We start from the raw sequence: 54,324 nt of genomic DNA, 5'->3' as shown, positions 1-54,324 counted from the left end.
CTACAGGCCATGTTGCGTCTACACTCCTGCTGTTCCTGCTGTTCCCCTACAGGCCATGTTGCGTCTACACTCCTGTTCCTGCTGTTCCCCTACAGGCCATGTTGCGTCTACACTCCTGCTGTTCCTGCTGTTCCCCTACAGGCCATGTTGCATCTACACTCCTGCTGTTCCTGCTGTTCCCCTACAGGCCATGTTGCGTCTACACTCCTGCTGTTCCCCTACAGGCCATGTTGCGTCTACACTCCTGCTGTTCCTGCTGTTCCCCTACAGGCCATGTTGCGTCTACACTCCTGCTGTTCTCCTACAGGCCATGTTGCGTCTACACTCCTGCTGTTCCCCTACAGGCCATGTTGCGTCTACACTCCTGCTGTTCCCCTACAGGCCATGTTGCGTCTACACTCCTGCTGTTCCCCTACAGGCCATGTTGCGTCTACACTCCTGCTGTTCCCCTACAGGCCATGTTGCGTCTACACTCCTGCTGTTCCTGCTGTTCCCCTACAGGCCATGTTGCGTCCCGCTGGAGGCTGATGGTGGGTAGGGCGACTACTATAGACCTCTGAAGTTCGCCTACAAATAAGATCCAAAGCTGCCATCTTTGCCCATATAAGGAATTCCGGGTGTCAAGTTGCATTGTAAGTTAGCTCTGGGGCAGGTAGCAAAGATCAAAGTGCCGTCTTCACCTACCTAGCACAAAGCATCTGCATTTCCAATGTCTTTGTCCCAGTGAGAGTTTAACAGGTGCAAAAATTAAAAATCCCCATGTTATTTTCCCATAGAAAAAAGCTCAAGCTACTGGATCTCCTTATTTGGGCAAAGATGGTGGCCTTTTTGTACAGTAGGCGAACTTCAGAGGTCTATAAAGACGCCCTCTCCCTCTCGCTCCCACTTCCCATCCTGTCTGACGTCGGGGCACTCTCTCTCTCTCTCTCTCTCGCTCCCACTTCCCATCCTGTCTGACGTCCGGGCGCTCTCTCTCTCTCTCTCTCGCTCTCTCTCTCTCTCTCCCTCTCGCTCCCACTTCCCATCCGCTCCCGTCGGCAGACGCAGGGCAGCTTCGTGGTGCCTCACTGCCGCACGTTCCCCTTATGGGACTAATCTTTGTTGTCTTTAGTTTACAGTTCTTATCTAGGGCAGGTGGTATTTGGTGATGGGTGTTCACTTTATTTAGTTTAGGTGTGGTTAAGTATAGCAGTTAGAGGACCGAAGACTCACAGCAACACTTCTCTTTTGTTCATGGTCGGGAGTAAGATTCACTTCCCCGTAGATATGTGTGGTCAGGGTTTGGGTTTTCTTCCTGTTTGTTTTTGTTACTCTATTACCACCATGCTCCGTTTATGTCCAAATCACTTTCATTCATTAGACTAAGTTGTATGCACCGTCGCCACTTCCCTATGGCCTTTGTATGCTATGTTGTACCTTCTCAATACTCAATTCTCAATTTGATGGTCTCGTAACACCTCCTTAGACAAAATATGAGATGCAAACATTAACATGCCCAACCATGGAAGTCTCAGTCAGGTTGGGTTGCGAATGGAACTCTCTCTCTCTCTCTCTCTCTCTCTCTCTCTCTCTCTCTCTCTCTCTCTCTCAAATTCAAAGGGTGCTTTATTAGCATGGCTGTGTGGTACAGTGCTGCCAAAGCCAGGTTACAAATAACACCAATATCACAAAGGAAATAAAACAGAAATACGTACATTATGCAATGTATAAACATGTGAGCACAAAAATGTGTGTGTGTGTGTGAGAGAGAGAGAGAGAGAGAGAGAGAGAGTATCTATGTGTGTGTGTGTGTGTGTGCGTGAGTGCACATGCGAGAACTTATGCTTTTTTTGTGCATGTGTCGGTTACTGTTTACTGTCCCTCAGGTTTTGACATTTTAAGATCTCTCTCTCTCTCTCTCTCTCTCTCGTACGCATGCTCTAAATAGCTACAAAGGCAGCCTAATGGTCAAAGTTTCAATGTGGCCGACAGACGCAAAATGTGTCCAAATTCACGCCCATTATTCTCTGTTGAATTGCTCACAGAGTGACAAACCCTCTTTTCCTTTTCCCACTACTATTCATTCAGAAAAAAGTGATCTCAACCTAATTAGTTGCTTTCCTGATTCAGGCTATCTTTTCCATATTGTACATGATTCCATATGGACATTCATTGCTGTGATAAAAATATATATTATTACAATGTCATAGCATTGTGATTTAGAGAGAAACTAGTTTGTGTCATTCCATGTTTTATTTTAGTAATTTGGACAACTCATCTTTTCCCTTTTTTCTGATTTGCCCGGCAGCTCAGGCTGGAAATCTGCACATCTATCTCCCCTGCTTCCTGTCCACAACCTTTAGGTCTAATTTCAAACTAGCTTATCCAAAAGATGCACCAGATCGTTGGTCTGATTGGTTGAATGACTATCCAAGCGTACGGAGTCATTTGAACGATGCCCAATGATCACGCCTCATTCTTGATCCGTCTAATTTGACAGGGCACAATGTAATTGTGTCATCAGCATAAATAAAGAATTATATTTCCACACGGGAGATTATTCCACAGAAGATTACGGAGGGCTGCAGCCTTTCAACTGATATGACAAGTTCTCATTCTCATTCAAATCATAGTCTGCACAGTAACACATGACAAGTTCCCTCTTCTAAATCCCTATTGGTTCATTTTCAGACTCATTCATTTTCACCTTCACTTTCAGATTATCCTACTCTGTATTTCTTGTTGTAACTTCCTCACAAATGCAGACGGCAACAGAATGTCCTCCCGGCAGTATTTTGTCACTGGGGTCATCCTTGCCTCTACTCTTCTGGGAGTGGGTAAGTTTACTGTTTAACACGGTCTGTGCACATTTATGTGGTACATGAGTATATGGCAAGAGTGTATGTTCCATTGACCAATCAGTTATGTTTACTCTCACAGCCCTAGTCCATTACAGCATTATTTAACCCATGTGAAAATAGAACTATATACAGTACGTTGCCATTCAATCACAGTGACATTTAACTCAGTGCTGTGGGTGTAGACAACACATGCATGTTATAAAAATTAGTGAAGATATTAATGATAGTATTTTTTTCCCCTGTAGGTGCCTTTAATGGATATTACGAGTATTACACTCAGACATGCTATTTCAACCAAAACAATTTGAGTGATGTGGAGTTTGTTATATCCAGATGGTTTAACAAGGCTATCTACTTACAGTTCAATAGCACTGTGGGGCGGTTTGTAGGATCCACTGCACTTGGAGTGAACCTTGCAAATGAGTACAACAGAAATGGAACGATGCTGAAATATTTGAAGAATGGCACGAACACATACTGCAAGCCCAATGATCAGATTCATTCTCAGAAGATCCTGTCAAAGACCGGTGAGTACGAGTGAAGAACGCTTAGGTATAAAATCACTCTGCATCTACAGTATCATGACTGTCAGACAGGGATGAACATATCAACACATTTCATCACTCATAGTGTGTGGTCAGTGTCGTTCCCCACAACTTGTAGAAAAATGAGTCACATACAGAAGAAATCAATGATTCTGAATTAGACAATAATTAATTTAAGAATATCAGGAGACTTTAATGCACTGAAATAGTGGTGGACATGTAGCCTATCCACACAATGTATATGGATGTGTTCAGAAGTGGGTACTCGAGTTGCACTTAAAGGGAACAATGCAGGTTTGCCGATTTCATTGCCGGTTTCACTTTCACTTATCATTTTCGCTCGTTTTACGCTTGCAGATTTCTCTGCAGAGCTTCCCCTACAGCTTTAGTGTGTATATTTTACAACACTCCTTAATCGGTCAGTCTGCCTTTTCATGAGCATGATTTTTTTTCAAACTTGCGAGACAGCTGTCATTCAACCCGAAATAAGTCAAATAACCATTCCAATGACTCCAAAGCTGATTAGTTAAGGCAAATAAAGTTTAAAAAAAACATGCATAGTTCGCCCTTAACTTGTTTTTTTTTTTGTTTTCAAATGACGCACACAAACCATTGTAGAAGAACCAGTTGAACACTGATGTGCTCAATGTAAAACACTATGATGAATGGAAAGTACTTCTCCATTCATCATAATTACTTAGGACTTTTTTTGTTCAGTGATACACTTACTACAGACAGATCATAAGTGTGCTGTAAAATATTTGAGAAAATTGGTTTTATACTCACAAACACACAAATACATTTTTTTCAAGTAAAGTTGTATTTTTTCCTACAAAAACAATGTACACAGTGTACATCCCAACCAACACTTGACTTCATTCTTCAGATTATTGCTGCGCAAGAGACGGTCCATCGTTAATAAGCTTACCCTGTCAATATTTAGAGATATTGAATATAGAAATATCTCATTGTTTTCTATTATTTTCTTTGTACTGTATTTGCCCTAATGTTGCAGTGTTATTTTTTAAGACCATGTTCATAATGTCATCTCCCTGTTCAGGAGACAGAAGACCTTGTGTTGATAATCTTTCAGTTCTGTCAAACAAATAGTAAAATACTGGAAATACTGTGTAGGAATACATTTCCCATATACTTGCAACATACTTTATTTTTACAATATTCTAGTGGCTTGGATCTCACTTGAGATTACGGTCCATGGCCGTCCTCTTACTCTCACTCCTCTGGCTCTGCCTCTGTTTCCAACGTTGGCATCCCTTGCCCAACACAGAAGAGCTCACCTGTGCATAAAAGGGCAATTAAGTTTAGAATTTGAATGGCAGTGTGTTCAATTGGGCCAAAAGCAGAGTATTGTGTAGTGTTTTGAAAAAAAGTGTTTTAGAACTGTAATTTGAGTTTAAAGCAGGAATCGTGCTTGTAGTTTAGCAGAATTGGTTCAGGGGGTAGGTGCATAAGTTACACGTTGATTGTGTCACAAGTACCAGTATTTGTGTGTGAATAATCGAGAAAAACTGTAAATCATTTGGCTAACACAACAGTGAACAGACTTATTTGTGTGTGCATAAATAATAATCATCTAAGCTGAATAACTCTGTTGTGCAGTTGATCCAGAGGTGATGCTAAGCTGAATAACTCTGTTCTGCAGTTGATCCAGTGGTGATGCTAGAATAACTCTGTTGTGCAGTTGATCCAGTGGTGATGCTAAGCTGAATAACTCTGTTCTGCAGTTGATCCAGAGGTGATGCTAAGTGTGGGGAGATGCTAAGCTGAATAACTCTGTTGTGCAGTTGAGCCAGAGGTGATGCTAAGCTGAATAACTCTGTTGCACAGTTGAGCCAGAGGTGATGCTAAGCTGAATAACTCTGTTGCACAGTTGAGCCAGAGGTGATGCTAAGTCTGGGGAGGCCTCCCAGCGGTGACCAGCCTGCCGTGTTGATCTGCAGCGCGTACAACTTCTTCCCGAAGATGATCCGTGTCACATGGTACAGAGATGGCCAGGAGGTGACCGCTGGTGACGTGATCTCCAGTGAGGAGCGGGCGGACGGGGACTGGTACTACCAGATGCACTCCAACCTGCAGCTCACCCCCAAAGCTGGAGAGAAGATCTCCTGTGTGGTGGAGCACGGCAGCCTGAGGGAGACCAAGGAGTTGGTCTGGGGTGAGAACTCTGTTAACTACGTCACTTGTTTTCTCTTGCTGTATGTGCTGTTGTTGGTTAATGGTGCTCCACACAAGATTGCTGTATGTGCTGTTGTTGGTTAAAGGTGCTCCACACAAGATTGTTGTATGTGCTATTGTTGGTTAGAGGTGCACCACACAAGATTGTCATCTTAATATAACTATTAAGGGTGTCACAATTTCGAGTTTAAATCGAAATTACATTTCAATCTCGAACTTTGAACTCAAAAGCAGAATCAACGATGCAGCCACACCCCCAATGTCACGTCCAGCATGTATGCCCAAGACGCAAAAACACACGTGTCAAACTGCAGCATCAACACTCCTCTAATTTTAGGATGCAGCCAGTTATGCACATCAACTGACTGAAATTGAAGGCCCTCTTTAATACACATGTGTACCACAGCTATAAGGCTCAGGAATCTTTGAACCCCTGGTTTTGCGCACTATATGCTTTTCATGGTTTTATTTTAGATGCCACTAATGAAAATAGAAGCTGTTCTAGAAGTTCCGAAGCGCTGAAAGGCTCTTTTGGTACCAGTGTCTACGCTCAGACCCAAATATTTGTGTGGTTATCTGACCTCCTACCCCATGCATGATGTGATGTTTCAGAGGAGGTCACCATGCCGGAGTATGAGTGGAAGGAGATCGCCGGGGGAGCTGGTCTGGGCTTAGGCTTCATCCTCGCCGCTGCAGGCTACATCTACTACAGGATCAGACGAGGAAACCAGGAAGAATCCACCCCGTATGTTTCTATGGAAAAGCAGTGATGCTGAACTGAACTATGCCATTGATTTGGTTTGAAAGTGTTTTTGTATGATGGTCTCATTTGAACTCTTTCTTTTTGAACAGGCTACTGGGTCATAGATAGTGATGTGGCCAATGAAGCGAGGCTGAGGGTGGAGCTTGTGACAAGCAGAGAGGGGCGTGCCAAATGAAGCCCAGGTTCGAGGCTTGTGCCGTTTCCGTAGAAATCACGTGACTGATGACAAACGAGGCCTCTGTGATGTCTGAAGCCTCGTTAGGGACACACGCCCACCAGACTGCTTCGGAATCTGATTTAAAGGCTTTGAATTCTTGTGCATTGTAGTGTGGTATGATAGAATGTGTTGTATTGCGAGAGACAGTCTGATCAAGCAATAAAGCTTCTCAAATTAGAACAGTGACACTGAAACTGGGTCTGTGTTGCAGTCTTGTCTCAACTTCAATCACGTAATTTCAAAGCAATATAGGCCATAACATGGATGTAACATGAATGACTGACTTAGTGTTTTCCTTTATTTAAAACTAGATTAATGAATTGTCGTACACATTTTGCTCTTGGCCATAGTGTTTTGAGGTGGATTAACAACGTCCTCTTTCAGAAGCTAAGTAATGACTACTGTGGTCAGTAAGTGGATGGGAGACTTATCGGACGAACAACTAGGCTACAACATCTCTACCAAAACATCAATCTTCACGTGATAAAGGAGTGATGGGATTATGTTGCCTAATCCTGTGTTATTGTATTGAATTGAGACAAACAGAAATGTACATTTCTTGCTACACTTTCAATGTAACACATGAGGACATTTTAAAGCTTTGCCATTACTTTCACTAGTCCGTGGCTGCTAGGCAAACCGCTAGATGTCGCTGGGTTTCCTTGTTTATCATGTTTCAGGTGAATCTTACTTGAACTTCCGGCGAATTTGGGTTTATCTCGGCAGCTCAGGCTGGAAACCTGCACATCTATCTCCTCTGTTCCCTGCCAGAACCTTTGGCTCCAATCAGAAACTAGCTTAGCCAAAAGACGCAACGGATCATCGGTCTGATTGATTGAAGGACTACCCACGCGAACGGAGTCATTTGAGCGATGCCCATTGATCACGCCTCTTGTGCAGTAGAAACAAAGCACAGCCTCCCCAGACTAATGTTCAATCTTACGGTGATAGCCAGACTAAGGCTTCGGCACATTGCTCGGCACATTTAGGGAAATTGCCGAGCAGCGTTAAAGGCTTCATTTACCCATCATTGCTCCTGGCTAGAGTATGCAGAACATGACACATTAATGCACTTTTAGATTGTAGTTTTTGTAGCCTATATCACCGTATGGGATAAATTATTTTTATGCATATGCTTAATAACTATTCTATCCATTGGTTTTATTGTTACAGTTCTGTCACAGTACACTGAAGTGAGATTCAATCAAGACACCTGGGGTGGCTCTGAAACACTCTCCTCGATCATCGATCCTCGAGAGGCGTTCCCGCTGATCTATAACTAACACTGGATAGACTATCAAATCATTCTCTATCTAGATCAGAGGATGAGGATCGAGAAAGCAAGGGAGGGTGTATAAAACACCAAATGAGAGGCACCCCTGGAGTGTGCTTTTGGCGCCCTCTGCAGGGAAATATTATTACCTTCAGTTATATTCTGCTGAGATTGTTACCGTAATAGAGATTGAGAGCGTGACGTAAAACGCAACGCATTTTGGGAATCGGTTGTTTTACTGACGTGCGGGAACAACAAAGTGCAGTTGTTGAAATGCCGTTTACCTGCTGTGTTATAAAATTCAAAAGAGTAACATGAAGCTTATCTTTTATCGTTTTCCAGTGTGGAAAAATAATAGTACACGCCATGTTTCAGAGGTGACAAAAAGGCGAGGAATGGCATGGATAGCATCAGTAAGGAAGCGCAAGATTATGTTCTGTTTTTCGCACAATTCACGCTTAGTTTTCATTATTATCATGCCAGATCATAGACCCAGAACACTAGTTTACATGGGATAGGCATCAGGCGAGCCAAACATACCCATAATTCTTTGTGTTTTGATGAAGTTGGTCACATGTCTTAGTGATCTCTATTGTTGTTCATAAGGGTTTTTTTTTGTAAAGACAGGGACTACAGGTGCAAATAAGCTATTTACGTAGCTAACCATGGTAGAAGCTATTCTATGCACGGTCCCTGGCCAAACAAAACCAATAAACTAAAAAAAAAATCCAGCTATGTAATCAAACCAATATATTAATATGTTTTGCATTACCATGTGTTTTGATGAATGTCTAAGGGAGGTTGTTCTGTTGACTCTTGTATGGAAAGTGTGACAGAGGGCAAGAGTGCAGGACACTATAGGGCATACTGGTGAAGCAATGCTAATACTAGAGAGACCACGCTTCATCTGACACTTTTAAATTAAGAACTCAACCTCAAATAATTACCATTAAGTTTATCAACTATAGCAGAGCATGGCATACGAGAAGAGAGATATGTAATTGTTGGGTAACAAAAGAACAAAAATAACAAAATAATATAAAAACAAAATAGCCAAATAACAAACTTCTATTCAATGTAAACTTCAAGTTAACAAGTTACAGTCCAATGTCAAATACACCATATAAAACAATTCATCAAACAAAGAAAACAAATCCCCAGAGAGAGGAGAGAGGGGAAGAGGTCTCCTCCAGAAGTGAACAAGCAAGACAGAGCCTAGCCAGTCAAAGAGAAAAGAGAGCCAAAGGAAGACAAGAGAGAAGTGAGAAGAATCTGTTCTCCCCTTTTTATTTAAAACCAACTTAAGTAATTTACACACAGACAGCATTCACACGGAAAACCTCTGACTCACCAGGGCTTCTATTATGCGAGAGCAGGGGTTGTGGGTGCATCCCATTAGAGAATCCTCAAATATCCCAAGTTACAGAAACAACACATGTATTAACTTTACTGTTCTACAACTGAAAATACTCTGAAAATACAACATGTGAGTATTTTCTCACATGGAGACCTGATATCAAACACGAGCCAATTATAATTTCTCCTCTCAAATAGTTCAAGTATTTTCCTGGGGTCCAAGAGAGGCCCGGGACTGACTTCAACTCTCAGCAGGGTCAGGGTGGCAAGAGCAGAGACCAAATGGCAGCTGAAACCAGAGACTTTCTGGGGGTCCCTGATCCATAGACAGGTGGTCCTCAAAATAGGGCTATGAATGATAAAATTGCGCTTTATAATGGCATATGCATATTACAATTGGAATGTTTGTTGAATATGGGTCATTATTCTTACTCACATGAATTGCCCAGTGGAAACTGTGAGATGATTGGAACAGTTTATGTCAGTTTGTCATTGATCCTTTTGCTCAGAACACCCGTTCCTGCTGCTGGAGGACATATGCAAAGAATATGCAAAGAAGGGCATGCACCTGTAGAGGTTAGAAATTGGAGATTGAGATGACAGTGTAATGAGGAACTGGTATGTCCTTCCTGGGGTGATCGCATTAGCCTGACTCTCGCCAGACCCTTGTAGTTCCCGCATGCTCCACCAGAGGCGTTTCGCTGAGCTCCGCAGACAGCGAACTACAGGATCTGGCGAGAGTCAGGTTATGATCGCATACCTGTCAAAGAAAATGAATAGGAAAGCAGCCATGGCATAATGGAAGATGATATGAATGAGAATGATAATAAGAGTAGGCCTAGGACTAGGTGTTATTTGCACAGAACACCAATCGGTCTGAACCTGCAAATAGGCCTCCGGTAAGCCATTTTGAGAACGTTGCCAGCATGGAGACATGAGAGTAGCCTAAGACTTAGATGAGGACAAGGAGAGAGAGCTGTCGGACGTGGAAGAGGACAAGGACAAAGACGATAATTTGATTTCATATCATAGCTATGCAGATGACACACACATTTACTTAGCTCTGTCACCAAAAGACTATGGTCCCCTTGAACCTCTATGTCAGTGTATAGAACAAATCAACACTTGGATGGCTCAAAATTTTCTTCAGCTGAACAAAGAAAAAACTGAAGCAAATATATTTGGTAAAAATTAGGAAAGAATGAAGGTTGCCACTCTCCTTGAAAAAAAAGGATTGAAAGCAAAGGATACTGTTAAAAATCTCGGTGTATTAATCGACAGTGATCTAAATTTCAACAGTCACATGAAAATGATAACTAAATCAGCTTTTTATCACCTCAAAAATATTGCCAAACTGAGAGGGCTAATGTCAAAACATGACTTAGAAAAACTCATTCATGCATGTATCTCTAGCAGGGTTGATTACTGTAATGGGCTTTTCACAGGCCTTCCTAAAAAGACTATCAAACAGCTTCAGATGATTCAAAATGCAGCAGCTAGGGTTCTCACAAAAACAAAAAGAACTGAGCACATTACTCCAATTCTTAAATCTCTGCACTGGCTTCCAGTATGTCACAGAGTTGACTTGAAATCACTACTAATTGTTTATAAATCAGTAAATGCAGGACCTAAATACCTATCAGACATGTTTCAGCAGTACACACCTTCTCGTCCTCTGAGGTCTCAGGAGAAAAACCTCTTAGTAAAACCTGCTGTTAGAACTAAACATGGCGAAGCAGCTTTTAGCTGCTATGCGGCTCAGCTTTGGAACCAACTTTCTGATGACATTAAAAAGGCCCCAACTGCAGCCTGTTTTAAATCTAAACTTAAGACCAAATTGTTCTGCTAACTGTCTCTTATGTTAATTATTCTTTATTGATTTGATCTTGATTTATGATTTGTTTTTATTTTCTATTATGACATTTTTTATTATTATTATTATTATTAATATTAATATTAATATTATTATTACTATTATTACTATTACTCTTTGCCCATCTATGCTTTTATCTGCTATAATTACTGTTTGGTTTTTGTTTAGGCTATGTAAAGCACATTGAATGACCTCTGTGTATGAAATGTGCTATATAAATAAACTTGACTTGACTTGACTTGAGGACCAGGGATGACTTGACTTGAGGACAGAGATGTGTCTCAGATGACATCAGGGCTCCTCTGGTCCAAGATTGGTTCAACAACCATATCAATTTCTTATATCAAAAGTTGTATAGCCTACCTGCCCCCTTACAGCCCCTTTCTAATTGCAATTGAGGGATTCGTTTCTCCTCCTCTGCAAGCAGGAGACGTTATATATTTTCTAACATTAGTGTTCGAAACTTTACAAACAGAAACAAGCGTGTTCAAAGTCAAACTAACATATTCCAATATATTTCGAAATGTTAACATGCTCATTTGCGAAAATATAGGCAACTTATAGCGGAAAGTTTCGCTTTCGCTTTCCAGCGATGTCTGCCCTCGTTCATTTAATCTCTCACCTCGTTTTGAGCCTGCATCGGAGCCCACTATACTTTTAGGGAGGATTTTAAGGGGCACTTCGACATTCTCCCTAAAGTGGAACACCCTAACCCTAGACGGGCACGCGCAAAATCTAGTTTTAGGGGAATATGATAAATGGGATAGGCCCAAAACTTGCCCTGAGCTGACATTTGAAAGGAGTGTTTAGCTCACCTAGAGACCGATGACTCTATTAATCTGATTGGCTGTTGGATGAGCGTCTCTGTTGAGTTTGCCAGTTGTCTGAGTGAGTTTGTTTTCCGTGTGCTCTCACTCTGGTCAACACAGTCCGGAGCAGACCCTGTGAGGATGACTCTAACAGGGACATTTCTCATTATTGCTGGGATTCTTTACGCAGAGGCTAATAAGGGTGAGTAAAGTGATTGTGTTTCTATACAGAAGCCAAGAGGTAGTTTACTGAGTTTTTGCACACAGAGACTGTTGAACGTTAGCCTAATGTAGCCTAATACATCTTGATACAATTATATCTAGAGCTGAGCAGGAGGTTAACGCAATGTCAAAAGGTTTAATGATATAATGTTTCCCACAGATTAGTTCAGGCAATGTGTGGTTAGGGGTGGTGTGTGTCCTCAACCTTAACAATAGCCTTCCCTTTTTCAGCCGCGGAAGATACTTTTCAATACTCCTCTGGATTAATGCAGCAAACATTCAGTGTCGCCTAAGAGTTAAAACACGACGTAACATTATTTATAATAACTTAATTTGATTCACAGCTGCTAGTGTTTTGACCTCAACAACTCAACTACATTTTACCGCAAACTTCCGTCTATTTAACCTGTTAAAGAAGGCGCAATCGCAGTCGCAGTCGGGTCGGGACGGGACACTGACAACATTGTAGGAGGCTATTCAGAATATAGAATATTTTTATAACACTTTTTGATCTGTGATTGTATAAAGGTATTCACGAGATACCAAACTTTCGTGAATTTTCGCCTTCTCTGCACTTAATAGACCTAAAGCCTCCACTTTTCCGGGGATTATTTCGTTTGAAATCATGGAGATAGAAGCAGTCGGCTACATGTGCACGAGGTGCACGTAGACGAGGTGTGTGTGTGTGTGTGTGTGTGTGTGTGTGAGACGGAGGGAGAGCAAGAAAAGGAAATGCAGCTCAAGAAGACACATAAACAAGCATAGGCAGGTGATAATCTCTAGAGCATAGCAGCCCTTTGTTTCTGTAGATAATTTCATCAATCAGGGAAAAAATATAATATATAGAGATCATCTCCATTAGAAATGGTGTGTGTGTGTGTGTGTGTGTGTGTGTGTGTGTGTGTGTGTGTGTGTGTGTGTGTGTGTTGATATATATATATATATGTATTCTAGACAGTTGTTCAATGAAGTCTTTATCTCGTAAATTAGACAGCAACATCACTACCAAAGGTCTTAGGATCCAGTCAACAGAGACATAGGTTCCGTGAGGCAGTCACTGCATGCTACAATCGGATGCCCGGGGGGATTTAACTTCAACTTTCAATCTGTATTGTCCCAACATTGATTGTGCAGCAAGACATACACTTATAGACAACACAGGTAACAAAACAGGACAGACCATAAAGTGCAGTGTGCACATAGACATACAAAGCTGTACCTGATAAAAGCAAATTAACATAAAAGTAAATTAAAAATAGATTATAAATAAACATCAAAAGAAGTGATCTATTTGAGATCTGTGTTTAAAAAAACAATCAAAATAAATTTAAATAGATTATAAATAAACATCAAATGAAATGATCTATTTGAGATCGGTGTTTAGCAGAGATATGGCACTGGGAACAAATGAAAATCTAAATCTGTTGTTTTTTTACAGTAGGCAATCTGTATCGTGAACCAGATGGTAAGAGCTGAAATTCAGAGTGGAGGGGGTGAGCGATGACTGATAAAATGGACTTGGCCTTCCTCAGGGTAGATTTATTATAGAGGTCAGTGAGGCTGCTTTGCTGAGCACCTATGATTTTGCCACTGACCTTCACAATTTTGGAAAGAGATTTTTTTTACTTTAGAAATCCACAAATAAAATCTTAGCATGAGTGTTACTGCCCTCAAGGTGCTTACAGTAAATAACATGTGTAATAAGGTAACAGTAGCATCCTCTACCCCTCGCTTGGGCAGTTTAAAATGAACCTTTCATTTTTCAAAACATTTCATTACCAAAGAGGTCAGGGCAACTGGCCTGAAATCATTATTACAGTTTTGTGCACTCTAGGCAAAACTAGGCATTACTGGTGTGGTTGGATGGTCTTTGCTAAGAAATTTCACTTCTCTTGGGCTAATTTAGCCTTTCTTACATGAGTCTTACAGAAAGTTGTTAATTTCTTGTTTGAAGTCCGCTGTTGGGTTCCGTCCCAATTTCATAGCACACTTCATTCGCAAGCTGTGATTGTACTTCAGAGATCTATTGCTGTCTGCCCATTAGGACTATGCCCCCACCTTCATCAGCTTGTTTCCAAATTACCTCTAGTGACGTGTTTCAAAATAGAGACACTGATGATGGGCTAGGCCCGAAACGTTTGTTTTTCTAATAGCAATTAGCTTGTCCCTCCCCCAACTCAAGGTTGCGTGCTCGACTAGGATGCTATGCAGGATTCTGCTACAGCTGCCAAACCGGTTAATCTTGAATGTCTATGCCGGGACAAATGAAACTGGCGTCCTGACAGGCAATAAGTCCCACGTACTCCCCAAGTAAATTCACTCATATCTGAGTTTATACTATATTTTATGCAGGTGACACGTTAAGCAGTTTTAGAAAGATGTTAATTTGGGGCTATCAAATTTGCCATGTTAACCTCCCAGTCAGCACACCCATGTGGGTTGGGTATGGGCTGTCAAGTGAGTCCCAGGTGGGCATCCCAGCTAATTTTGTCCACAGTTTCCATGGTGGCCTCACTTGGGCTAGCCCCGATGGGCTATAGGTGGGCCACATATGGGCCCTAGTTAAGACATGGTCAACCCAGGTCTCCTCAATCTGCAATCTGGGGCCCACAGGGGTCCACCCATATGGGTTAATGATGGGGCTCAGCTAGGTATTACCTTGTATTTTTTACATGGGTTTGCAGGTGACCTACAATAATGAAAAAGAGACCAGTAATACAAGTTAAAGGTATTTGTACTTATAAAGGCAAAACAATAATAATAATCAAAGCTAAATGAAAATATGTCAAAGGCAACATACATACAGTACAACATATTAATTGATAAGATTTGTAATAGCTGACCAAGCTGGCCAAAGTGCTATTAGACTAAAGTGCACTGTGCAATAAGCTACCTCCCTCTCTTAAGAGTTGAGGAGGGAGACAGCAGAGGAGATAAAATATTGTTTATATCTGTTGGTTTTGATTGGTGGAGGTCTGAAAAGGGAACCAGAAGAAAGGAGCTCAAAATGATGGTATAGTGGGTGGGAGCTGTCAGACAGGATAGATTTTGCTTTATTGTACAACCTTTTATTGCACATTGCACAATGTTTCCTGTTTCATGCCAATGATTGTACTGCAGACGTTGACCACTCTGGACAATGGATTTTTGTTTTTGATATTGAAAGATTGAAATCGACAGATAAAAGAGAAAGTAAGCAAAGACTCAACAAAGGAACGGTAAAACATGTTCAACAGAGTCCTGTCAATCTGAAATGTTGCCAGTTTCCTAAGACAGAATAGACGCTGCTGGCTCCTCTTGTACACTGAAACAGTATTAGACTCAAAGGTCAGTTTTTTATCAATAATGGTACCTAAGTACTTATAAGAGTCCACTGATTCAATATGTTGACCATGTATTACAGTGTTAACAGGAGGAGGTTGTGAATGTCTAAAATTAATAGCCATATCCTTCGTCTTAGAGGCATTCATTTCTAAAAATGAGTCTTGACACCAATTACAGTTTTTGCCCGTTGCTTGAACACATTTTGCAAAACTTCGCTCACTGTGCCAAAACTCTACACACAAGTAAACATAACACAACACTAGGAAATATACCTTTCACATCTATGTCAAATTGAAACTCTACTATCAGTACCTAAACTCTGCTATCAAAACCTAATAATCCTTTGTCGAAATATAACGTATGTATGAAGTATGCAGGACCAAATGTGTCGCATAAAGGAGTAAGTGTGTTGCAGAATTGCAACTAGAGTGCAAAGCAGCACTTTTGTTTAAGATATAGGTACATGTGTTTGAGATATGGCAACAAAACTTCAAGTTGTGTTACTTTAGTTAAAGCATGGGTCTATAGTGTTCAAGCAATGGGCAAAAACTGTAAATAATCAACAACTGGACCATGTGAGAATTCATCCCTATTCAGCAGGCTCACTATCACCGTGTCGTCAGCAAACTTCAATATGTGGCGGTTCTCATATGTGCCTCTGCAATCATTAGTGTACATAATGTACAGTAGAGGAGAGAGAACACATCCCTGCAGAAGAAGAAAAGAAAGTAAAGTAAAGTACTGAGACACTGTACCTTAAGTCTGTATGAAGTCATGATGTCATATGAAACAAAAAGTGAATTATAAAAAATGGAAGTTTTGTTTTTAGATACATGGAAAGTTCATATGCCTGTTTCTGTGCGTTTCTCAGATGTGCATAAGGATATTGGTCTGGTGGGCTGCACAGACTCAGATGGAGAGGTTGTGTATGGGCTGGATGGAGAAGAGATAGGCCACGCAGACTGGACAGCTGAAAAGACTGTGATGACACGGCCTGCGTTTGGTGATAAATTTGAATATCAGCCGGACACCTATGAAGGAGCCGTTGAAGCGCTGCAACTCTGCAAGAAAGATTTGGCAAAAAACATACAAGTTCACGAACACCCAGCAGTGGCAGAGGGTGAGTTGAAATAACATCACTGGTTTATAATTTTGCTATAGTTCTATTGATCAGCCACATTATACATTTATATAGGCCTACTGTATGTATACTAAGACAAAGTTGGTTGATAATGAGATGATGATTCTGACATGATTCAGTGTAGTTTTATTATGGTACATTGTTACATAACTGACTGACTCAAATGAATATTATTATTATCTCTTTTGAAGGAATGACTTAAGTATCCTGGCCACTTCACCAATGACTGTAGTATAGGGGTGAACATTTTCATCAGATACGATACGCATCTCGATACACTGCCAATGATACGATGCATTGAAGTGGAAAAAAAAACAGACGTCTTTAGCACTAAAGGAACACTTCACCGTTTTTTCATATTAAACTATGTTATTCCCTTAATTAAGACGAGTTGGCGCAACTTTGATAGCACTCAGCTAGCCCAATGCATTCATTAGGATCCAAACAGAGATGAAATACGGTTCACAGTGTGATAGAACAGCAAACGTTTTACAGTATTGCTTACAGTGAACAAAATATCCACGACACACAAGAGCATTCTGAAGAAAAAACAACAGACAAAAGCCCAGATAAAAAAGGGGAGAACTAAAAAAAAGCACACAATGGGATGTCAGACTAATAGTCTGACCCCACAATGGCAGAGGGCAATATAACCTCCTCTCTCTCTCTCACTATAGCTGAGTGCCTAAGTATATAAAAAGGGTTAGAACTAAGTGCCCTACAATTGCAATTATGTCTCCCCCACATTTAACCCTTGTATGTCGTCCCCAGCCCCCCCCTCCACCTCTGTGTACCCCAAATCTAAAATGGAGACGGGCATTGAGAACACTCTCATCTGCTGCATCACTGCGTTCTACCCGCCTCGGCTAAACGTGTCCTGGACCAGAAACAACAAGGTCATGACCCAGGGAGTGAGCAACAGCCAGCTGCGGGTCAACCTCAACGACGGCTCCTTCACCATGTTCTCCACCCTGCAGTTCACCCCTCACGAGGGGGACCTGTACACCTGCACTGTGGAGCATTCCACGCTGGAGAGACCCATGACAACAGAGTTCGGTAAAGCCTCTCATTATATTGCTTTAGCGCAGGAGGAGCAAAAGAGTGAAATTATTTACCCCAAGGCACTGTAAATTACTGAAATAATAGAAGTGATTAGTAATTAGTAAGTAATGCATATCAGGATAACAAGAATAAACAGCTAATATTATAGGATTATCTGTTTTAGACTTGTTTTCTTACCGTGTGTGTGTGTGTGTGTGTGTGTGTGTGTGTGTGTGTGTCCTCCTCAGATGTGGAGGTGTCTAAGCCCAGTCTTGATCTTGGTCCATCAGTGTTCTGTGGAGTAGGTCTGACTCTGGGGCTGCTGGGAGTAGCTACTGGAACATTCTTCCTTGTCAAGGGAAATCACTACAACTGAACCTGTGCTCTGCTGTGCTCATCACCTGTGCTCCCAACTGTGCTGTGTTCCCATCAGCAGAGGTGTGGACTCGAGTCATGTGACTTGGACTCGAGTCAGACTCGAGTCATGAATTTGATGACTTTAGACTCGACTTGACAAAATATAAAAAGACTTGCAACTCGACTTGGACTTGAACATCAATGACTCGGACTTTCACTTGGACTTGCGCCTATTGACTTGTAAAGACTTGCTACTTCCCATAAAAAAAAACAAAGATAAAAAGACAAAAGTATGTTAACACGGACTGATCTATCTCTGTGTGTGCGCCTGTGCATGTGTGGCAGAGACCCGTATTCGGCACAAGATCCAATCAAATCACTTAGATTGTTTTGATTCGACAGCGGCCAACCACGCGGAACAAGCTATTAGTCCAGGGCCAGACAACGAACGTGAATGCGCTAGCAAAATGATACCGATTATTTCGTCTGCCTACCAAAATTACGTGGAGACCAACAAGAAACGAATCACGGTGTGTAGAACTTGTTAAATTCCTCCCAGCTTCATCCGAGCCTTCATCACATTAAATCCATTCCACTGACGTTACCAGGAGGAGAATAGCCTACCTTAACGTTTTGTTTTGAGCACTGGCTGTCACTCATTGGATACATATCAAACTCCATGTCATGTAATGGTAGAACGGGACAACACAATGCCATGCCACGGTAACCTACCTAAATCATAGAAGTTAACATTGCAAGATATTTTCTATGACACCAGAAATATTTCCTTTACCTTGTTAGTTTTTTTAACATTCATTTTATTTAATGAAAACTATATCCTTGAACTATGCGTGACTATTTTGCTAAAACCGAATGAAACCTACTTCTTAAAGTGACAGGCACTCAATTAGACCTACACACCACCCCTGCAATATCATTAAAGACAAGTGTAATCAATATGAAGTATTCAAATTACTGAATATTTTTAGCTATAAGTAATTATGCAGATCCTAAAATGCTAGCCTGGGTTTTCCCATACTGCCTTGCGCGGTGATTTCAATCCCGCTGCTAAGTCAGTCTGGAAACTAACGCCCAAATGTTCGCCTGATGTTGGCGAACCAATCACAGAACATCCGAGAAGTTTCCATTGCCTTCTTGCGTCTATATTCAACGCCAAAGGATTAATGGCAGCCCTTAGCGTTGCATACGAACGAGTTGGGTGAGCGATGCGCATTTGATAGACATCCGTGGCGCCCAATGAACGGATCTGGGCATTTTTTCAAATACGAGAAAATGAACGTCTGGTTGCCAGACCACGTCTCATTTGAGAAGTGGTAGGCGTTAGCCAGGCTACTAAAATGCTACAAATTGTTAACAAAATATGTAACGGTTTTGCCTATATTTTTGTAATGTAATAAACGGTCACTACCTGTTTCACTCAATTTTAAAAAAGACTCGAAAGGACTCAAAATTCAAAACGTAGGACTTGGGACTTGACTTGAGACTTGTTGGCCTTTGACTTGGACTTGACTCGGGACTTGCCTGTCTTGACTCGGGACTTGACTCGGGACTTGAGGGCAATGAATTGAGACTGACTTGTGACTTGCCAAACAATGACTTTGTCCCACCTCTGCCCATCAGACATGCAGATTTACTGGATTAGAACCTTTCAGACATACTCAGTTTGCTCCTGGTTTGGCATGAAAAAGATAAAAGAAACACATTGTAAAAACATGTAAATAATAAAGACAAAGAAAATAAAAACATGAATAAAACAAGAATAAAAATGGGTTTTTAAGTTTCTTTTTAAAAGAAGCTGTAGTTGGGGCAGATTTAGGTTCTGTAGGTAGCTTGTTCCAGCAATGGACAGCATAGTGGCTGAAGGCTATTTTCCCCTGCTTAGATCTGACCCTGGGAACAACAAGTTGACCGGTGCAACAATGACTTTAAAATCAATTCTGAAATTTACTGGAAGCCAGTGCATAGACCTGAGAATTTGTGTGATGTGCTCTCTTTTTTTTTTTTTTTTAAATTCTGGCAGCAGCATTTTGAATTAGTTGTAGCTGCCTGATTGACTTTTTGGGAAGGCCACTCTTCACACCTTCGTAAAAATGGTGCTCTTGTATCAAACAGTAAACACAAGCCATCGTCAACTAAGCACACAATGTGTCAACTACACACTGATGGTATGAATACAAGACACATCTGGCTTTTGCTTTCTCTGTGCACAAGGTAGCCTATACAGTATGTCAGCTTGAGGTCATACTTTTGTCATAGCTCTGTAAACAGGGATCCAAACTTCAAGTATTGGTATTTATTCACACTCAAACAAATACAAAGTCAAAACACAAAATAGTCATTTATGAGGCAAAACAAATAAATAAATCTGTTTACATCATGACCTCTCTCTGGGTATGGCCACAAAATTACATCGCATGCAATGTCCTCCTGTCCAAGGCACCGGGCTCCTTGTCCTTGTCGTCCTATCCCTCTCGCTCCTTCACCTTCTTGTCCTATTCCTTCTCCTCTTTCTCCTACTTCTTCTTCTCCACGTCCTCTTCCTAGGCCTCCTCTAATTCTCACTCTTCCTGCTCCCTCCATTGTACTCCACACGGATATCTTACCATGTGCCTTATTTACACTGCTTAGGCTGATTGCAAAGTGAACTAATTATGTAAAACAGTTTTCATCATGTGACCGTGTACTATACAGTTGGCAAAACAGTGTAAATAATAATAAATATGTGTATAATTTTGCTAGGAGTGTGTTGGAAATTTGGAAATTGAGTGTAAGCAGTGAGTTGTGTTTAAAGTTTCGCAAAGTGTGTGTTACAAAATTGCAAACTGAGTGCAAAGCAGTATTTGTGCTTTTAGTTTTGCTAACTCAGTGAGTGGTTTGGCTATACGTGCTAATAGTTTTAGAAATTGTGCTACAAGAATCACGATTAGTGCTTACAGTTTTTCACAGTTGCTCAAACACTAAACCCCATTCTCTGAATCAAGTTCTCAAATGCCTGAACACATTTGTTGAATTATTCCCTTTTTTGGCAAAACCATAGACTACTTTCACCCACTTTCACCCATTTTACCAAACTCATTAATCCTTCTTTCAAAACTCTAAACACATTGTGCATTCTGATGCACTTCTTAATTATATTCATAACCAAACTAGGCTGAAGTTGAACACAATTAGAGCACAGTTGTCTCCATTTGAACACTACCACTCAAAATTGATAACACTTGTGTCTAATGATGTGACAACCAATATAAGTCAGTTCAGAGTTGACAGAGACGCAGGGGACAACAAGTGTGTGTTACAGTAGAGGTGCGGTACAAGGAAGTGGAGGGTGCAGGTTGGAGGAAGAGGATGAAGAAAAAGACAGAGAGTCCCAAGAGTTGCAATACTGTAAATGATGAAATTCGGGCAACAATCATTGACCATGTTCTGGTTCATTGAATGCCAATGAGAGAAGCAGGACTTCATGGTCCAACCCAACGTCAGCAGTTTCTCTGTGGCTTCAATAATCCAAAGATTCAGACTACAGAACAGGAATAGCGTAAATGTCCATTATCATACAGTACAGTAATCACTGAACGTTACAGTCACTGTTACACACTTACTACCCTTTGAGCTCAACTCTGAGAGCGTGAAAGAGCTGAGTTATCAGTATGTCCGAGTAAGTTTAAATTCAGGCACAATACAATATTACAGTATTGCATACTTACAGTACTATCAGAGTCTGTGGCATCACAGTACAAATCATATTCAGTACAGTGTTTGCCTGTCTTTCTGTTCACTTACACATCTATTGATTTATTTCTCCATATAGGATATGAAAGAGTGATATAAGTCATTGTTCTTTATTTTCATTGTGATATTTTATTTTTCAAATTAGAATGAATAAACATTCCTCCAGGAGCCATAAACCCTGCCCTGAAAACTGGGTCTTCCATTGTTTGGTGTATTGTCTTATCACTGCTCTGCAGGAGTCTAATTTTGCCTGATGTGTGAATGATTTGAGACAGTTAGTTTTGAGCAAAGTTAAAAGTGTTTTGAGGTGATTGTTTAGTTTTGCAACAAGATTCAAGGGGTTCGAGAATGTAGTTTGAAAAAGGAGTTTTGTATTTTTTTGGGCTTTTTATGCCTTTATTTGGACAGGACAGTAAAGACAAGAGAATGACAGGAAGCGAGTGGGAGAGAGAGCTGGGGTGGGATCCGGAAGGGACCACGGGGCGGGAATCGAACTCGGGTCGCCGGCGTGTGGTGCAGGTGCCCCAGCCAGCCGTGCCACGGCTGGGGCCTGTTTTTGCAGTTTTGAGAAAAAGCTAGATTTTCGGAAAAAGTGTTCTAGCAATTGTGAAAAACTGTAAGCATTCGGAAAAAAAACTGTAAGTTTCCTATTTAGTGGATTTCAAAATCAAAGTTGAAATACTGTCAAGTTTTACAGTAAATGAGCTCTCTGTTCTGACATCTGCAGCTTAAGCCTTGTTAGTGTAGTAGGTCCTCTCATAATGTGAAGATTGTGAGTTCAATCCCCACAGGGGGCATGATGCTTTTTTTGTATCTATAGTGAAATACTGTGGTTATCGTGGTTACCCCAAAAAACATAACAAAACTATGGTTAATTTTTGTAAGGGATAACTTAGAGCCATGATGTGCAAATGTAAAAAACAAAACAACATAATGTATTGTGAAATGTTTACAGATTTTTGCAGGCAACTTGAGTCTTGTATTTAAGTTTTGTGTCTCCCTTTGTTCTCTGTCAGATCATTGTCTTTTCTGTCTGTAGTTTTGCCTGTTTGCCTCTTGTTTTGTTAAAGTTAAAGCACGCTCAGGTGAATTGTCCTCTCTGGCGTCCTGCATTTGGGTCCTCCATTCTCAACCCTGACATAGGCTACATATTGTGGATGAGTGGAGTGGCTGCTTGATTCTCTGCAATCCGACATCAAAAGGTCTTGTGTCAAGCTTACCGCCTCGTGCAACACATACAACAGTAAATAACTGTAGGCTACTACTGTATAATTTAGTCAAACACAAATATGCCTGTAATTTATTGTGGGGAAAAAGCTGTCAACTACTGTAATAGTTGTTTGACCCACAATGCATTGCAATGTACAGCTAAACTTTGTAAATTACAGAACAAGAAGTTACTGTAAAATGTAGCAGTATAAATTACAGAAATGTGTTACAGTGTTGGACAACTCATCTTTTTTTGCTGTGAAATAGCTACTACATGATGCGAAACACATCATTCCTTGATCAGAATAACTTGACAGGGCACAATGTAACTGTGTCATCAGCATAAATAAAGGGTTACTATTCCACAGGAGATTACGGAGGGCTTTAGCCACCACCGTTTTGTTTCCGCCTTGCTATGACAAGTTGTCAGTTCCAAGTCTGCATAGTAACACATGACAAGTTACATCCTCTAAACCCCTATTGGTTCATTTTCAGACTTACATACTACTTTCTTGTTGTAGCTTCCTCCTAAATGCAGACTGCATCAAAATGTCCACCCGACAGTATTTTGTCACTGGCGTCTTCTTTGCCGCTACTCTTCTGGGAGTGGGTAGGTTTAATACTGTTTACTTTCTGTGCACATTTATGTGGTACATGAGTATATGGGGTGTCAAACTAATGTTCACATCAGCATAATGGTTGCCCTCAAAGGGCCAGATGTAACTTTAAAGATTTGCACCAGCCACAACATTTTTAGCATCAGTATAAAACTAAAATCGAGAAGTTGAAAAGAGCAAAAGGTATAAGCATAACGTGTTAATTTCTTTTTAGATTCGAGTATATTCAACTTCTCTGTCATTGCACAAGTGATATACCTGTAACGAAATGCAGTTTTACATAGCCAGTGATGCAAACGAGTAGGCTAATGTCAAAAAGTGCATCCAAATGCGTCACTACACCGTTCCATACACTTAGAACGGTCGCGGTAGACTTTTTCTTTGAAGTTCCAAAGTTTAAAGGCGTTGTGTGGATTCTACGTTGTTTGTTTTAAACTGAAATGAAAATGCAAAGCAACAGGGCGATTACCACAAACTTCTAGCTTACCTCTGCTTGGCTGATCTAAATGCACCTCGACTCGGCCAGAAGATAGGCTTACTTTCGCTTTTGGCCAAACAATCACTTGCTCGAATCGTAAGGATAATACGCAAGATTTGGAGTTGGATTTTTTAGACATTAGGACTACACACGTATACATCCTTTTTAAATCACGTAAATTTGCAACTACCAATTTGAAATCATAGTAGCTTACACCGATTCCCCTCTCTCAGAAGTATACACACGCACTTCAAGCGTTTCACAGGGAGGCTAAACCGAGCGCGTAGCCGCTCCGTTGGCGACATGCAAAAATAGTTTACAGTTTTTGCCCGTTGCTTGAACACTATAGACCCATGCTTAGACTAAAGTAACACAACTTGAAGTTTTGTTGGCATATCTCAAACACATGTACCTATACAGTACGTTAAACAAAAGTGCTGCTTTGCACTCTAGTTGCAATTCTGCAACACTTACTCCTTTATGCAACACACTTGGTCCTGCATAGCCTACTACTCTCTATGTCATACATAAGACACTTCGTTCAAAAATGAAATCTCAGAGTACCATTTGTTAAACACATGTATCCAAAATACAAAACACATCGGGTAATTGCAACCACTCAAATACACACCTGAATGCACTTACTTACTTGCAAAACTGAACACTAATCAGCCATCTACAAAAAGCCCTCAGTTTAGCCATTTTAAATGGTGATGTGAATAGTATATTTCCCAGTGTTGTGTGATGTTTACTTGTGTAGCAAGGTGATACTTCGTACAGAGCAGGTGACCCAAATTAATGGATGAAAGGAGGCTGAATTACTCAATAAATTATTTCTTTATTTTTTCAAAAAGGCTCCAGGAGGGAGAGGAAAGGCAGGGCAGGGAATGACAAGGAGTTAGCTGTGACTGCCTCCGTAATACTATTCTAACACCTATTAGGTACATCGCCCCACTGAAAAAGCTACGGTTATGCTGCCACACCGATGTTGGACACACAGCAAACATTAGGAGTGCCTGTCAGTCACACAGACACACGTGAGACACACGTTCAAACCCACACTGGCCACTAAGTGCACACTAAGGTGGAGCTCTGTTATCTAGGGGTTAACGGGAGGAGCAAGTCACAGCCAAGGGACCGGAGAAATAAACAACACGACTACAAAAGAAAACTAAAGTTAAACCAGGGGAAGAGTTGAAATAAAGAGGGGAATGTAACTAGGCAGCCCTTGTCTCACGACAGGAGACGTGCTGAACGGGCTGCTTCAAGAACACTGGTCGAGTAGACCAGTGACGAGTGGGAGAGGGCAAACTAGTAAATTAATACATAAACCAAAATAAAACACAACAATGATGGCTGTAAACACAATTAGCTAACTAACTAATGACACAAAAATAAGTAGGGGAAAACAGTGGTCATGCTGCTGTGATGCCAGTCAGCTGCGATCTAATGGCAAACAAGACAAGATGTTAACAAATACTTAATCTTCAAAGACCACATACATTCAACAATTACACAATTACAAGTATAAGTACCTTCCAAACGCTCCATTCTCCCACAATGTGGCCTGCTCCCAGCGACCGGCAACTTACACTCTACCAGTCTCTTCCTATATAGTCCTATCCGGGAGTGCAGTGCTTATTAAGCCTCGTCAGGCCACAGGTGGCTACAATTAAGAGCCACCTTTCAGAGAGGCCTGCTACACTTGTGTGTAGAGTTTTGGCACAATGAGCGAAGTTTTGCTAAAGGCTGGCTTACATTGCACGATTTTGGTCTGTTTTAACAGTCGCCGACTACTTTTCCAAAATCGGGCGGAAATCTTGCCAGTTGTACTAGAATCTCGGCGCGCTCCCGTCATCTAAATCGTTTAGTGTAAGGTGCCAATCTTAGCGGTTTTAAGTCCGTCGGAGTCAGTCTTTTTCTAGTTTTGCCGTTACGACAATATCAAACATGTTTGATATTATCGTAAGTCTTTTCAGTCGTGGCTCATGCAAATAGTGACGTGAACATTAAAAACCAATAGTGACCTCGGTCGACGAACACGAAAACGGAAGGGGCAAAATAGGCTACAGCTGTAGCCTATGATTATTTGTTATTTCATTTCTTATAATTTATTAGTCGGCTATTCTACGTGACAGAACAACTCTATATCTGTTAGTGATGTCACACTATCAAACAATGCTGCAGAAACGCGAAAAAAATTACTTTGATATGAGTAGCCTATCATGTGAGTTCCTGTTGATGATGACGTATAGCCTAGTGCACGATGGAAATAATTTGAAGGAATCTAGCAGCAGTCTTGTAAATAGTGACCACAGTCTTTGCAAAATCCTAATCTGAGACTGGCCTGTGACTAGTCTGTGACTAAAAACTCAATGAATTGTCTTTAGATGTGAGAGGGTCTGAGACTAGTCTTTCAAAAATCTTTTCCAAATCTTTGCAAAGTCTGGCAATGTAAAGCCTACCTTACATTGCCAGACTTTGCAAAGATTTGGAAAAGATTTTTGAAAAACTACTGTCTCAGACCCTCTCACATCTAAAGACAATTCATTGAGGTTTTAGTCACAGTCTAGTCACAGGCCAGTCTCAGATTAGGATTTTGCAAAGACTGTGGGTCACTATTTACAAGACTGCTGCTAGATTCCTTCAAATTATTTCCATCGTGCAATAGGCTACACGTCATCATTCACAGGAAATCACATGATAGCCTACTCATATCAAAGTAATTTTTTCGCGTTTCTGCAGCATTGTTTGATGTGTGACATCACTAACAGATATAGAGCTGTTCTGTCACGTAGAACAACCGACTAATAAATTATAAGAAATGAAATAACAAATAATCATAAAGGCTACAGCTGTCGCCTATTTTGCCCCTTCCTGTTTCATGTTCGCGCAAGGTTACTATTGGTTTTTAATGTTCACGTCACTATTTGCATGAGCCACGACTGAAAAGACTTCCGATAATATCAAACATGTTTGATATTGTCGTAACGGCAAAACTAGAAAAAGACTGCCTCCGACGGACTTAAAACCGCTAAGATTGGCACCTTACACTAAACGATTTAGATGACGGGAGCGCGCTGCGATTTCAGTACAACTCCCAAGATTTCCGCCCGATTTTGGAAATTTAGTCGCCGACTGTTAAAACAGACCAAAATCGTGCAATGTAAGCCAGCCTTAAGGTAGGCTTAAATGTATTCAAGCAACGGGCAAAAACTGTAAGCTCTCGTGGGCCACAAACTGTATGAGACCTTTTTATCTAAAGCGGGCCACATTAAATGACGTGGCGGGCCACATTTGGGCCTTAAGTTTGACATCTGCTATAGTAGGTGAACGATTGCTCTGTTATAAGTTTGACACCTGTGAATGTGAAAATAGAACTAAGACAATTGCCAGAAAATAAGACGTTGCCATTGTAGAGTAGTGACATGTGGCTCGGTGCTGTTGGTGTAGTAAACACATGCAGGTTAGCTTACTTAAAGGAGAATTCCGGTGTGATATTGACTTAAAGTGTGTTGAAATATGATACCGAGTGTGAGCGATTGTCTCAGAGCTGATCTCGACCTGTCAGCTGTTCTCCGAAACCCGGCGGTAGCTCAGCAATTAGTAAACCAGGTTTTTAACGTTTGTGCCTCGGGCATCGAACTGCCGTGCAAATAAATCACTGTTTTACACCATTAATGAGGCTCAAAGTAGCTCCACACTTTATTGGTAGACTTCTGAGGGCCCTGACATTTAAAACAAGACATCGAGAACTTTGAAAAAGCACTGGTTGTTTACTTACATGACTGTTTATTCAGGCAGTCACTTTCGAAAGTTTACCGGTCGCAGCCATCTTGAATTTAGTCACGTGACTGATTCATGACTAGTGCACGCATAGACATAGCGATTACGTGAACCAGTCACGAATCAGTCACGTGACTAGATTCAAGATGGCTGCTACCGCTAAACTTTCGAAAGTGACTGCCTGAATAAACAGTCATGTAAGTAAACAACCAGTGCTTTTTCAAAGTTCTCGATGTCTCGTTTTAAATGTCAGGGCCCTCAGAAGTCTACCAATAAAGTGTGGAGCTACTTTGAGCCTCATTAATGGTGTAAAACAGTGATTTATTTGCACGGCAGTTCGATGCCCGAGGCACAAACGTTAAAAACCTGGTTTACTAATTGCTGAGCTACCGCCGGGTTTCGGAGAACAGCTGACAGGTCGAGATCAGCTCTGAGACAATCGCTCACACTCGGTATCATATTTCAACACACTTTAAGTCAATATCACACCGGAATTCTCCTTTAAAGAATGAGTAAACATATTAATGATGTTTTTTTTTTTTTTCGGCAGGTGCCTTTAATGGATATTACGAATATTACACTCACACATGCAATTTCAACCTAAAGAATTTGAGTGATGTCGAGTACATTTTTTCCAAATGGTTTAACAAGGCTCTTTACCTACGGTTTAATAGCACTGTGGGGTTGTTTGTGGGATACAATCCACATGGAATGTATATTGCAGATGTATTGAACGAAGATGAAGCGCAGCTGAAATATTGGCGGGGGGTGACGGACAGCTACTGCAAGCCCAATGATCAAATTGATTCTGATAACATACTGTCAAAGACAGGTGAGTGAAGGACGTTTAGGTATAGAATCACTCCACACACTGCACGAAGAGGGATTTTCATCAGTATGCAGCATTGTAGATTGCCGTGGAAGTTCAGGTTCACGGCTGGACACGGCAATTTCCAGGCAACACCAAATACTGCTGTTCCCCCATGACCTCCTCCTCCTAACTCTAGAGGCTTTATAAATGCAAATCAGGGTTGCAGGGGAAGTTTTACCCCAAGTGACATTTTTCAGTGTCAGTCATAGTTTGTGGTCAGTGTCATTCCCCATAACTGGTAGAAAACTGATTCACATGAAGAAGCCTAATCGCCAAAATTATAATTCTGAATCAGGCAGTGTATTTAATCAGCACAAAAATTTCACATCATTATTGTTTGTATTCCTTATTAAATCATTTGGAAAGGTGACATGACTAAAACAACAGTGATTTTTGTGTGTGAATAATAAATGTCACAGGTAGGGGGCACCTAGCCCCCTAGCTAAAAAGAGACCTCTGCCAGTGGGGAGAACGCTGTACTCTTCAATAATGCCAGGGGTCAAGTGGTAAAGTATAAAATGTCACTTTATTTAGTAAATGGCGAATAGGATATTTAAAAGTCCGCCACCTCGATGTCCAGTGCAGTGAGCAGTCCCACCAAACAAGGCCCAAGGTGGTTGGCAGGGGCTCCTCCAGTGGCGGTCCCTCCGGCTGGCAATGGTAGGCCCAGTCTCCCCACTCAGCAGCACCACAGACTGTGGCAGCTGTGCAGACAGTAATAAGACAGAGGCAAATTACCATGCGCGGCCACACCCTCTTTGTACAGCCAGGCCCAGGGAATAACAGGAAGCAAATAGTTCACCACACACAATAATACAAGACAGTCACTCTGTTTGAACACTCAGTGTTATAACAGGAGTTCAATTCACGTAAGGGCAACAGTCCGCCCAGTTGATCACTTAACACAGCACAGTAGCCTACTCTCACACACTGCACCTCACACCACTAGGCTTTTATGGCAACGGGCTAGGCTATATGAAAGAGGGGAGGCTGAGGGCACGTAGGTTAGGGTTGGGTATCGTTTGAATTTGAACGATTCCGATTCCGATTCCTTGTTTCGATTCCGGTTCCTAACGATTCTCGATTCCGATTCTTGTAAGAGGCAGGGTCAAAAAAGTTTGGATATTTTAAATGAGCTAGCTAACCAACGGTCTGATCTTCTCAATCAATTTTAATTCTATGAACTTTTTACTTTCTATGAACTTTACTATACATTTCTCACAGGGCTGTTTTCAACTACAATATAAATATCAAATCTATGAACTGTTGTCTTATTGCCTCAGCTCGGTTATGCAAACACCTTCTTCGTTGGTGTTTAGCGGCTTCTTCTTCCGGTTCGCGGACTGGGAATTGAAATTTAAACTTTTGAACGATTCCGGGAGAGGAAAGGTGGAGGATGGAAAGCTAGTCCCGGTCCCCATCGATTCTCGATTCTCGATACCCAACCCTAACGTAGGTCAGTCACAGTGTTACTGCCGCTGCAGAACGGCCATAGAGGGGATCGAAGGGGATGGAGTTAGCTGGTAGGCTACACAGAATGCAGCTACTGTAACTGGCTCAGCACTGGGGGTAAATAGTCCTCGCTGACGACACCCCCGGTGCCAGCACGTAAAATGTATAGAGCAGGGACCAAGAACAGTTCAATAAAACACAGGAGGCAGTATAGTCCAATGGCCGTGGACAACCAGCATCGCCGTTAGCAATGCAACGTTAATAGCAGTCTCTAGCGAGTAAACAGTCTTTAATATAGGCAGGAGGCGTCGCTGGGTCCAGCGTTACAGTTCAGGGGCGGCAGCATCCAACTCAATCAGAAGGCAATAGTAGCAGACTGTAGTCGAACAAACAGCTGGTAGGATAACGTTAATGCAGTTGGGGAAGTAGGCTCAGCTGTGGCCAGATTCACATCGCAGGAGCAGTCGTTGCATAGCAAAGGGTAGGCTACTTAGCTTAGCGAGGGGTGGACGATTCCACCCCTCTGGCATCCGACGGCGCTTTGTACGGAGGCAACCCGGCTTCAGGGCTAGGCTGGTGGCCAAAGGCGTCTCCCACCGGGATGCGATATTACGAATCCTACTATGGCCACGCCAAGTCCCGCCCTATGACGCGCTATGCCGCCCTCTGATTGGCACCCTAACCCTAACCCAAACCCTAACCCTAACCTTAAAGGGTCACTGCACCCTAAAATAGCCGCTCAAGGTGGATAAGGAAATGCTGTGGAGAGACCTGTTTAAATACCATAGGAAACTGAAACTTCTGGATCATTTTGATTTTGCAACAGACTTTAACCAGGAACCGTTTATAAAACCATCAACTTGGGAGCCTGAATGGGAATCAGTTTCTGAACCCATCAAAACACTCATCAGGAAAGATAGACACATACTGGAGAGAGCTTGCTTTCAAAGTGAGAGAGAGAAAAATATATCCACAGCAGAAAGAGAGGCATTAAAAGAGCTAACATCAAATCAGGATATTGTAATTAAACCCGCAGACAAGGGATCTAAGATAGTGATAATGGATAGAAGCCAATATCTGGTGGAAGCATACAGGCAATTACAGAATACACAACACTACTTACCTCTGACTGGTTCTCTACAGCTGGAATCCCAGAAGAGAATCCGAGAGATTTTGGATCGCCTGTATGCAGACAAGATGATCACAGCCAAACAGAAATATTTTCTGTATGGAGAGGACCCTCCACGCCCTAGGAAGTTCTATCTCCTACCAAAGATCCATAAGGATCCAGCGACGTGGACGGTACCTCACCAAGTTCCACCTGGCAGACCGATCATCTCCGATTGCGGCAGTGAATCCTATAGAATAGCAGATTTTATAGATCACTTTCTTAACCCCTTGTCACAGAAGCATGAGAGCTACGTTAAAGACACCTACGAGTTTATCTCAAAAATAAAAGAACTGGTTGTACAACCTGATGCCATGCTCTTCTCTGTGGATATTGATTCTCTGTATACAAACATCGAAACTCAGTTGGGTCTCAAGGCAGTTAAAGATGTCCTACAGAGGTTTCCTGACCACTCGAGACCAGATGAGGCCCTCCTTGAGCTGCTTGAACTCAGCCTGACGAAGAACGACTTTGAGTTTAACTCAAAGGTTTACCTCCAGGTACACGGTACGGCAATGGGTAAGAAGTTTGCTCCCGCCTACGCTAATATTTATATGGCGGACTGGGAGCGAACTGTCTTCCCCAAATGCAACAAATTACCATCCTTTTATATACGGTACCTGGATTATATTTTTGGCCTTTGGAGCCATACTGAGGGTGAGTTTTTGGAGTTCATTGAGGTGCTCAACCAGCATCACACCTCCATTACAGTGAAATACAACCTGCAACCGGAGAAAATAGAGTTCTTGGACACAGAGGTGTATTTTATTGCAAATGGGAATGGGGAGAAGACACTTGGAACCAGGGTCTACTGCAAGCCGACCGACACTCAGGCGTTGTTGCATAAATCCAGTTACCATCCACGCCATACCTTTAGGGGTATCGTCAAGTCCCAGTTGATTCGCTTCAACAGGATATGCACTGCGCCTGAGGACGTCGAGTCGGCGACCAAGACCCTGTTCCGAGCCCTCAAATTGAGGGGATACAGCAGAACCTTTCTTAGGGACATTAAAGTCGAGACCCAACGACTTTGTGGAAATGAGTTTAACCCTAAAAGAGAGAACGGCACAGTCAGAGAGAAAAATCTGGTCCCTTTTGTGTCAGTCTTCTCGCCCACTTCCCAGGCCCTGAACTCTAAGATTAAGACTCATTTTCATAGGTTGCAGGATTCTTGTGTTCCGCTACAAGATTTTAAAATCATTTCAGCCTTCCGGAGAAATAAAAATCTCAAAGATGTTTTAGTTAATGCTTCTTTGGGCAGAACATCTAAAACAGACAAGTACAGTCAACATTTTAAAACGGTTAAATTCATTTTGAATCGAGTTACTCACCTGGGTGCACCTGTCCCTGATGGTCTGGAGATGAGGACAGCAAATCTAGTTTATTGTATTGAATGTAAGACATGCAATAGGTTATATATTGGTCAAACCAAAAATAGCCTATTAGAAAGGCTAAAACAGCATATCTATTCAATTAACAATACTGTGAAAGCAACCCACCTCTATGAACATTTCAGACTGCATGGTAGTAACAATTTGTCTATCATGGGTCTTGAAGCAGGGTCGCATTGGTCTGAAGGCCAGAGACTAGCTAGGGAGAGACACTGGATTAAGAAATTGAACACAATTTATCCGAATGGTCTCAACCACAAGCTTTAGAAAAATAGAGAGAATTCATACAGGAATATACAGGTGGCCTGAATAGGTTTCTCCTGCAAGAGGGTTGCATATATGAAACATACAGGATTGCAGACGCAGGAGAGATCTAGGATGGTCACCTGTATAAAAGAGAGAAAAAAACATTTTAATATACATACAGGAGAACTATTTTTAAACCTTAGTTAAAAACATATACTTACCATATATTCGGTGTTACCAGCATCAGGGGATGTCTGAGGACTAACATTATACTGTGGTTCATCTAACCCTTATCCTAACCTTAACCCCAACCCCAAACTTTGGGTTACTAACATCTAACCCTAACCTTAACCCTTACCCTAACCTTAACCCACACCCATACCTTTCCCTAACCTTAACCCTTTCCCTAACCCATACCCATACCTTTCCCTAACCTTAACCCTTTCCCGGGGTTACTGAACCACGGTAGAAACTCAGATACTCACCTCCTTCTTTGCCTGAGATCCACCTGGAGATCTGCCTCTTCTGGCACCTGCAATAGGAGAGTGACAGAGTTATTCACATATTAGAGAGAATTAAACATACACTAACCTGACAAACTCGAGGTTGCTCTAAGGTTTGTGCGCCAGTGCATTCTGGCTACTTCTTAGTGGCTGGAGTTTTATTTCCCCTAACCTAACCTTAAAGGGTCACTGCACCCTAAAATAGGTTTTTTGAGCTGTTGATTGATTGAAAATACTCATAAGTGGTGAACTGTACTATTACCAGGGTTAATATTGACAAAAATCGTGTTTCTCGACAAAAGTAACATTTCGTCTGACTTTGCATTGGAGATATTGCTCTCTCGCGCATACTACCGTTTGAAAACATGCCATGGCATGTTGGTCCAAAATACTATTGGAATGCTGACGTTGTCCTGCACTTCTAGTCCGACACTACGTCACCGGGTCGTTACAAATTAGGACTGAAACGCCCCAACACCTGCTGCCCTGATTAGCCTACCTGTGATAAACCATGTCTGCAGCATTCATTCCCAGATTGACACGAAATCACCATGGTTGATTGGTTGCAGCAGTGCTGCACTCTCTCTCCAAATTTCTTCTTCTTCTTCTTCTTCTTCTGTTTAATGGCGGGTCATATTTCCTCAATATATACCGCCACCTACTGGACTACTACACAGGAGTGTGTAAAAGGACGTTTGGCAAGAGATACCTTAAATCATAAAATCATAAAAATAAAAAATAAAACATAACTAAATAAAATAAAAAAAAAAAAAAATAAAAATAAAAAAATAATTAAAAAAAAAAAAAAAAATATATATATAAATAAATAAACCCTATATTATTCTAATTAAACCAGTATCTTTAAGATACATAATAAAATATTTAATTCTTTGTCCCTGCATTCCTTGGTCCTGTAATATGTCATGAATGTTATTTCCTATATCCAAGTCTTTCCATATTTTCCTGAACTGTTCATATTTCATACAACTAAACAATACATGATTAACATCCTCCAAAACTTTACATTCAGAACATATACCATTACTTTTATTTATTAAGGATAATGTAGCATTAAGACCTGTGTGGCCCAACCTCAGTCTGGTGAAAACAACTTCTTCATGTCTATTTAGACCCAATGAGGTGATTCTTTTCCCTTCAACACAGTTCTGATTCCCATGGTAATGTCTGGCCTTACTCTCTGACTCCCATTCATCTTGCCATCTCAGCATGATTTCTGTGTTAAGTAAGGCTTTAGCATCTCCTTTACCCAATGGAATATGAATTCCAACCTGTTCTAATTCCAGAGCTTTTTTAGCTAATTTATCTGCAACTTCATTGCCATCAATTCCATAATGTCCTGGAATCCAACAGAATTGAACAGTTAATCCAAGATTAATAATATTTAAAAGAAGATGTTTCACCTCCAAAATCAAATCTTCACGAATAGTATGACCTGATATAAAACTTTGTAGAACAGCCATAGAGTCAGAACATATAACTGATCTAAGAGGTTTAACCTCTTCAACCCATCTGAGGGCAGTTATTACTGCAGTCATCTCTATTGAGTAAACTGATAAAAAGTCACTCACTCTATACCCATATTTTTTGTCAAATTCTGGAATATAAATACCAATACCAGATCTTCCTTTAGGATCTTTGGAACCATCTGTATATATTTTCAGGTATCCATAATATGTCCTATTTAAATAGCTTAAGCAGGCTTCAGAATAACTTTGTTTGGTGAGATGCTCACTTTTATCTGCTAATAACTCAATGTTTACCTCAGGAGCAGGGAGTAACCATGGAGGAACACTGCTTAGAGCTAATGCTGGGCCATACTTCAACTCTGTCAAACCATATTGATTTACTAGATTGTCTATATTCCAGCCAAAACCACTGGAGCATTTAGAATACTCCCAACAATCATTAAAAACTGACAGAGCTGGGTTGTTAAAACTTCCTTTTAACCTAACCCAATAAGTTAAGGACAACTTCTCATACCTTAAGCTAATAGGGGGTTCCTTTGATTCCACCAGTAAAGCACTTGTGGGAGTTGTTTTAAAAGCACCCAGAGCAATCCTCAAAGCCTTAAATTGCATACTTTCAATTTTCTTTATTGATGTTTTACATGCTGAACTGTAAATTATGCAACCATAGTCAATATTTGATCGAATCAATGCTTTATATATGTTAATGAGAGATTGCCTGTCTGCTCCCCATTTTTGCCCAGAGACCATTCTCATGAGATTAATGACCTTTTTACACTTAGTTTCTATGTACTGGATGTGATATTTCCATGTTAGTTTGGCATCCAACCATAATCCTAAGTACTTAAATGTTTCATTTCTTTCAAGCTGTTGATTGTACAATGTCATTTTATATGTTTCAGGAACTTTTTTCCTAGTGAAATATACAACCTTTGACTTTGAGACAGAAAATTTGAAACCCCAATCAACTCCCCACTCTTCAAGCAAGTGAATGTCCTTTTGTACTTTCTCATTAACATATGAAATGTTACGCCCTCTTCTCCAAATGACAGCATCATCTGCATATAATAGGCCTTCATAATTCTCTCCCATTTTTTCATATATATCATTAATCATTATGTTGAACAATATAGGGCTGATGACACTTCCCTGAGGAATTCCATTTTCAACAATAAACTCATCAGACACTGCATCACCCACTTTAACTCTGATAGAACGCTGAGATAGAAAGTCAAGTATATAATTATACATTTTTCCATTAATTCTCATTTTTTCTAATTTAATCAGCAGACCTTCTCTCCACATAGTATCATATGCTTTCTCAATATCCAGGAAGACTGTTACCATTACTTCTTTCATAATTAAAGATTTTTCAATTTCATTACTTACTTTAACCAAAGCATCAGTTGTTGATTTGCACCTCCTAAATCCAGTTTGATAGCCTTTAAGTGGATTTATGTATTCAAGGAAATAATTCAAACGCATTACTATAATTTTTTCCAATAATTTCCCAAGGTGTGAAGTGAGTGCAATAGGCCTATAGTTTCCTGGATCACTTGAGTCTTTACCTGGCTTAGAAAAAGGAAGGATTCTTGCCCATTTCCATATGCTTGGTAATTTACCTTCATTCCATACTTTATTAAACAGTATAAGGACTTTAGTTAATATATTATCAGGTAATTTTCTTAACATAGCATAACAGATATTGTCTGTCCCTGGAGCAGAATAAGCAGTATTACTCAATGCCCTCTTAAGTTCTGACATATTAATTTCAGCATCCATAATAGACATATCTGGCTCCTTTGCATTTAAAATATTTTTATTTGTTTCCATTACCTCTTTTTTCCTTCTCTTATATCGCTCCTCCAGATGACTACCCTTGTGTATGTCTGCAAAAGCTCTACCAAGCATATTGGCTTTATCAATATCTGAAATTGCTTGATTCCCATCTTTAATTAAAACAGGAATATGAGGAGGCTTAAATTTGCCTATCATTTTCTTAACCATCATCCATACTTTATTTAGAGTAGTTTCTTTCCCTATTGTTGTACAAAACTGTCTCCATGAATCTCTCTTAGCCTCCTTAATAACTTTCCTGGCTAACGCCTTTTTTCTTTGGTAATTACAAAGATTGTCCATTGTTAGATTTCTACGCAGGATCTTAAAACCTCTATTTCTTTCCTTTATAGCCTCAGAACATTTATCATTCCACCATGGAACATTGATTTGTTTCTTTTGATTCTGACTAATAGGAATGCTTTGGCTGGCTGCAATCAATATAAAAGAACTTACCTTGCTATTCATTTCATCAATTGTCTGATCATCATTTATTGATATATCATCATTCTCACAAATTTCTACAAATTTCTTCCAATCTGCTTTTTTAAAATTCCATCTATGGGGCACATTACTCTGTTCAATCTTGATTTCTATACCCACTTCACATATGATTGGGAAATGATCACTACCCATGCTTGTGCTTTGATCTATTACCCATTCACATCTACTTGCAATTGTTCTATCAACTAGAGTTAAATCTATACAAGAAGTTTCATTTTTATATACATTAATTCTAGTACCACATCCATTATTTAGACACACCAACATTCTATCATTCATCATTTCTTCCACTGCCTCTCCATTCAAATCAGTCAGTTTACTACCCCATAAACTATTGTGCGCATTGAAATCCCCACACCAGATCTCTCTATAGTTTCTTTTAACAACACCCTTCAATAATTCATTAGTTAATGCTTTACATGGATTGTAATAATTAATGATAGTAAAATTACCACTACCTTCATTACATATTTCAGTTACCACACATTCATAATCTTTGGTTTTAATGAATCTATATGGAATTCCCAATTTAATAAATGTCATACATCCTCCACCTCTACCCTTTTCTCTATCATATCTAATACCATTGTACCCTTTTAATATAAAGTCAAGGTGTGGTCTTAACCAGGTTTCTTGAATACATATTACATCAGGTTTTTCTTGCAGTTCATGAATGTATCTTTTAAATTCTTGACCATTTGCAATTAGACTTCTGGCATTCCATTGTAGAATGAGGAATACCATAATGATTTTAATTAGACTTTTGACCATCAGACTTACACTTCAATATCTCTTGAATTTCACTGGCTTGTGAACTAAATCCTAATAAGTCATTTGCAATATCTACAATTGCTTTGATCTTGTCACTTCCCTGAGGAAGTTCAGTTGCTTTAGTAATCACAGCATACATAAAGGCAAGGAAGTCATTTTTCTTAACCAACATTACTTCTTCTGACATTTTGCTTTTAAGATCACAGCATTCTGATGGATGAGAGTCAAGTCTATGTCTACTGATCTGTTGAGTAGGCCTACCCTCTTTAGGATAACTCTTGTAATTAGTTCTACTTATTGGATTGCTAGAAGCTTGTTCTGTCATAGAGGGGGGAACATTAAAGCTAGAACCTTTCTTCTCACATTCAACTTTCTTAGCAGCCTCTGCATATGACACTTTCTGAGTAATTTTGACTTTCTGGACTTCTCTTGCCTCCTTGTGTTTCTCACAACCTCCATAAGCAGCACTATGATTACCACCACAATTACAACATTTTATCACAGCATCTTGTTCACAATGACCATACTCGTGTTCTCCTCCACATTTCGCACATCTAAGTTTACCTCTACATTGACTGGCAGCATGGCCAAACCTTTGGCAATGAAAGCATCTTAATGGCGGTGGAATATATTCTCGTACTGAGTAAGACATGTATCCCATTTGAACCCTATTTGGCAGTTCTTTCTTGAAGCTTAACAAAATCGATAAGCTTTCTGTTTTATCTTTACCTTTTGTCAATCGTTTAGCTTCAACCAAATCATATTCCTTTAAACATTCCATGATCTCCTCCATTGAAACTGATGTTGGAATACCTGATATCACTCCTCTTACCTTGGATGCTGCACCTGGAATGTGTGCCGTTACCTTGAGTTTGTTAAGCGTAGTTTTGTTAAGAATGATACTTTGTTGTTCTTTTGAATTGGCAAAGATCAGGATCCTCCCGTTCCCCATAAACCGTGCATGATTTATTTTACCTATTTCCTTTTCTATTGCCTTTGTGATATGTATTGGATGAAGATCTGGTCCTCCCTTTTGATCAAACACCAAAATAACTTTCCACACATCATCCTGATTTCTCAAAACTCGGTTACCGTCAGTTTTACTCTTTTTTGCCAAAACGATTGATTCTATGGAATCCCCTTCACTCTCTGATCTTTGCCTTACATTCTGCCTGTTGCCAGCAACCTCATCCCAAAACATTTTGTCATCAATTATATTATCAAGACTTAGAGCTAAAAAAGTTCCACCAGATTTCTCAGCCATTGTCCAATTACATTCACTGCGAGTAATTTATTTACTTAAATCTCCGACGTTCAAACTTTCCGCGTCCCAAACTTTCGCGTCAAAACCTCTGTCCTTCCCTCTCCAAATTTCAGAACGTCTCGCCCATTTTCAAAGCCGTTTTCAGAAATGTGAAGTGGGTGGAGTTATGGGGTGAAGTGACTCTTTAACCCTATCCTAACCCAGCACAGCGTGAGTGTCATTGAGCTCAGCCAATCAGAGGGCGGCATAGTGCGTCATAGGGCGGGACTTGGCGTGGCCATAGTAGGATTCGTAAATTCGCCACGTCGGTCCGGCGACCTTGTTGCAAACACCCGCTGTCTGCCACGACTTTCCCCGAGCCACGCATAACCTCGACTTCAAGCGGCGGCCTAAAGACCACCAATCTACACCCTGTGTGCCAATCACCAGGCCCCAACTTCCCGCTGCACACCTGTGTGTAATGATTAAGCAATCCCATTAAGAAATCCCATTGTGAAGCTGCCATCTTGTTATGTTCCGTGTGCTATGGTTATGTTCCACCCTAAAACCCGTCCCTATGGGAGCCCTGTGTATTGTTTTAGTTCCCCCCTGTTTTCCTTGGTGTGAAAGCTACCCCGTGACATAATCATCTAAGTTGAATAACTCTGTTCTGCAGTTGAGCCAGAGGTGATACTAAGTATGCGCAGGCCTTCCAGCGGTGACCAGCCTGCCGTGTTGATCTGCAGCGCGTACAACTTCTTCCCGAAGATGATCAATGTCACATGGCACAGAGATGGCCAGGAGGTGACCGGTGGGGATGTGATCTCCAGTGAGGAGCGGGCGGACGGAGACTGGTACTACCAGATGCACTCCAACCTGCAGTTCACCCCCAAAGCTGGAGAGAAGATCTCCTGTGTGGTGGAGCACGCCAGCCTGAAGGGGCCCAAGGAGTTGGTCTGGGGTGAGAACTCTGGTTAACTACGTTACTTGTATTCTCTTGCTGTATGTGCTGTTGTTGGTTAAAGGTACAAACACACAAGATTGTCACATTAATATAACTATACGAGGCCAATTTGATGGTAAACAAACTTATAGGAATCGTTCACCTACCATAGCCATAGCTTAGAAGCTTTTCCAAAGTGCTGAAAGGCTCTTGGTACCAGGGTCTATGCTCAGACCCAAATGTTTGTATGATTATCTGAGGTAAAAAGTAACACTGGCGCGGCACAGCTGTGAGATTGCGACAAAATGGCTCAGCAGAAGAAAACCAGCTTCTTCTCATGGTCGGACGATGAAGTGGAATTTGTAATATGCATATGCCATTATAAAGCGCAATTTTATCATTTATAGCCCTATTTTTAGGACCACCTGTCTATGGATCAGGGACCCCCAGAAAGTCTCAGGTTTCAGCTGCCATTTTGTCTCTGCTCTTGCCACCCTGACCCTGCTGAGAGCTTAAGGCGGGGATCACACTAGCCAGCGGCAAGTGGCAGGTTTCCTATTGTTCTCTATGGTTCGGCAGCAGAAAGGTGACAACGCTGGCGTAACGCTAGCGTTGAGCAAACTGGGAGTTGAACTTGGCGCAACGCTCGGCTCATCACAATCAGTTTTTGAATGTTTAGGTATTTTGACCAATCAGATTCGTCTAAGAACATAGCAACAAAGATTGAATTTAGGAACGAGGATTTATTATTATGGTCTGAGCGCTGCTTTACGCTTGCTGCTGCCGCTTGGGCCTCTCTTGGACCACAAGAAAGTATCTGAACTCTGATTATATCAAAGAAGAAATTATATTTTATCTCAGCAGAATATAACTGCAGGCACAATTATTGTCCTGCAGAGGGCACTAAAGGCACACTAATAATACTTGACAGATTCTAGAGACACTTCAGTCAAACAATATGTAGAAATGCCTTTATCTAGGATAAAGAGAATGTCTAGGGGGATGAAATTATAGGTGTATGAATGCGTGTCGCTCATATGTAAGTGAGTAGAAGTGGTATGCAATGCGGTGTGTCCAAAATATGTCTGTGTACGGAGAGAGAGAGAGAGAGAGAGATGTACGGAATGGCGATGGTGATGGCTTATATGCCCACACCGATATCAGGTGAGGGCAATCCCCACTTATGTATGATTATCTGACCTTCTACCTCATGCATGACGTGATGTTTCCCAGACTCCCCCATGCCTGAGCTGGAGAGGAACAAGATTGCCATCGGGGCAGCTGGTCTGGTGCTGGGCCTCATCGTCACTGCTGCCGGCTTCATCTACTACAGGACCAAAGCCAGAGGTCTGCTATGAGCAACACCAGCAAAACATCCAGCACTCAGGACATACTGTATACGCTAACATGACACTCTATGACCTTAGACATTAATGGCATGCAGACAAGTTTGTATTGATTTAAATGGAGAAGCAGTGCTGGTGAACTGAACTACGTTATTGATTTAAAGTATTAAATCGCGGTCGCATCGAACCGGTCGACCTCGAAGGCCGTTATCCCTTAGCCTACTTATTACCTCCGCCAAAATGATCTTGTCCACATTAAATAAACTCCAAACAGATTCCATTAAAAAACAAAAATAATATATTTATTCATAGCTGTATATTATTGTCAAAGAAACAATCATCATATATGAACCTGTCAAAAATAATTTTGAACAATTGCATCCCTTAATACTCTTGGGCTTGAAAATGTGGGTCTCTCCTTCTCAGATTAAGAAGCATGGACAAGTATGTTGATTTGTGGCGTGCTCTTTATCCAAGCTTTTCAGTTTCCTTCGGATGCTCTTTGGTAGGCCTACAAGGTCAAAATCCAGAAGTCAAAAAAGAGAAAATGTTTTCTCAGACTGGTTTAAAACCAGTCCATAAAGGACATATTTAATTTAATAAAGACGTTTTAATGGAGTGCCTTAGTCCGAGAAAACATTTTCTCTTTTTTGACTTCTGAAGAATGGACATTATTTTGTTAACTATTGGAAATGTTTTATTTAAGATGTTTTCAGTATATTCGCAATGCATTTGTTAATGTACTGTATGGTTTTTTTTTTCTCTTTGTTGTGGCTCAGATGAGGGGTCATAAAATAAATTATAAATGGAGGTTCATGTTTATGTTTTGTATCAAAATAAACACTTAAAGTGACCCCATGTTGGCTCTTCTACCTGTTCTTTAGCTGGCAATCCGGATTTGGTAATCCTGAAAACTGTGTATCTGGATCAGGGTGATCCAATCCCATGTTGCTATGAAAAACTGAAAAGTAAGATTGATTACCTGATCTTGGATAGCAAAAGCGGGATTTCCAAATCTGGATAATTTTGATCCGGATTACATTACCTGTTTGGACTCTGGTTGTGTGTGTGTGTGTGTGTGTGTGTGTGTATGTGTGTGTTTGTCAATTTCAGGTCTGACCTTTGTCTCATTACAGTCTAGTGACTCTAGTCTATTTACAGTCTGCAGCATTTCCACTCCAACTCCAAGCACCAAACTGTCTCTGCATTCTGTATCAAGCCTTTTCCTTTAGAATAAAATCAGGGTGGTCTAATGTTTCTTGATCAAATCAAAGCCTTTACCTTTTCATGGTTGTTGTTTTTCTCGTGTTGTGTATGATCTGTTTGTTGTCTGGACGACTGCTTTGTTGTATATGACACCAGGATCAATATTATATTATCTTATTGTCATGCCCGGCTTTGCCGTGCTGTGGTGCGGCCCGCCCCTTTGTCTGTGTGTCTTATGGCTGCTGTCTGTCTGTCTGTCCCAGACCCACAGGTGGAGCTGTTACCTGGCCGTGCAGCTTGATTGATGGCCACCAGGCCTGTTAAAAGAGGCCTTCCTGTCTGCTTGCGCGTTCTCTCTCTGGTCCCGGCTGTCCGTCTGCGCGGCTGGCTAGCCTCGCTCAGCACATACACTTTTGATTATGCTACACTCCATTCTACTGATGAACACTACACATTTGGTTAACCATTACACTTACTGATTCACCTTTATTTATGTAATAAACATCTATTTGTTAAATATAGTGATCGGTGTGGTCTCCCTCCATGTCGTTACCGCTGTACGAGCCCAGTGGTCTTGACATATGGGGGTCTCGTCCGCTTTTGAATCCAAATGTTGGTAAGTAACGTAGGCTACTTTAATTCGCGGTGTCAGCGTGTGTAGTGCTACAGTACGTTACGAGCGTAGGCTTGCAGATTTATGAATGGGTGACGTAAATTTGGCCTACTATCAGTTCTTTGATTGGTTGGGAGAAGCACACTGATTTTTGTTTGTGTATCGTAGCCTAAATTGGGTAAGGAGCGTCTTTTCTTCCGGCTAATTGGTAAACAAAGTTCGGTTGCAGTTTAGGTGGCTGGACAAAACTTTGGAGCGATCGTTTTTCCCCATTTAGAGTGCTTCGGTGCTGGGTTTAGGCTGCTGCTGTCACGGGAGTCTGGGCTGAGGGCACCGCCGTGGCGAAACGGCTGGATTGACTTCGGTCGAGGCAGTACGTCCCCGCTGGTCTTGGTGAGTCAATGATCCTTGCTCTTGGACTCCGTGCGAAGATAAGGCAGAATAGTGGGGGGTAAATGTTAGGGGGATGCTCCAGGATATGTCTAGTTGCTTTGACTGTATTAGGCTTTGTAACCAGGTTGGCTGGATGTATTGTGTAGGCTAGAGAGAGCAAGTTTTGGTTAGTTTTGATATTTGCACATTGGTTATTGTTGTTACCGATTGGGAGTGTACCGATGGTGACGTTGGAGGAGTTTTTAGCAGCTCCGTCGGAACGTTTGTTAGTGACGTTAAATATAGAACAATTGCGAAAGGTAGCCGATCATCATCATATTAAGTTGCCCTCCGTTTTGAAATCCGCTAAAAAGAAACAATTGGTGGGTTTTATTCGGGAGTTCCTAAAAGAGAAGGAGATTTTGCCTGTTTTAACACCAATTGATCCTAGCCCAGAAATTCAAACTGTTATTGCCAATATGCCTGGGCCTGAAACGGAGTCTGAGTCCAGCAAGTTAACGTTCGAACAACAAAGAGAATTGTTGAAAATGAAGATGGATATGGAACTGGAAATTGAGCGAGTTAAATTGGCAAAGGAGACAAAGCGATTAGATCAGGAGATGGAGCAGAAACGTTTTGAAGCGCAGGAGAGAGAGAAAGACCGTTCGTTAGAAAAGGAAAAACTTAAAAACCAAGAGCAGGAATTAGAGATAGAAAGAACAAGGCTGCAATTAATTACAGAGGGTAAAATTGAACAGAATAAATCTAGAGGTAAGTCAGGTTTAGCAGGTATGATAAAATTCCTGCCCAAATTTAACGAGCGGGAGCCAGATATTTTTTTCTCTTTGTTTGAAAACATAGCTACTGATAGCGATTGGGATGACGAGGACAGAAGCATACTTTTGCAAACTGTATTGATTGGCCGCGCACAGGAGGCTTTTGTGGCTTTAACACCTGCTGATAGACGAGTGTATGACAAAGTAAAGCAAGCAGTCTTGAAATGTTATGAACTCGTTCCTGAGGCGTATCGGCAGCGATTCAGAAACTGGCGTAAAGGCGAAAAACAAACTCATACTGAGGTGGTAAGAGAGTTGAGTAGTTTTTTCAATCGTTGGCTGACCGCTGAGGGTGTGGAAACATTTGATGCGCTGCGAGAGTTGGTTATGTTGGAGCAGTTTAAAAACATCTTGCCCGAGAGGATTGCTATTTATGTCAACGAGCACGAAGTTAAGACTGTTGCGGAGGCCGCTGTCCTCGCCGACGGCTTTGTGTTGACGCACAAAGGGAAGGTGCGTGAATATTCTTCACGTTATGAGAATGACCGTAGGGAATATCGCTCAAGTCGTGTTCATGCTGGTCCTGTTGTCAAATATGATCCCCCAACGAATAATAAAATACAGGAGACTGGGGTTGGTGAGCGATGTAATTATTGTTTGGAGGTAGGACATTGGAAGCGAGAGTGTCCAGTGTTGCGTATGCGAAATGAGGTTAAAACTGACCATGGAAAAGCTGTTTGTTGCGTTTCTTCTGTTGCGCATCCTTATAAGCCTGCTGTGGTTGATATGGAGGTTTTAAATGTCGTTCAGCCTGACGCGGGTGAGAAGATCGATCTTGGAGCTGTGTCTGATAAGCGTGTAACATCTGGGAGGTCCGGTGTGTCAGACTATGCGCCGTTTATTAGTGATGGCTTTGTCTCCTTGGTAGGAGAGGAGCACAGAGTCCCAGTAAAAATCTTGAGGGACACAGGAGCCTCAGAGAGCTTCATTTGTGCTTCAGTCCTGCCATTGTCTTCAGTATCAGACACTGGGAAGTGTGTTCTGATTCGCGGGTTAGGCCTTCAGCCTTTCCCGGTGCCTTTACATCGGGTTCAGTTATTTTCAGGTTTTGTAAATGGCGAGGTTACAATTGCCGTGAGACCCTCTCTACCTGTAGATGGTATTCATATCATTTTGGGAAATAATCTGGGTGGGTGTTTAGTGTCTCCGCCGACTGTGGTTACAGTTGCACCTCTGCCATTAGCGGAGCCCAAGGGGTGTCTGCAAGACTTTCCAGATGCTGTTACTGCCTGCGCTGTGAAGCGTACAGTGGCTCGCGCGCAGGTAGAGTCACCATCTGATGTGTCTAAGTCTAAGATGTCCGTTTCTGGTTTGCTTGTCCCTGAACTACCTGCGCCTTTGTCTTATGATGAGCTGGTCGAAGCTCAGAGAAACGACCAGAGTCTGGAGATGTTTTTTGCTTTGGCTGCAGCTGATCCTGGTAAGGGTTATCTTGTGCAGAATGGTCTTTTGCTTCGAAAGTGGGTGTTTTGTGCTGATCCTGATGTGGCAGATCAGGGGATGCAGGTCATGGTTCCTGAGAACTATCGTGATTTAGTTTTGGAAACGGCACACTGTGTAGAGTCTGGACATTTTAGTGTTAAGAGGACCTACAATTATATACTACAGCATTTTTATTGGCCACGCATAAAGCGGGATGTAATGAGGTTTGTCAGAACTTGTCATGTTTGTCAAGTAGCAAGGAAACTGAACTACTCCGCATCTCCGGGGGTGGCGAGTGGTCACAGCAGCCAAAACTCCAAGTTGAGTTCGGCGCCTGTCTTGGCTGTACCGAAATTGGAGCAACCATTCCGATTGCAGGTTGACTTAAGTCGGGTTGGGGCGAGGGCCTCTCTTTTGCGGAACGATGAAAGGGGTGTTGAAAAATCGTTTTATTTTTCGAGAAAATGCAACACACACCAATTGAATTACTCCGTTCTCGAGAAGGTGGCTTTTGCGCTAATTTGGGCACTTCAACCCTTCGTAGTTTATGTGGGTGGGGGTTTATATTCGATCGTGGGTGATTTGGACAATAATCCACTCGCGTTCCTCCAGTCGTTAGAGAAGCCCACCAACCAACGCCTCTTACGTTGGGCATTATTTTTACCACCTTTTCGTTAAGCTATTCGGCTCATTCGAGTGTGGAGAATGTGTGGGCTGATCACTCTCGCGCCCCGGGGGAGTCAGTTTAATGGTGTCTGTTTGTCCTGCTCAATCTGTGTCTGTTCTGCTTTCCTTAAATAGCTGTCCATGGTACCGGGATTTGCTGGTTGCAGAATGTGGTAAAGATGGAGGTGGTGGAAATGGTCACTGTTGGTCTGATTGTCCTAGTATGAGTGAGGTGCACTGGGATGGTGGTGTGAATGTATTAGTCTTTCCAATGTGTGAATGTTAGTTTTGTTATAATTTACTCATTATTCTTTACGATTTTGTTATTGCTATTGTGGGAGCTTGATGGTTCTTTCAGAGTCCCAGTAAAATGGGCCTCTGTTCTTAAGGGGGGGGTGATGTCATGCCCGGCTTTGCCGTGCTGTGGTGCGGCCCGCCCCTTTGTCTGTGTGTCTTATGGCTGCTGTCTGTCTGTCTGTCCCAGACCCACAGGTGGAGCTGTTACCTGGCCGTGCAGCTTGATTGATGGCCACCAGGCCTGTTAAAAGAGGCCTTCCTGTCTGCTTGCGCGTTCTCTCTCTGGTCCCGGCTGTCCGTCTGCGCGGCTGGCTAGCCTCGCTCAGCACATACACTTTTGATTATGCTACACTCCATTCTACTGATGAACACTACACATTTGGTTAACCATTACACTTACTGATTCACCTTTATTTATGTAATAAACATCTATTTGTTAAATATAGTGATCGGTGTGGTCTCCCTCCATGTCGTTACCGCTGTACGAGCCCAGTGGTCTTGACATTATATAAAGATTATTTTAAATATCACAATTAAAGTAAACTCCTCTTTCAGTTGCTGCAGTAATATGCAGGGTAGGTATATCTATAACACATTTCTTGCAATAAACTGAAGAGAAAGTAAAGCACATACATTAAATATAATAATTTGAAAAGAAAGTAAAGTACATTAAATGTAATGAATTGGAAAGAAAGTAAAGTATATTAAATGTAATAAATTAGAATAAAAACATGGTATGATGTAATGTTTCTGGATTGAATCAAACCCTAGCCTAGACCTCTGTGTGTAGCCTACATGTGTTTTGTTTGTGTGTGTGTGTGTGTGTGTGGAGGGGTTGTTTCTCTTATGCCCTTATTTGTTTGTGTTGATAAGGCTTTTGAGGAACCTGCAACAGAGAAAGTGTAATGGCGAAAGGCGAAATTAAAGGGCAACATTAAATCTGCTTCGCTGGGGCACAGCACAGGGTGTTGACTTGTTCTCCTTTTATGTTATGTTTGTGCCAAAGATACACAAACACAAATCATACAGTACCTGTGCAAATAATGTGAGTGAGTGTGTGTGTGTGTGTGCGTGCGTACGTGCGTGCGTGCGTGTTTGTGTTGAGATAAGCTGATGGTGTATCATAGCAACAGAGTAGATGAAACCCCAGAAAATCAATATTTTTCCTCTCGTAGCCTTAACTCATTTACCTGCTTACCTGCATCAAACTCTCTCTCTCTCTCTCTCTCTTTCTGTGTGTGTGTGTTTGTGTCAAAAGGTCACCACAGGTTCACACAGTCCTCTGAAGGACTATATGAGAGACTCTTCCTCTGTGAGTGAATGTGTGTGTGTGTGTTGTTCCTTTGTAGGGTTGTGTGTTTGTGCATGTATTTGAGTGTGCGTGATAGAGAAGGTAGAGACAGGGAGGGAGAGCGGGAGAGAGAGAGAGAGCTTGTCTGTGTTAATCAGGAGAGGACAGACACCAGTCAGAGTCACATTGGTTTGGAACTGTCTTCATCTAAATGGTATGAGAGCAGAGCACTACAACTCGCTCATACCAGCAGCCCGCGCGCTCAGTGGTACTCATTAAACCAATGCAAACACGACTCACTCATCGCTGAGGCGTCCTGTCTGCCTGCGCCGTCTTAGCGGGCTGTACCACTTGTTACCGTTCTTGGCAGCTAGCTTCACTCTCTGGGTAACTTACAGTGGTGCGGTTCCCTCTTCAGACAAGTGAACAGTCCGTCGGCTCGTTTAGTTGGGTTTTATTTGTCAGCGTAGCTTACAACAAGCAACGGTGGGCATGAAAAGTAAAGAGACCAGATGTAACTACTTAAAACGGCTGCCTCTACGACTGTGTCTGCTCTATCCTCTCGCGCTGCTGTACACACACATCTTCCGCTTACGTTAACATACAGACATCACACGTAGCTCACGCAACTGACGTAAACATAACCCCCTAACCTGCAACACTACCCCCACTCTGGATGGTGATTAACCCTAACACCACTCCAGCATTAAGCATTTTCATAACAATCCATTACATGATGCAATACAATCATCACAATGATATAAGGTCAGTTTTTTTTTTTTAAGGGTTTATCTTCAGTCCATCTGAACTCCAATCCCACCGTCAATGATGACAGCACTTGTAACAGTCCATACAGTCCATATTCACTGAAATAATTCAATGCATACTGGAGCTTGAAGTAGCACAAGGCACAGTGAAATAGGCAGTGGTGGGTAGCACAGTGATGCGGGTCTGTAGATCAGAACGGATTCACACAGTGAAGGTGTAAGCAAACTAGGGAGCAGTCCAAATTGGCTAGCACATAGGGGGAGTCCATCCAGCCTTTAAAATAAAATGAAAAGATTATCACAGCATATAACTGGTAAGTTAACACACCATCATGCTGATAGGGTACATGACTTACTCGAACGACATTAGCTAACTAAACGCCCACGTACAATGCAAAGTTGAAACAAAGTTACAGCCATACATTCACTTTCTAACAGAAAACAAAACATGTTATAAACAATCAAGTTTTCAATTCAAGAACACAACCAGTCACCAAACCGGTCTGGTTGTCGTAGATTTCTCTTTGGCCTCTCAGAAGACGTTGGACCCACAGGAGAATGGGTGGGAGCTGATGCTCCATCCTGCTGCACTGTGCTACCCCCACTAGGCTGTCCTCCATCGAGCACTGCAGACCCACTCGGCTGAGTGGCATTTGGCACCACCCGTTCTCCACTGCTGATGCTGTTCTGGAACAAACTAGATAAATCCGCCATCGGATCGTCGCGGTCCAAGTCAAGCTCAGGTGGCGGAATCTCGACAGGCTGCCATGTTCCAGCATCTCTGAGTACCCAGCTGTTGTCCAAGGGGGTGCGGGAGTGATACGGCTTGAGTTTATCATGATGAACAACCTTAATCTTCGTTCTTGGAGACTTCTGGATCCGGTACACCAAATCATCTAGCTGGCCCAATATGAAATATGGGCCCTCATAGGATGGCAAAAATTTCCTAATCTTTCCCCTCACCCTCTTTGTTCCCTTCACAAGGTGCCAGACTGCATCACCAATTTCAAAGTGTGTCTGTGCGGCATTCTTATCGTACTGCTTCTTAGCACGCTCTACCGACTGACCCAGAGCTTCTCGTGCAATTTGGTGAGCAAGCTCAAACCTCTCTCGAAGTTGCAACACATACTGGGGGGGTGTCTTCCCATACTCATGACCTGGTGGCAGGCCCACCACCAGATCAATGGGCTCAGTCAACTCTCGACCAAAGAGCATCATGTTCGGGGTGAACCCTGTTGAACTGTGTTTGGTAGCCCGGTAGGCCATAACTGCAAATGGTATCATAATGTCCCAGTCCCAGTGGCACCGTTCAGCAGTGGCAGCTAAAATCTTCTGTAAAGTGGCATTAAATCGCTCCACTTGTCCATCAGATTGGGGTCTAAAGGGGGTCGTGTTGGTCTTCTCGACTCCCAACAGCTGGCACATTCTCTGAAACACATCAGATTGGAAGTTAGAACCCTGGTCGCTATGAAGCACTTGTGGTACCCCATAGCGGCACACCCACTGGGCCACAAGAACTTCAGCCACGGTAGTCGCCCGGTCATCAGGTAAGGGATAGGCCTCCACCCACTTACTGAAATAATCTTGCACCACAAGGATGTAGCTATTATAGCGTTCCGTTTCATTCAAAGGACCCATGAGATCCATGGCAATTCTTTCCATAGGCACCCCAACACGGACGTTGCCCATTGGTGCTTGGGGTTTCTTTGAAGGCCGAGCTTTAGCGGCACAGCTGGTACATGTACGACACCACAAGGTCACATCCTTCTTCATGTTGAACCAGTAGTATCGTGTCTGCAACCGGTTGAGAGTACGCTCCGCTCCAAAATGTCCTCCTACTGGCCCATCATGCATTTGTCTTAGGACGTCCTCTCGGAACACACGGGGAAGGATGATTTGAGGATAAAACACAGCATCGTCAACCCGATAGAACCGGCGCAGCAGGATATCATTTTTTAAGTACAACCTCTCCCACTGACTCCAGTAGGACTTGGTAGCAGACCCAAAAGGCGACACCGGCAGCCAGGACGGCCGTTCTTGACCCTCTTCTAACCACTTAACCCTCTAACCGCCCAGGTTTTTTTTTATTTTTGCATAAAAATTTCAAAAGGCCATGGCTTGAAAGTGGTCAGAGATAAAGTCCTACTGTAAATGTGAAAATCATTGAGTATGAACTAAAGTTTATGAAGGAAGTACATTTACTCATCTAATTTGCATATTATGACGTCACAGGATGGCAATAGCGTCAAATTATGCACATTTCAGTAAATACTGGTTGTTGAACACATTTGAGCAGTTTTACTTTGATTTTTGTAATTTCTCTGACATAACAAACAAACAGGACCACAGCCAAATGTAAACCAACAATAGTAAACTATTAGTATTACCACAATCCCTATGTTACTATACAATAAAGTAGCCTGGTCAAATCAGTTCATTTCGCGGATGACTTTGTAGTTCTTCAGAGCCCTATTTTCACTAGCCCTGCTGTCTGTACCGTGTCAATTACAGACACTATCATCATGATTATCACTGGCACCGAGCACACCATGCTTATTTGAACCCTTTGGTCAACATTGCTGTAGGTAAACACTGACGTACACACGCAAAGACGCACCTCCATTCACAGACGCATCTTGACTGTCACTGCCAATGGACGACCGATCATAATCTCCAAAAGGCAGATATTCTCCTTCAGAATCAGAGTAGGTGACTTACAGACCCAAGACTTCATAACACACGACTTTGTTTTTTAACATTTGCCGTTTTTCTGCTTCAATTTGTGAAATGCGATCGCGCATTTCACTTCCGTGTTAAAAACAGGAAATGCGTCTTCTTCTTGTGTTTCTCGCGAGTAATACAGGTCCTTGCTGAAAACTTTTTTACTCAAACTTGGGCTTGAAACGAAGCTCTGGATGTCTGCCAACTAGTGGTGGAGAGTACAAAGGCGATTAGTCACCCTACTCGAATCTACCGTCTGTTTTAATCAGTGATGTTGCTTGTCGCCGTACGGCGCCTTGGGCGGTTAAAGAGTTAATGATGGGTGCAATACTCCCATCCGCCCTCTGCGCTTCGACCAGCTCCATCGGACTCCAGCCTTCAAAGAGCACTGGATCATTCCCGCTGATGGGACACTGTCCTTGTACCACCTTGACGGCTTCTCTGCCTCCCTCGTCCTTGGATGTAGAAGTAGAGTTCGTCTTCTGCAAGGGACACTCAGTCGACTTCAATGGTGACTCCGACCCCACTGAATGGGACTCTGTGGATGAGTGGTTGGCAGCGACCTCCATAGCCAGAAGGCCCAGGTCACATTGCACACCTTGATGTATGAAGTGCTTACTGACCTGAGCTGGCTCAGGTACCTTGCATGGGCATATCTCTCGGCAAGGCCTCCTAGACAGTGCATCGGCATTGGCATGATGACGTCCAGGCCGATGTACGACCCGAAAGTCATATTCCCCAAGCTTTTCAAGCCAGCGTGCCAGTTGGCCTTCTGGTTCTTTCATTCTAACGAGCCACTGGAGGTTACTGTCAGTGCGCACAACAAAGGGTCTGCCAAGTAGATATTGTCGAAAATGTGTCGCGAACTCTACCACTGCCAATAGTTCCCTTCTGGTCGTACAGTAATTTTGTTCTGTAGTAGACAACCGCCGACTGCCGTAGGCCAGGACTCTCTCCTCTCCATCTTGCATCTGTGAGAGTACGGAGCCAATTCCCACATTGCTAGCGTCTGTGTCAAGAATAAGTTCTCCACTGTCACGGGGGTAACCCAGAATGGGTGCTGAGGTAAGTAGGTTCTTCAACTTTTCAAATGACTCCTGACACAGTGGTGTCCATCTGAAGTAGGCATTCTTTTTGGTCAACTCATAAAGAGGGCAGGCTACAGCGGCAAAATCCCTCACAAACCGCCTATAGTAGGATGCTAAACCCACAAACTGCCGGACCTCTGAGACAGTCGTGAGAGGGGGCCACTCCTGTATCTTCACAACCTTTTGAGGATCAGTAGCAATTCCGTTTGCGGAGACTATGTGCCCCAAATAGGCCACTTGACGTCGGAAAAGGCAGCATTTGACTGGTTTTAGCTTCAGATTGGCTTGCCGCAACCGTTCGAACACCTGGGCTAGGCGCTGGAGCATCTGTTCCACATCACTTCCCAGTACAATGATGTCGTCAAGGTAAACCAGGCAAGTCTCCCACTGCAAACCGACCAGGACACGATCCATTAGTCTCTGAAATGTCGCTGGGGCATTGCAGAGACCAAATGGCATAATGTTCCACTCAAAGAGGCCTTTCCGGCTGCAAAAGGCGGCTGCTTTCCTAGCTCTGGGGGTGAGCTCCACTTGCCAGTAACCGGATGCCAAGTCCAGTGTGCTGAACCATCTGGCTGTTGACAGGGTATCCAGGGTATCCTGGATCCGTGGCAGAGGGTACGCATCCTTGACAGTACGTTCATTTAGGGCCCTGTAGTCAACACACAAACGGAACGTCTGATCCTTCTTTCGTACCATAACTATGGGCGAAGCCCAGCTACTCTGACCCGGAGAGACTAATCCACCTTTGAGACTTTGCTGGATCTGTTTATCAGCATCCACTTGCTTTTCAAATGCCATCCTACGTGGATGCTGTTTCACAGGTGGCCCAGGTAAGGTCTGAATATCATGCTTCACTAGGCCTGTGCGACCAAGATCATTTGGCCCCATGGAGAAAACGTCTTGATAGGCGCTGAGCAACTGTGCCAACTCCTGGCTTTCCACCGCACTTAGTTCAGCAGAACTCTCAGTGTATAACGCTTGCAAGTGGTCAGGCACACCAGAGCCCTGGTCGATGGTGTGCAACAGTTCAGTAGACCTGTTGAGGGGCTGGACAGCATCTGCGGTTTGCAGAAATCCCGCAATGGTACCTTTCCTAATTTTTACAGGGGCGGCCCCTGGATTGTATAGCCTGATGGGAATACAATGGTTGGAGAGAGAACCCACTACTACACGGGCCATGAGTATGCGGTGTTTTTCAACGAACCCTTTTGTAGGACTCAATAGTATATCACCTCCAACTCGCTCACGGAGGTACGCAGTACCAGGCACAATGTATTCAGCTCCCGACTCCAGGATGGTTGTGCGGGCTATTCTCACAATGTGCACTCTAGGCTTGTTGCTGGGATTGAAATAAGGCACCTTGTCACCGAATAGCATAATGTTCTGGCTGCCAAAGTCAAGCCGTGCTCGTGACTGTTCCAGGAATGGATGGCCCAAAATGGCTTCTGTGTTCTCAGCCACATCAGCAACAATGAAATTTACAC

At 42.1% G+C, this 54,324-nt stretch overlaps 3 protein-coding genes across 7 annotated transcripts; all 3 read left to right on the top strand.

Annotated features, from left to right (window-relative positions):
- Positions 1 to 2,706: 2,706 nt before the first annotated feature.
- Positions 2,707 to 6,747, top strand: LOC134087980 (rano class II histocompatibility antigen, A beta chain-like). Of its 2 annotated transcripts, none has more exons than XM_062541860.1 (5): positions 2,707 to 2,816; positions 3,086 to 3,367; positions 5,277 to 5,561; positions 6,194 to 6,326; positions 6,434 to 6,747. In XM_062541860.1, the coding sequence occupies exons 1-5, from the start codon at positions 2,756 to 2,758 to the stop codon at positions 6,450 to 6,452; spliced, it is 780 nt and encodes a 259-aa protein (XP_062397844.1). In that variant the 5' UTR covers positions 2,707 to 2,755; the 3' UTR covers positions 6,453 to 6,747. The 2 variants fall into 2 exon arrangements, with proteins under 2 accessions (XP_062397844.1, XP_062397845.1); XM_062541861.1 differs by having other exon boundaries at positions 2,711 to 2,816; positions 3,202 to 3,367.
- Positions 6,748 to 11,944: 5,197 nt separating this feature from the next.
- Positions 11,945 to 21,897, top strand: LOC134087981 (H-2 class II histocompatibility antigen, A-Q alpha chain-like). 2 transcript variants are annotated; one of them, XR_009939870.1, is made up of 5 exons: positions 11,945 to 12,074; positions 16,290 to 16,538; positions 17,331 to 17,615; positions 17,849 to 18,033; positions 19,599 to 21,897. XR_009939870.1 is itself a non-coding variant. In XM_062541862.1 (4 exons), the coding sequence occupies exons 1-4, from the start codon at positions 12,014 to 12,016 to the stop codon at positions 17,974 to 17,976; spliced, it is 723 nt and encodes a 240-aa protein (XP_062397846.1). In that variant the 5' UTR covers positions 11,945 to 12,013; the 3' UTR covers positions 17,977 to 21,892. The 2 variants fall into 2 exon arrangements, 1 of the variants encoding a protein (XP_062397846.1); XM_062541862.1 differs by having other exon boundaries at positions 17,849 to 21,892.
- Positions 21,898 to 23,442: 1,545 nt separating this feature from the next.
- On the top strand, positions 23,443 to 42,416 carry LOC134087979 (H-2 class II histocompatibility antigen, A-S beta chain-like). 3 transcript variants are annotated; one of them, XM_062541857.1, is made up of 5 exons: positions 23,443 to 23,526; positions 28,348 to 28,629; positions 35,818 to 35,898; positions 39,946 to 40,230; positions 41,446 to 42,416. In XM_062541857.1, exons 1-5 carry the CDS (start codon positions 23,466 to 23,468, stop codon positions 41,568 to 41,570), a joined length of 834 nt encoding a protein of 277 aa, XP_062397841.1. In that variant the 5' UTR covers positions 23,443 to 23,465; the 3' UTR covers positions 41,571 to 42,416. The 3 variants fall into 3 exon arrangements, with proteins under 3 accessions (XP_062397841.1, XP_062397842.1, XP_062397843.1); XM_062541858.1 differs by lacking the exon at positions 35,818 to 35,898; XM_062541859.1 differs by lacking the exons at positions 28,348 to 28,629; positions 35,818 to 35,898 and having other exon boundaries at positions 23,461 to 23,526.
- The last annotated feature ends 11,908 nt before the right edge of the window (positions 42,417 to 54,324 follow it).

This window comes from Sardina pilchardus, chromosome 7, assembly GCF_963854185.1.
Source record: "Sardina pilchardus chromosome 7, fSarPil1.1, whole genome shotgun sequence".
Classification (NCBI taxonomy): Eukaryota; Metazoa; Chordata; class Actinopteri; order Clupeiformes; family Clupeidae; genus Sardina; species Sardina pilchardus.
The sequence above is the reverse complement of the archived record's forward strand: the minus strand, read 5'-3'. Positions and strand labels throughout refer to the sequence as shown.

Bases quoted from the DNA above. Each gene is read 5' to 3' on its own strand.
- LOC134087980 (XM_062541860.1), top strand. From the start codon at position 2,756: ATGTCCTCCCGGCAGTATTTTGTCACTGGGGTCATCCTTGCCTCTACT. The intron at 2,817-3,085 runs GTAAGTTTACTG...TTTCCCCTGTAG, and splicing joins CTCTACTCTTCTGGGAGTGG to GTGCCTTTAATGGATATTAC. The intron at 3,368-5,276 runs GTGAGTACGAGT...TCTGTTGCACAG, and splicing joins GAAGATCCTGTCAAAGACCG to TTGAGCCAGAGGTGATGCTA.
- LOC134087981 (XM_062541862.1), top strand. From the start codon at position 12,014: ATGACTCTAACAGGGACATTTCTCATTATTGCTGGGATTCTTTACGCA. The intron at 12,075-16,289 runs GTGAGTAAAGTG...TGCGTTTCTCAG, and splicing joins TTACGCAGAGGCTAATAAGG to ATGTGCATAAGGATATTGGT. The intron at 17,616-17,848 runs GTAAAGCCTCTC...TGTCCTCCTCAG, and splicing joins ACCCATGACAACAGAGTTCG to ATGTGGAGGTGTCTAAGCCC.
- LOC134087979 (XM_062541857.1), top strand. From the start codon at position 23,466: ATGTCCACCCGACAGTATTTTGTCACTGGCGTCTTCTTTGCCGCTACT. The intron at 35,899-39,945 runs GCAAGTGAATGT...TCTGTTCTGCAG, and splicing joins ATCAACTCCCCACTCTTCAA to TTGAGCCAGAGGTGATACTA. The intron at 40,231-41,445 runs GTGAGAACTCTG...GATGTTTCCCAG, and splicing joins GCCCAAGGAGTTGGTCTGGG to ACTCCCCCATGCCTGAGCTG.